Source organism: Ursus arctos, unplaced genomic scaffold (genome assembly GCF_023065955.2).
Source record: "Ursus arctos isolate Adak ecotype North America unplaced genomic scaffold, UrsArc2.0 scaffold_2, whole genome shotgun sequence".
In the NCBI taxonomy this organism is placed as follows: Eukaryota; Metazoa; Chordata; class Mammalia; order Carnivora; family Ursidae; genus Ursus; species Ursus arctos.
The window spans coordinates 12841170-12913258 of NW_026622874.1; the positions used below are offsets into that span (position 1 = coordinate 12841170).

The 72089-nt window shown below is 42.2% G+C and overlaps 2 protein-coding genes across 5 annotated transcripts; both read right to left on the minus strand.

The window, feature by feature from the left end:
* Positions 1–226: 226 nt before the first annotated feature.
* Positions 227–47352, minus strand: VAMP4 (vesicle associated membrane protein 4). 4 transcript variants are annotated; one of them, XR_008960344.1, is made up of 10 exons: positions 47268–47349; positions 40262–40334; positions 26939–27058; positions 20497–20543; positions 17376–17426; positions 10413–10513; positions 9095–9174; positions 6433–6484; positions 4150–4298; positions 227–2028 (listed from the first exon to the last, which is right to left on the minus strand). XR_008960344.1 is itself a non-coding variant. In XM_026509372.4 (9 exons), the coding sequence occupies exons 3-9, from the start codon at positions 27002–27004 to the stop codon at positions 4270–4272; spliced, it is 426 nt and encodes a 141-aa protein (XP_026365157.1). In that variant the 5' UTR covers positions 27005–27058; positions 40262–40334; positions 47268–47349; the 3' UTR covers positions 227–4269. The 4 variants fall into 4 exon arrangements, 2 of the variants coding, with proteins under 2 accessions (XP_026365157.1, XP_044243855.1); XR_008960345.1 differs by having other exon boundaries at positions 3498–4298; XM_026509372.4 differs by having other exon boundaries at positions 227–4298.
* Positions 47353–51689: 4337 nt separating this feature from the next.
* LOC125283462 (eEF1A lysine and N-terminal methyltransferase-like) lies at positions 51690–54130 on the minus strand. Its single transcript, XM_048225099.2, has 2 exons — positions 53682–54130; positions 51690–51857 (listed from the first exon to the last, which is right to left on the minus strand). Exons 1-2 carry the CDS (start codon positions 53832–53834, stop codon positions 51732–51734), a joined length of 279 nt encoding a protein of 92 aa, XP_048081056.1. The 5' UTR covers positions 53835–54130; the 3' UTR covers positions 51690–51731.
* Positions 54131–72089: the final 17959 nt, after the last annotated feature.

The window sequence follows — 72089 nt, forward strand, 5'->3', positions numbered from 1 at the left end:
AGTTGAGACTCAGTGATTTTACACTGAGAAATTCCTCCTCGATTCCACCAATAGGTTGTGCACTGAGCATGGGTTTCGGTGACAGAATACTTTCTTTCTTATTTTCCCCCCATGTACTCGGTTGGAAAGACAGGTTAAATCAGGGTGATCAGTCAGATGTTATTTTAAGTGAGCTACGCTTTGACGGTAAGGCAACAAGTAACAGCGAAAAAGCCAAAGTGCTTAATTTTGTTTTCTATGAAATAGTTTATTTTACTGTACGGAGGGGCTACAAATACATAGCTGATATGAACACAAAGTTCTAAACTCTGCAACACTGGTAAGAATGGTTGAAAGAACGGAGAAGCTAGAGAACAGGGCACGTGACCCTTACAGTTGCTCATCCCCACCATACATCTGAAAACAGCGAAGGCACTTATCAAAATGGTTAAATAGAAGAGTGTGGAATTGCAAATGACACATACCCAAAGCATAAAAATCAAGTGGTTGAATTTTAACATTTTACTAAAATCTCTGAGATATGCAATTTACTTTGTAGCCTTGCAATCAAATCATGAAGACTTCCTCAAATGAAAAGAACCTGATGGAATACTATAAAATCAGAATTTTTCTAGACCCAATAATAATTAAAGAACACTACTACCTCCTGGTAAAGTCCAAAGGCCACTATGATGTGATCATGTCCTCTCTGCGGTGAGGACTACGGAAGTGGACTCTCGTACTAGCACACTGGTGTCTTTGTGATTTCCTAGGCACCCTGATCTAGAAAACTGCTGCGTGCAGTGGAGACACACAAATACGGTATTATCTGTGCTTTCACAAGCTTACACTTACCCACTCTAATTGGGTCGGTAATGCTTTCCTTTCCATTCCTCCCTGACCTGTTCCAAGCAGTTTCTTATAATAAAACGGAAGCCAGATTCAAAGAGTTTGTGTCCCCATCCCTTATTCTATTTGATTTTCAGAAGTCAGAGTAAGACCAAATCAAACCTATAAAGACAGCCCGAGCCCCACATTCACCTGACACATGGTCGTTTGTCTACAACAGGGAAAAGCAGTGGATACACTGAGAAGTAGGGCATCTTTCAGCTTGTTAGGAGTTAAGTACCTTTACATTGCTCTGTGATCATTTCCTGCACAAATATAAGCACTACAATGCATTCTACAACAAATGTACAAATGCTTTTGGACTGATTCATGCCCTTACTCCGCACTCACAGAAAAATAAAATAGACTTCAATCACACTTCTATTGTGAAAACCCAAAACTAGACTAATGAAACAGAGCAGTTAGCTATCCTTGACTTGGTAATACTCTGACTCAATACAGCTAAGGACCTCTTCTAATGGCATTCCTTCTCAACATGAAAAAACAACTTCTTGCAAGTTTTCTAATCAGTGTATAGACACACAGATGTAGATAGAGTCAGTGTGGGCGACAAAGCTGACAGGGCAGCAAGCATATTGAAGACTGTATTGACAATGAAAATTTCAATTTCTTTTTATTCTTGCTACACAGAATTGAACGATGTCAAATTTTGCTGTAGAAATGCTGACGTTATTTTCTAACGCAGACTGATTATACGGTAAGTGACCCACAGGAAAGCTAACAGCATGTATTTCTCCATCTGACGTGTACTAATCATTCTTCCTCCATTTTAGATATGCTCCATTTTTAATATTGAGCTTTTAATCAAGAAACCCCCAAGTTCATAAAATCAGAGTGCAATTTTCAGTGAGCTTTATCAGGATGGAGAAGCCGAAAGACCGCTGGTGATACTGGGTTATAGTCAGAAGGACTTAATCAGTGTTATAATCATAAAATTGTTACAGGGCAATAGGCTTCAGTAATTAAACATAGATCATAAGGGTATGTTTCAGGCATTATAAAAATAGTGACCTGATTTCACTGGGCACCAACTAGTATTTACAAAGCTACTTGAATTTTTCTGTTGATCTTCGTTGCTGTTAAATAATGATACTTTTGATAGTGGTAAAACTTCATTTTTCAAGTGCAGGATGATCTGAGCTGAATGAGAAAAAGAATGATTAAGGGAAGGAAGGAAGACAGGCCTGACATCAATTTGAACAACATATTTTTCTTTTGTTTTTGATTGTAAGAAGGCTCCAAGATTACCACAATAAAGTCATAAACATGCCAGCCATTTTAAGGGTCTCAGGATTAATGAAGACCAAGAAAGACAAAAGGATAAACTGTGAATCAAGCTACCACCAGAACACAGAATGACATGCCCACCACCAGTACTTTTGGCAGCCATATATTTAAATACAAAGAGAATTACATATATACGATATTATCATATAAATACTTCAATTTTTATGGTTAAAATTTTAAAAAATAATTTTATAGTTTTATTTTTTATATTTCTTTAAGAGTGGAATACTTTGTTAAAAGAAACACTGGAAATGTGGATTGCCATGTGAGAAATAATCTTCATCTTCAATGCTATCATGGAGAAACCAGATTTCTCCCCCAACCAACGGAAAATTAACCACTGATGAATCTAATGCCAAGCCCAAGTAAAAGACACACATATGTATGTTAGGACTGATTCTGTCCATCCCGTGACAACATTTCCTTTCCTGAACTGTATTAGCTACTGAGATTCTAAAAATGCTCATTTTCCTGGGCATCCTATTTTGTCAAAGGATTTAGTATTTATTATGTTATTTACATTAATTGACATTTACAAAGAGTAGAGAGACCAGTGACAATACCCCAGAGTATGTAAGACCTTTATCTTTTTTGAAATGTTGTCGGACTATAAAATTTAGCGTAACTTGCAGGTGTCTTGAGTATCTCCTGTTTTCTCCCTTCATATTTCTTTCCATTTAAACAGAACATTTTTGCGTCTTAGTACTAATCCTGTAGAATTAAAAAAAAAACAAAACAAAACACCCCAAAACAGCTTCTGTGTTTCATAAATTCTGAATTAAAATGACCAAAGAAATAAAACCGATGCAGGATCATTTTTCTTTACTATTTAAATACTGGTTCTTCTCTTAATCCTATGTCAAATTTAGTGATACATGTATATATAGTCAACACATCCATGTGCGCAAGTTTCTGCAGAACCTCCAATTTTATTATAAAGCTTCCTCCTCGAACACATTTGAGGACTATGTCTTTCACTTTGACTTATTTAAACGACACGGAGGTTGGCACATTTTAAAGTTAACAATACATCTTATTGCTGTAAAAGCACACTTAGATTAATGGTGACTCTAGCTATTTGGTTACTGACTGATGATTATCTCCTGGCTTTCCACACTCATCATTGTTGGCTAATTTGACACTTGATTGTACAACATGCATCTCTCCGGGGATGATCAGGGAATGCAAAAGTAGCAAATTCTAAGCAGGCGATTTTGCTACTTTTAGCACTTCTGGCAGAAGGACCAGCTGAAGTTAAAGAGGGAAGCTATCAAAGAAAATAAGATTAGAGAATAAGTTACCTGTGGATTTCATTTACTCACATTGGGTCTGGACCCTCCTTTTTGGAGGCTAACTGGAAACAGACTGGACCATGCTGTTCACTTTCAAACACTCCAATGATGTTCTCCAATAATTTTATTGTCTCCAGTTTTACGGTGCCATACTACGCTTTTTGTATTGTTTAAATTTTCCATTTCCATAATCCATATGCTAAAACATTACTACACATTCCCTTATACAGTCAAAAATAGGTTTACTGGAATGTTTTAGTTATAGCCGAAGGCAGCAACATTTACAACGTTTAGCTTTTGTTACACCTATAAACATGTGGAAGTTGCTCGCAAAGCAATTGTAATGTAAGAAGAATCTTGCAGATATTGATGGAATGGCGATGCATGTGTTTTAGCATAATGTTTTGGAACGCTACATAGGCTTCTAGACTCCCAGTCTGACCCCCATGTCGATGCAATAATGCAAGTCCTTACAATAACAGTATGAAATATTGTGATCACTGTTTAATTACATGTACAAACAATGAACAGGCAAGTATCTAGTTTCAAATTAGATCCTTGGAATATGGCATAATAGAGGCTGGTTATCTTTGCCTTAAACATAATTTTTAAAAACACATTTTGTTAGAAGGGATGAAGATAACTGGACATTCTCAATGCTCCAATTTGAAGTGATACTTGCCTCTTAGTTTCTTGAAAAAGGAGTTTTGAAAGTTATATACATAAGTTTCATTTAAATTATGCAGCAATCTTTTATTATTGTTGTCCCAGATTTTGTGTAATGAAGATCTCTGTCACCAAATCAAGCACGGTATTTCAAGACTGTAAGAACTGCAAGAGAAAAAAATGAAAAAGGAACATATCAAAATCAGATTCAGATGGTATGTTAAAAACAATATTCCTAAATGTAGCTGTCTACTTTTAGAAACAGGTAATGAGGAAGGAACTTATTATTTTTTTAAAGATTTATTTATTTTAGAGAGAGAGAGAGAATGTGTGCACGTGGGGCAGGTGGGGAGGGGAAGAGGGACAGAGAATCTCAAGCTGACTCCCCACTGAGCACTGAGCATGGAGCCCAGTGCAGGGCTCAATCTCACAACTCTGAGATCATGTCCTGAGCCGAAATCAAGAGACGTTTAACCAACTGAGCCACCCAGGAGCCCCAGGAAGGAACTTTTATCTGAGATGAAAGATAACAAATGGGAATGGATAAGCAAAAATATCACAAAACAAACTAAATGTCTAGTGCTGGCATTTTTTCTTTAAAGATTTTATTTTTAAGTGATTTCCACACCCAACATGAGGCTCGAACTTGCAACCTCGAGACCAAGTCACGTTCTCTACTGACTGAGCCAGCCAGGTGCCACTAAATTGGCATTTTGATCAAATAGATTATGGTATTAACATAGCATAGAGCTGCTACAGTACTTTTTAAATGTTACACATATTGTCCCAGGTTATTAAATATATTTATTAGAAAGTATATATATTAGTTTTTTAAAAACATGCTTAATATCTTAATAGGAAAAGACCTGAAGTACATATGATAGTTATATTAACAGTGGCTATCTCTGTGTAGTAGGATTACAGCTGAATTTTATTTTCTTCTTTATGCCTTATTCTACATTTTCCAAATTATCTACCATGATGGTTGATTTTTGGTATCTATAGTAGTTATGTTCTATAAAATCACTACAAACACTGAATTAGTGAAAAACCCTCATTCCTAGGGAAAATACAGGGTTAAATTCTTGCAAGCCTCTGCTACATTTTTGTCAACCAATCAGTATATGACCTTGTGTTTCTGTTCAAAGATAACCCTTTTCATATATGTTGGTGATTCACGAACACTGAACTCCTGGCCAACAGCATTGTAACTTATGCCTAAGAAGCTTATCTAACACAGGTGTTCTCTGGAAGGCCCATCACAGCCTTCTTGAGCTTAGCAACGCTAGCCGACACATAAGCATGATGCTTGGGGGCCACTTTAAATAGTGAAATCACCAAGAAAATGCACAAAAATGGGAGAAATGTGGCACTAAACAGGCTTAGAAAGACACTTGTTACTTTATGAGAGTTGAAACTAGAAAGGCAGAGCGTGGCCTTGTTAGATATCAGCTGGGACATGCACACTGGGAAACTCAGATTTTTCACCGCTCTGAACACAGCTGCCAACGAGTGGGAAAGCACCTCTAGGACTGATTTCTGGTTTACACATCACTGTTTTAGGTGAAGTCACAAACACAGAATCCACGAACAATGAGGATCAACAGTATCTCTTTGTAACAACCTTTTTCTTCTTACAAAGAGAGGATCACTATGGAGTTTTTCAAATGGTTATTTTGAGACACTTTACAGATCTTCGTAAAATCCCTACAAACACAGGTAAAGAGGCCTTGGAGAAAAGGAGGTAATAAAAAAGATCTGACTTTAATAAGAACATTATGGAAAAAAAGAAAGGACAAGAGTTAAGTTTTAATGATTGAAATCAAGTTCAAATCTAAAACCAAAACAAAACGACAAGACAAAAAACCATCATATGGAGAAAATTTATCTGGACTTGTTCTCCAAACACAGTATTATGAAATACAAATTTCCACACCCAAAGCTAATAGAAGATGGATGTAACAGTTGTTTGGCCTTGAACAAATAGCTTAGGCCTGTATTTTCGGGTGAGGGTTGAGGCTAGGCAGGATTCTCTCTGAGAATCTGATAAAAGATAGAGACCCTCTCCCAATAAAAATGTGCATATGGATATTCACATACACTTTTTCATACAATTTAAGAACATTTTCAGAGATCCACAGACCCTACTAGGTTAAGAGGTCCTGACCTGGGTCAGAAGTCATTACTCAATCCTGACATTAGTCATACTAGGTCAACTGAAAATAAGTTAAAAGGGAAATTAGAATGAACTCTAAAACAAATGATACCCCCCAAAATTACTAATCTCATAAATACTTACTGATAATCACTAGCAAAAGGATAACAGCAACCAAAGCCATGATGGCTTTTATCTGCAACACACAAAAAGGCATAAGACAGATATTAATGTTTGACTTGTTAATAAAGTCAAGATTACCTGTTATGCTATTTATTACATTATAACTCATCAATGAGTAGGCTCTTCCCTTGGAAGCTTGTCCAGTTTTTTCTCATGTGAACTTACTGGCTATTTGCGTCTTTTTACAAATAATCAGAGTTCCCAAATTCAGGGGTTTTTGCTTGCCTGGATTTTATTGTTCAAGGCTGTACTGCACAGTAAATAGTAAGAATCAAAGCCTTTACTGGCCTGAACACAGTGTCTATGATTTCTCATGCTTATTTCTAATATGAGACCAGGGAAAGTATGAAATTTTAGCAATTCTGTTCACAAGTGTCAGGATATGATGAATAACGCAGGCATAATATAATACATTCTTTCCACATAACATAAGGCAGTGTTTTTTATAGCACTTACTCTCAAAATATATGAGAACTCTGTTAGTTTTTGTTCCCCTTACTCTCTTTTTGGCATTTTTGTCTCCATCTTGAGGAATATAATTTAGATTCTTTGTGAATAACCTCATTTAATAAGTAACCTGCCTAAGTGTACTCTTTGTTTCACAGTTGAGAGGAGAAACCTGAAGATTAGTCCTCACTCAGCTGCTTCGTATTTTCAGCTCACATCTCCCTATAAAATTGTCACATTCCTCATTTAATCCTAAAATGCATAAACTATAAATTGGCTTGATTTTCCTGATGAATTCAAATGCAAGTCAGTTTTCATCAAACATTTTCACAGATAATTGATTAAAGATGGTTCATTAATAAATAAAAAAGATACCTAGCTACTAACCACACGAGTATCAGAAATAGCAACCAGAAGTAGCTTAAATGTTTCTAAAACAGAGCTACTGGTAACATTTTAGTGGCATCATATTTACGACAACAAAGTGACTAAGAGAATACATGGAAGCTTTGCAATGTGGACACCAGATGCCTATTAAAATTATTAATTACAATAACAAAACAATGTTGAAATTCTCCCTCTTCACCTACTGGGTAATTTTGTTCACTTATTTTTAAAGTCAGGTTTATTGAAATATACTTTATCTAGAATAAAATTCACCCTTTTAAAGTTCATTTTGGTGGGTTTTGACAAATGTCTAGTTGTCAATCACCACCATCAAACATAAGGCATTTCCATCACTCCAAAAAGTTCTCTCATGCCCTATTACAGTCAGCATCCACATCCCCACCCTTAGCCATTGACAACCTCTGATTTTCTGTCCCTATATCCCTTTCCTTAGCCTTTCCTAACTCATCATTATAAAGTCAATCCAGAAAATGGCAGTGATATAGGGACTACTTAGAAATATAATTCAAATATAATTTTAAAATATAATTCAATTTTTCTCCTTAAAAGCATACTGTTCAAAAAAAGAAAAAGCATACTGTTCCTCTGATCTGAAATCTAGAAAATACAAAACAACAATCTTTAGATATGGCTAAAAAAACCAAGCAAAATGCACATTATGGTCATCTTTTTGTGGCTACATCAATGGGTCATGTGTAGGTATGGGGAGAGGAAGTGAGTAGCTTATAGACCCTTTGCTCTTCCAAACCGGGCTATAGGGTAGAGAACTTCTATAAAAATGGAAAACTTAAAGAAAATGGGGAATTTATTCTTTAAAGAATAAAAATTTAAGCCAAAATTAAAATTCTAGACAAGGGGTACAATGAAACATGTTTCCTCAGTTCTATTTCTGAAAGTAAGATGATTTAACAGGTCAACCGACAAAGACAAGTAAATCCATGGCAACTTTTGGAAGAAATTCTTAGCATAAGGCAAAGTCAAGTTTAGAAAGTTACCGCTAAACTTGAAAATGAGAGATTAAAACAGTGAATTTATGTCTAAGATTTTCAACAAAGCCAAAAATGATACACGGAATTTGGAGGAAAAAGAAATTGCTCACGTGACATGAAATTTGCTATGAAATCTTAAACATTTTCTGTTTAATGCTTAGTAGCCATATTTGATTTAAGAAGCAAATTCATTTCTATAAAATGTTTTGCAAGAAAATATTAGTGTATATATTGATTCTCATGTTTTTCCTTGTTAAACATTTCTCTTTTATTTCTTATTTCTCTGGAATAATAGTGAGATTTTTTTAAGCCTCATTTGTCAATAATGGATTTTGACATATAAACTGCTTTTATTTATTCTTTTCCAATGAAAATTATATTTTTCTCTAGCTTCCATCTTTTTAATATCTCTATGTAACATTATAAGTTGCTCCAAAAAGGTGCTAATAATAAATTACACGAAAATTTTATATTTCTTACAAGGCAGTTAAGTCTACAAGTAGCTAAATTATTAATAAAGTGTGGGATACTTCCTATGAAGAAATCCATGAAAACATCCTTTTAGGAATTGCTTGATTCCTTAGTTATTCCTCTTCCCGAAGCTATTAATTAGTTGAACAAATATTTGCTGAGCCCCAACATGTCCCAAGTTCAGAAGCTATAATAAACAAAGCAGTGATAGTTCCCATCCTCACAGAGTTTCAGATCTAGAGGCCCTTTATTCTTTAAGACCACCTGAGATGCTGGGCAACTTATCTAGTGTCATCTGACCGACTTACTTTGCATCCACGCCACCACATTTGCCTTCGGAGTTGTTTGGATCTGTTGCTAAAAGCAGTGGCATTATCCGATAAGCTTTCTATATCACATAGAGGATGGAGAGAAGGATTAAACGACATAACAGGATTCTTTTATCTAGTCACACAAAGACAAGAAAATATTAATTTCTACTTCTGCAAATGTACTCCCTTTTAAGCATTAAAACAACATCCTCCCTTTCCTCCACCCACAAACTCTGGCAATCTGTACTAGGGGAGGTGGGGAAAAAGCAAAAACGGCTGTAGGTCATTTTTCCCAGGGCCTCAATGCTTTCACATAAACTTATGAATTCTGGTAAGAAAATACTCTTTAAAAATTCAAATACCTGACACACCTATGGAAAAAAAAATTTACATGTGGAAAAGGTTAGATTCTTAGAAGATACAAAAAGTGACTGATTTTGAAGTAAAACAATGAATTTTATTTAGTTATTTTTGCTGGGACATTATCAGTTTTATTGAGGATGTGGAACAGTAAGAACTCTCATACATGGTGAGGATATAAATTGGTAGAGATTTAATCACTTTGAAGAATAGTTTGATAGTATCTAGTAAAGCTGAAAATATCTGTCCCCTACTAAACAGCAATTTATTGCTAGTTACACACCCTAGAGAAAACTTTCACACATGCGCACAAGGAGACATATACAAGCATGCCCACTACAAACCTGTTTAATAGTGAAAAAAAATCTGAAACATTAACAGGACAATGGATAAACAAACTGTGAAACAGTCTGAAGCAAAACAATGAATTTTAAAAGTGGTTAAGTAAGTTTTGTGGTTCTACAAGTCTTTCAAGGATGAGTGAGGTATTCAGTCATTCATCACTGAAATAATATTTGAGAAGCTGACACGTGCCAACTGTTACAAGTACAGAGACTAACATTTGTCAATAAAGAAATGTTACTAAGTTATCAGAGAAAGCCTAACATAAAAATATCGATGAAGTTTGACGTAAGTGTTGAAAAGAAGTGATTAGACGTTTCCTTCTTGAGATCATAAGAAATACAGTGCACATGAAACATAATAAGGCAAAAAAAATTCTATTCTAACTGTTCAACAATAAATTCAAAATTTTTCCATTCTCAACCCAACAATTAATGCAATAAGATGATTCAAGTAAAGGGAGCTAAAGTTAAAATACTAAAATCACAAACTGAAGAACCAAGTATCATTTTCCTAAGCCAAGATTCCTAAACTCTGGCTTGAGAAATGGGAGGAGAAATAAACTATCAAAACACAGATTAATAATATCAAGAAATATATGAAGTATCTGTACCTGATTTGTCCTGTAGTTCATCTAGTCTCTCCCCTCTTTCAATTACCTTTGTAATATTTTCTTGCATGACATCAATAACTTCATCCACCTGATTCTGAACACTAGTTTAAAAGAAAGATTTAAAAATCATTTTTTCTTTTGAGCATTTTATAATGTTTGAAACTTTCATTAGAAAACTTCCATAGCTTTTCAGACAAGTACTCAACTATAAAATGTTTAAGTGAAGGCTGTGTAGCACGGTCCTTCCTTTTGTGGGTTTGAACACTCAGGAAATTAAAGATACTATAAGTCAAAGTCACATTTAACTTAAAGATAGCTTATTTAGCCCTGTTCCCGCAATTCCTGTCAGAATGTTCAGTAACTGCCGATTTTAGTCAAATAGATTGACTCTAAATAATCAGTTTCATTTTCTTTTCCACAGGCTACTGAAGCATCCCATAGACGCAGCTATAACCTACTTTTGCTGTAGTTTATACACTAAGGCTAACAAAGGAGTTTGCCTGGGTGTGTGATTAGTTTATGAAAATACTTAGTTTCCAAAAATGGAAATGTACACTGATGTACATGGGTGTAGCTGTTCAGTGCTCATCAGTTTTCTCTTAAACAAACAGGTTTAAGACATGGGCACAGCTGGGAAGGTTCTGAAGCACCCAAGAAGGAGCAGAAAAGAAACATTTTTGGGGGGCGCCTGGGTGGCTCAGTGGTTAAGCTTCTGCCTTCGGCTCAGGGCGTGATCCCAGAGTCCTGGGATCGAGCCCCACATCAGGCTCCTCTGCTGGGAGCCTGCTTCTTCCTCTCCCACCACACCTGCTTGTGTTCCCTCTCTCGCTGGCTGTTTCTCTCTCTGTCAAATGAATAAATAAAATCTTAAAAAAAAAAAAATACTTAAAAAAAAATTTTTTTTGTTTTTCAAAATGAAAATATAATTTCCTTCTTTATGTTAGGTGATGAGGGCCTGTTCTAACCAAATTTCAGACTGTTTAATAAAGACTTAATCTTCATTGGTTCATTTGTCTAGTTCTCAGCTGCCTACTCTCACGCAGGAGTTACCTTGAGTACACAAACACAGAAATGTAATTTAAAGTGTTTAGTTTTCCTCTGTTCTGTTAGACAAAAATTACCTTAAATAACTTCATAAAATGGTCATGCCAGTGAAATATTTAAAAGGAGAAATAAAGTGAACTCATGTTCTTAAGACTCAAAAATGTTTAAAATGCACTGGATCACTAGCAACTATACACACACACACATATACCTTATGTACATAAATTTTATATATATATATATATTTATACATATATAAAATTTATAAGGATATGCAATTGTTTCTAATTGGGGAAGAAAGAATTGTGTCAATTATCACCTACAGTGCTTTGAAAAAAAAAAAAAACACTTCACAATACACACCTTGTCTCTGCCCTCTGTTCCACACTATCCCCCAAACTAACCCAGTAAGTCAGGGGTGAGGCATGGGTATGTAATTTTAAGTTTTATCTCTTCCCTTTGAAGAACCGTATCTCCAAAAAGTTTGCTTTAGAATAAAAATGAAGACCCATTTAGACATAGGTGGGTTCAGAAGCAGTCTCAGATTCAAGTAGCAATGACTATGTTTGATGAATGTCCCTCCTTCCTATGTGAAAAGCATTATGTAAACCCACTGGTTATCCACACACAGACTTCTGGGTTCATCCCAGCTCCCCAGAATTCTGTGTCACCCACACAGATCCTACTGAAGGGTATTAGACTGAAGTACAACCAAGCTGGAATATTCAGAATTCTCTTCCACCCAAAAAGATCCGAAAAAGCCCCTGAATCCTTAAGATGGCTTGTTGCAATTCCTAATCACCTAAACAAAGAGCTAAAGTTCATCCTATATAAGAACAATGGCACAAAAACTTAAGCAACTAATTAATGTGTTCAATAATCAACGAGAGCCTGCTACGTATTGCTTTAGGCACTGGGAAGACAGTAATGAACAAAGCAGACAATCCCAGCTCTCACGGAACTTACGTTCAAATGTGGCATGAGTGCACTGCATGAACCTTCAGAGCCGAGATACAGCTTGTCTCTGTCCCACTTGTCTACCAAAAGCATTTAACACTAAGTGAAAGTACATACCTGTTTCCTGCCTTTCCCCCACTAGAAGCTAAGCTTGATGAATGCAGAAACTTTGCCCATTTTGTTCATTTTTGCAGCCCCAGTACCAGCCACAGTGCCTGTTCCCATTCAATGAACATTTGCTGAATAAGCAAACAATTTGGGTATAAATCCTGCAAAGCATACCCAGTTACTTGACAAAGATATAAGGTAGTGAATGCAGAGGTCTCCAATGAACTCAGAGAACTGTAACAGAAACACAGCTATTGTTCATCAAGAACCAATCTTGAAATTCCCAAGGTAGTTACTTTTTGTCATTTGCAAGGGATGACAAGAGCCGCCAGGAAGGCAGTACTGCAGGGTTGGCGCAGAAAACAGGTCTGTACTGCAGCCCCTCCACGTGATCAGATGACGGCCACTAGGGATATTGATACACTACACATGATTTTAAAACAAAAACAAAAAACTGAAGAAGTAACTATGGTCCTAGAATCCCTATAAGCAAAAGACCTCATGGATAAAGGCAGATTAATTAGGACAGAACTCATACAATTCTAGATTAATTTTTACTACACTGTCAGAAACCTAAGGGTATTACTTCAACAGCCTGGCACACATGCAATAATTCTCTCACTATGAGAAATCAGCCAACATTTTAATTTTTCTGCTAAGGATTAACTAATAAATTGTTACTTTCTCTTTCACATAGTACTGTCCGCTGGTATAACAGTCTTAATCCAGCTATCGTAAAACCCTTATTTAATAATGGAAAATCTCATAATGTGTTTCTATATTTCAAGATGTTCTCATGCCCAGAATGCAAGTTCTATAGAAAATTATCTATTTATTTTAATATAAAGGATAATTCTTTAAAAAGAAGTGATAACATATTTCACATGATCTTATACATTTTCACAGCAGTTACAATACCAATCTCTACTTGTATTTTATGTTGATCTTATCCTCATTATTACACCTTAAATCATTTAAGCCTTAAAAGCAGAGACTGTCCCACTCATCCTTTTATTTCCTAGGTCATGTGAAATGTGCCTGGTAGAAAGTAGGCATTCAACAAATATTTTCTGATCTGGATGATTTCATTCATTCAAAAAACATTTATTAAGGAGTTATTATTATACTATTTATTGAGGATACTAATGTGAAGGTTTTAAGTCCAATCTTTAGAGAGATTAGAGTCTACTGGGGAAAACTGGTATCCGTGATTATACCACCATGCATTAAGTGCCATAATGGAAGGAAGCCCATAGTATCAGTTGTGTAGCCTGGAGCAGACAGACACGGCATCAAGATCCTGGTACTGAGTTTTAAGGGGATAAGTTCGTAAACTGGGCAGAGTAACGAAGGAGGCTGATGGTGGGAAAATTCTAGGCTAAGGAAATATATGTGAGAGGAGGGGATATTTCAAGCACCAAGTTATTAACTGGACATTGGTGAAGAAGTTGGGGCAAGAAAGGGTAGAGGCAAGAAAGGGTAGAAGCAGGAAAAGGATAGAAAGATTTGTAATTTGAGCAATCGAGTATCAGGAGATGATGCTATTAACTAAAATAGGAAATTAAAACTTCAAAGGAAAAACAAGTTTGTAAAAGAGGGTGTGGAGATTTATATCCTTTCCGGTTAAAGGAGTCATACGGTAGAAGAAAAGGACACAGAGAGAACATACCCAGGAAAAGATAAAGATATGCACAAAGGAAAAGACATTTCAATTTGATTTAAGTCATCCTTAGGGCCTGACAGCACCTGTATTCCTGAAATGCCTCTATTCCAGTTATCAACAGGGAAGCTGCATGGTATAGTAGTGTCTGCCGCAAGCCTCCTTGAGCCTCATATTTTCTCACTTTTAAAATGAAAATGATCATCTCTCAACTTGTGAGAATTAGATGTAACAGTGTTTTTTAAACATTTAGCACAATGCCTAACACTTAGCATGTCCTTAATGTCAGTGCTCTTCTACTAAGAAAGAAAAAAATCATGCTCTACAACAAATACTCTAAAGAAAATATTTATTTTCATACTTAATACCCCCATCTTGTGGCTTTTTAAGGTACTGTTGACTAAAGAAGGTTTAAAGTTATGCTGTATTTTTGCAACTATATATTTTTTGTTGCATCATGGAACATTCCTTGGAGGCCTTTTTATAAAGTTAAACTAATTGGACCAAGACTATAGTTAGGAAATTTCCTACTCCTAACAGAGAATGCCTGTAATTCATTAGAGTTGCATTTATAAAGCTATTATTTAACTTAAAAGCAAATAAAACATTCTAAAGAGAATCATACATTTTATATAGGCATGTGAATATTTTAAATCTTTCACCAAAAAAATCTTCCATAGAAAGTGATGGTGAGTATTTTTTTGTGGGAATAATCTGGTGTCAACATGCCCATCAAATTCAAACAAAGCAACAATGTTGCTGATGCATGCAGTTAAGAAATACCCTGTATTAAAATGTTGCAAACTAGGTAGTGCCAACACAGCTTAAAGAAACTCACCAGTGCTAGCAATTTTGGTTACTCAACTAATGCCAGGAATTTTGTCCATGGGCAAGGTGTGTGGTAGGTTATGTTCCGCCATCTTGAGCACACACACTGAGTCATGCCTGGTTAAATACACATTCATGATTTTGCCCACAAAGCTGAATATGTGTGTTTTGATGACGAACCACCTTCTAAGTCTGGCAAGCCTTTAGCTCTGGAGTAAGAACCATTACAGTTACTCAATAATCCCTTACTATTCTAAAATTCTGTGATCACCAAAGATACTGTGCTAATTAATATGTACATAAACATATTCATGTTGTGTATGTGCTTGGCACTTGCTAACATAGATACTTTGTTTGCAGTGCCCATTCTGTCCCACCTACCAGTAGTGGTCTGGGTTCATCTGGGAAATCATATTCAAAAGACTCAACAAGCCATACTCACTCTACAGTGAGGCTATCAGATAGGAAACAAAGCATACTGATAGGACAAAAAACAAGTGTGTCATCAGCGGAGTCCTCTTCTCCAGGCGGTTTAGGTGTAAGAACTATGTGGGTGGATACAGAAGTCACTGTGGCTCAGTGTAGAGGAAGAGCTCTGCCATGACATCCTGATGACCCTGAATGCTTTGTAATCCTCCCTCAACACGAGAAGATGAATGGCTTGTGAGGCCATCTCCCACTCATCTCCCTAGAAGATGGTCACAAGACAATTTCTTACCACCTCCCAGGTTCTGATGATGTTTGGAGGCTTCCTTGCAGGTCATATCTGCAGGCTATAAAACCCCTGAGCTACAGTGCAGAATTGGCCTCTTTGTCACAGGGTATCCTACAACTTCTATTACAGCCATGCAGCCCCTTTTGTTTTGGAATCATCATTTCTGGTATGTAGGACAAGAACCCAGAGTTTGGCTACTCTTCCTTTTACGGTCTACGTACATAATGAACTGCCTGAATCTAAGCATCTCATTGTATCTTTACTGTATCTTTACCAAATTAGAACCTTGGAGCAGCAGAGACTCTCTTCTGCTGGCCTTGAAGCAGCAAGTACCATCAGTTTTACATCTGCAAGAAAAATAATTCTGGCAACAACTACCTGAGCTTGGTCAGGAGCTTCAAGTGAGATCCCAGCCCTGGCAACACCTTGATTTCCGGCTTGTGAGATCCGGTGCAGAGGGCCCACCTAAGCAGTAACCAAACTCCTGGACTCATGGAAAATGTGAGATGATAACGTGTGTTGTTTTAGGCTGCTAAGTTCAGGGCAATCTGTTACATAGCAAGAGAAATGAAAACATCCCGTCTACCACTCAAATCAGTTTGTTGGAACCTTGGTTCTGTATTGCAGAATCCATTAGCTATTCTATTCACACCATTAGGCTAAGTGTGGACATTTTCTTTCCACACCAACAGCTACCTAAAGCCCAAGTGTCAGACCAATAACTTGACTCCCTATTACAGCACCCTTCCCACTGTGTGCCAACCACATCCTGAACTAGAGCAGTGACTATTCCTCCTTAGATCCTGAATCCAGGCCATTTAGTTTATTGTCCACAGTTAGTCTTCAGAACCCGGTCAGTTTCCAGGGCTATTTCACTGCTCCTCCCATTCCTTCTCTCTTCTTATCAGGACTCAGATCCTTCTAACATTAGATATATTTACTACAGCAATACCCATCACACTACCACCACCAACATACACAGAAAAAGCTTTAAACTGAAAATTACTTAGCTATAAATCTTAGATCAATATAGGAATTAGGATAAGTAATAGATATGAAAAAATTCTGGAGAAATATAAAAAAATATTATACTTCAAAAAACTAAATCTATTATATTACTTCTATTAATTCTGAAAATGGGAATCAAGCTATAGATTTAAAACCAAAATGGACCTTGAGATTATGCTAAATAAATGGATTTGACATAAAGTAATCAAGTTAAGAAAAACCAACACAGAAATTGGATTTCCTTAGCCATTATTCAGAGGTAGCTTTGTGAAAATAAAAACATTCACTGGGTTTTTACAATAGTTTTGTGAAAATAAAAACATTTATTCGGTTTTTACAGTCCCGTAGTTATAGTTAGTCTACATCAGGGCTCCGTGAATTTTTTCTGTAAAGGGCAAGACGGATAATAGATATTTCAGATTTTGTGGGCCGTAAGGTCTCTGTCACAACCACTCAAATCTGCCACTGTAGTCTGAAAGCAGCCACAGATAATAAAACAAATAGGCATGGCTGTGTTACAATAAAACTTTATTCAGAAAAATAGGCAGCAACCAGATTTGGCTCATAGGCTGAAGACTGCCAACCCTGGGTCCCCACAGAAATATGATAATCACTTAAGCAAATAAGTATCTCAGGCACTTACTGCTTAATTTTATCATTTCTAGGTCCAAATCTTGGTCCAGATGGTCCCCTTCTGAAAACAAAATACCAAGTACATATTCATAATGAGAGCATTAAAAAAAAAAAAAACAATAGTAAACACACACACAAAATCAAGCTCAACTCTAAACATGGATCAGTCATTTATTATAAGAAACCACATTTTACTGGTATTGCTGGAACTGAATGATGTTTATCACACCTGTACTTTCCTGGTACTTAGCGCTGGCCACAACCAACCTAATTCTTCTGCATGTTAAAATTTTCAGAAAAAGTAGAGTTTATATAACCCTTTGTTTATACACAGGTTGTTCTAATCACTAACCTCCGAAACACCTTAACACCTCAAGTGCCAGTGACTATGAATAGCTTTATCATCAATTATAGAACACTAAAAGTAAATTCACCTTCGAATTAGGTTATCATAAAATGCTGATTATCAGGAATGGATATAGAGAAAAATCCATTCAAAACACTAGTATTTTTTTCGTTACTCATCTTAAACTTACCAACAAAGCTAAAGGGATATCCAAGAGTCTATGAAAATACCAACATTTCTCAAATTATTTATTAGTCAAGTGTTGTATCATTTCAATGAATTTAGTATTCTGGAAATAAAAACTTTTGGATATTTTGAGTAATTATCATTCCTCTGAGATAGAGAATAAGGTATAAACCACAAAAATTTTAAAAAGTAGGATCGGGTGCCTGGCTCAGTTGGTAGGACATGCCACTCCTGATCTCAGGGTGGAGAGTTTGAGCCCCATGTTGGGTGCAGAGCTTACTTTAAAAAAAAAAAAAAAAAAGATAAGAAAAGGAAAAAAAATATGATCTGTACTAATTAAACACTAACTCCCATTCCCCCTCATCCTAGCCCCTGGCAACCTCCATTCTACTTTTGTGTCTCCATGAATTCACCTCCTCGAGGTACTTCATATAATAGTGGAATCATGTAAAATTTATCCTTTTGTGATCAGCTTCTTCCACTTAGCATAATGTCTTTGAGGTTCATCCATGTTGTAACATGTGTGAGAATTTCCATCCTTTTTGAGTAATAAAGGCTGAGTAATATTCTACTGTATCGATATACTTTTTTTTAATCCATTCACCTGCTGACATTTAGGTTGCTCCATCTTTTGACTATTGTGAATAATGCTGCTATAAACTTGGGTGTTGATTTTTTTAAAAATGTATTTATTTTGTCTCCCTTTCAACACCCAGACAGAACCACAAGGTGTGGAAGCCGCATTTTGAGCAAGTGTGTCCGCTTGATGTCAGACCCTCTGAAAGTGGACTTCCAGCGGTACACTGCGGGTCTTCAGAGTGAGTGTTTCTCATAAGGGTATCCAGCTTCCAATGAGCGAATCACTTATTTAACCCTCTGGCCTTCTGTTCAACCCTAAGTTCCTTTCTGACAGGCAGCTATTGCTCTAGTTCTAAGGCTTTTCACCATAACTGGCACCGTGGCAATTAGCTCTGTGACTCTTTGGAAATCTTGTCACATGTAGGAAATTATCTTCCCACTTCATCTGACCTTGCCGAAGTGAAACTATTTCCTGTTAATGGATCTGCTTCCTATCCGGCAGGCTCTTTTTGTTCACTGCCTCACAGCTGTCAATTACTTTTTATAAAATGTTTTTATTTGGGGGAAAAAGCCTCTACAAAATCTCTGCAACATTATAACAAAGAGGGAGGCAAATGTTTTCCCTCAGGCACACCACTCTACATCAATCTCCAGAGAAAACTCCTGCAACAATACACCCGCCTTCCTGACTTTGCAAATACAAATCTAGGCCTGCATGAACACAGCCCTTTCTAATCACAACTGTAAAGGATTGATCAGATCAATTAACTGACAAAGTATCATGGCAATTTAATGGGAAAAGGATAATCTTTTCATCAGATGGTGGAAGAACAACTGGACAGCCATATGCCAAGAAGTAAAACAAAACAAAACAGAAATCATTCTTTACCCTTACCTCAACCATATATAAAAATTTACTTGAAATAGATTATAGACCTAAATGTAAAAGCCAAAAGCATAAAACTCCTAGAAGAAAATATAGGAGAAAATCTTATTGAACTTGCATTTGGCATATATTTCTTAAATAAGCAAAAACAATAAAAGAAAAAATGTGATTTCATCAACAGTTTGATCTTCAAAAGATACTGTTATGAAAATGGAAAGATTAAGTTACAGATTGAAAGTAAGTATCTGTAAAACATATCTGACAAAGAACTCATATCTTGAATACAAAAACAACTGAAAAAGAAGACACATTTAGCATTGGGCAAATATTTTAACATGTACTTTATCAAAGAAGATATGAGGATGGCAAATACACACAAAAATGATATCCAACGTGATTTGTCATTAGGGAAATGCAAATTAAAACTATAGTGAGATACCACTACATAACTGTAAGAATGGCTAATATTAAAACACTGACCATATATAGTATTGATAAGGATTCAGAGCAACTAGAACTCTTGTACAATGCTGGCGGGAATATAAAATGGTACACCACTTTGGAAAACAGCCATAAAGATATACTAGCTATTCAACTAACTCCTAAGTATTTTCCCAACTGAAAGCGTAAGTCTACAAAAATACTTGTACATAAATGTTTATAGTAGCTTTATTCATGATAGCGAAAACTACAAACACCCCAAACATCTATTAGTAAGTGGATGAATGAATGAATTGCAGTACATTCATGTAATGGAATACTTCTCAGAAATAAAAAGGAACCACCGATACATGTGACAGCATGGATGAATCTCAAAATAATTATGCAAAGTGAATGAAGTCAGTGGGGGGTAAAAAAAAAAAAGGCACATTGAATGACACCATTTATTTAAAAAATTCTAGAATATACAACCTATAGTGATAGAAAGCAGATCAGTGGTTGCCTAGGGACAGCGGAAGTAACAGATTCCCAATGGGTATGAGGAAACTTTTGAGGTGATGGTTATGTTCATTACTTGATTTTGGTGATGACTTCACAAGTGTATAGTACATGTATCAAAACTCATATACTCTATGCATTTTATTAGATGTTAATTACATCCCAATAAAGCTGTCAAACAAAAAAAAAACTTACAGAAAAAAGTCTTCTTCTTCATCTGAATCATCTTCCAAAAGATTTCTCTGTCAAAAAAAAAAAAAGACTTGAGTTTTCAGATTCAGAAGGCTTACAAACTGTCAGGGAGGAGTAAAGAAAGGAGTTCTATCCTAGTGAAAGCTCTTACCTCCAAGGTTCCAGACAGAGGGAAGAGTGATCACCTGTGCTTCATTGTAAGCTAAGAGGCAGAACCACATAGGCCAATCCTCCAAAGAAAATGCTTTTAATAGCAGGATCCTATGACTGACTACAAGGTAGTAAGGTCGCTGAAGCCAGAGTGGGAATAAGGAACTGTAGGCAATCAGGAAGAAGTTAAGTCCCTTCTCCTTCCTCTTGCTTTCCAGTATCTCTATACAGGCAGAACCTAATAGGGAGCCAGGGCGCAAAGGAGAAATGTAGTTGCAGAGCCATCTCCAGTATCAGAGAGGAGTACAGAAGACAGGTTCGGAGCTGGGAGACAAGGGTTTAATAATTGGCACAGTCCACCTACTACCTTCACGGTTCACAAATAAACCTCTACACATATCAGAACTTCCAAACAAACACAACTTTATACTTTTATTTAATAAGAATGGAACTATTTTCCTTAAGATGAAGATGATCATACCCTCTCTGAACAACCAGATCTTTTCAGCAATACAAGAACGTAGATGGTATGTAACTTGTAGGCAGAATAATAACTCCCCAAGATATCCCCAACCTAATCCTTGCAACATGTGAAAATGTTTCCTTGCATGCTAAAAGGGACTCCGCAGATGTGATTAAGTTAAAAATCTTGAGATGGGAAGATCAATAGGGATTATTCATGTGGGCCCAACATAATCACAAGAGTTCTTAAAAGAGGAAGGCAGAAGTGCCAGAGTGAGAGAGAGAAAGAGAGAGAAAGGAGACAGAGAAGACAGGGAGGGAAAGGGTAGGGGGAAGGGGAGGAATTAGAAGATCTTATACTGCTGACTTTAAAGACAATGGAAGGGGGCGCCTAGGTGGCTCAGTCGTTAAAGACAATGGAAGGGGGCGCCTGGGTGGCTCAGTCGTTAAGTGTCTGCCTTTGGCTCAGGGCGTGATCCCAGGGTACTGGGATCAAGCCCCACATCAGGCTCCTCTGCTGGAAGCCTGCTTCTTCCTCTCCCACTCCCCCTGCCTGTGTTCCCTCCCTCCCTCGCTGGCTGTCTCTCTCTCTGTCAAATAAATAAATAAAATCTTAAGAACAAAAAAATTAAAAAAAAAATTAAAGACAATGGAAGGGCATGAGCCAAAGACCACAGGCAGCCTTAGAAGCTGGGAAAGGCAAGGATACAGATTCTCCCCTACAGCCTCCAGAAAGAACACATCCTGCCAGAGCCTTGATTTTAGCCCAGGAAGACCCACTGTGGACTTCTGGTCACCAGAATCGTAAGATGGTAAATCTGTGTTGTTTTGAGTTTGTGGTAATTTGTTACAACAGCAATAGGAAACAAATACACCACCTATGTGCCTTTTCTGAGAAAATCACTCAAGGAATTTCACCAGCCCAAAAAACCCAATTATATCAGAAGAAACATTCTAAGACAGAGACTGATACAATCATTGAATCTAATAAAATGTGTGGTCAAATCTGAATAAATGATGATAAGGTGATGGTGAATTATATCTTACAGCTATTGAAAAAGAAAAGGTAAGGAATAACTTTAAAAGGGCCCAAAATTGTTCTAATAAAACCTAGGAGTGGGAGTGGAAGAGGAAATGCAGAAGTAAGAGTGAGAGGCGCACCTCACCGGGGACAGGAGTGGGGGAGGCGGGAAGCTTGCTAGAATGAGAAAGTAAAACAATGGAGTGGGCATTGTTTTTGGTATGTTGAAAGAGAACAAAGATTTAAACATAACTGTTTTTTGGGGACTTGTTTTGTTTTGGAAGATTTTATTTATTTATTTGAGAGAGAGAGTGAGCATGAGTGGGGGAGAGGCAGAAGGAGAAGGAGGCTCCCCACTGAGCAGGAAGCCCAAGTGGGGATCAATTCCAGGACCCTGGGATCTGACCTGAGCCCAAGGCAGACGCTTAACCGTTTAACCGACTGAGCCAGCCAGGCGCCTCTAAACATAACTGTTAAAATATGAAGTTAATAACAAAAAAGAGAGAGGGACAAAGGAAGGACTTTTTTTTTTTTTTTTTTTAAAGATTTTACTTATTTATTTGACAGAGTCAGCCAGCAAGAGAGGGAACACAAGCAGGGGGAGTGGGAGAGGAAGAAGCAGGCTCCTAGCGGAGGAGCCTGATGTGGGGCTCGATCCCAGAACACTGGGATCACGCCCTGAGCCGAAGGCAGACGCTTAACGACTGCGCCACCCAGGCACCCTGAAAGGACGTTTTTTAACTACCTAGCGATACTGGGGCTGGGGAGAAGATGAGGAAAAACAATCCATCTGCCAAAGTAGTCAGGGAAAAGAGGGACAACATATGAAATATAATGAACCATATCTATGGATAATATATAACATACCACAGAGAGTGAGAAAATGAAAAAGGATGTATTCAATATTCATTTAATAAACATGTTTGTGCATCTTCTATGTGCTAGGCACTGTTCTAGGCAAGCACCAGCTTTGAACAAGACAGTCAAGTCTGAACTCTCATAGAAAAATATCTGATGGTGACAAATGCTATGCTGAGAACTGAAACAGTGACAGGATAGGAAGTGACAGGGTGACTAAATGAGATTAGGTTGTCATGGAAAATGACTCTCAAGAAATGAAATTTAAGCCGAGATCCAAAGATAACAAAGGGCCAACCAAAGATCAGGGGGAGAGGCTTTCATGGCCAGCAGAGCGACTGGCTAAGACAGAAAGAGCCCAAATATGTTAGTTATCATAACAAACATGAATGGTTTGAATGCTCATATTAAAAGTAAAAACTACACATGATTAGAGTCCAAAAATTCCAGCCAGTATCTGTTTACAAAAAATTCACCTAAAACAAATGTCAAATAAAGGATGAAAAAAAGAAGTGGAAAAAAACACATCAGCAGATTCTAATGAAAAAAATGTCAGGGTTAGCAATATTAATACAAAGATGAATTTTAGGACAAAAGCATTAAACAATCAAACTGACGAGGAGAAATTGGTGATGAGGAGAAACTGGCTGGCAGAAATGTGGAGAAAGTGGAATCCACATACACTGCTAGTGGGAATGTAAAAATTGTGCAACCACTTTGGAAAACAATTTGGCAATTCTTCCAAAGGTTGAACATAATAACCAAGCCAGCAATTCCAGTCCTAGGTATTCACGCAAGAAAAATGAAAATGTGTTCACGTAAAAATCTGTATGTGAATATTCATAGCACTGCTTTTTTTTTTTTAAGATTTATTGAGAGAGAGTGTGAGTGTGGGTGGGTGGGGGGGGGCTTTGGGGGGACAGAGGGAGAGAAAGAGAGAGAATCTCAAGCAGGCTCCATGCTCAGAGCAGAGCCCAATGTGGGGCTCGATCTAACAACCCTGAAGATCATGACCTGAGCTGAAATCAAGAGTTAGACACAACAGACTAACCCACCCAGGCAGCCCAGCACTGCCAGTTGTTTTTTTTTTTTTTTTAGGAATTTATTTATTTAGAGAGACTGTGTGTGCATGTATGCAGGGGGAGAGGCAGAGCGAGAGGGAGAAAGAGTCTTTTTTTTTTTTTAAAGATTTTATTTATTTATTTGACAGAGATAGAGACAGACAGCGAGAGAGGGAACACAAGCAGGGGGAGTGGGGGAGGAAGAAGCAGGCTCATAGCGGAGGAGCCTGATGTGGGGCTCGATCCCATAACGTTGGGATCACGCCCTGAGCCTAAGGCAGACGCTTAACCGCTGTGCCACCCAGGCGCCCCATGGGGAGAAAGAGTCTTAAGCAGACTCCACGCTGAGTGCGGAGTCCGACAGGAGGGCTGGATCTCATAACCCTGAAATCATGACCTGAGCCAAAACCAAGAGGCAGTCGCTTAACTGACTGCACTACCCAGGAGCCCCAACTACTATTCTTAACAGTCAAATAGCCAAAAAGTCAACAGCCAGAAGTGGTGTGGAAAAAGTCATTAATATTCCAAAAAACCCCAAATGTCCATCAAGTGATGAATGGATAAATGTGATATATCCATATACTAGGATATTATTCAGCAATAAAAAGGAATGAAGTACTGATACATGTTACAACACGCATGAACTTCAAAAACACTAGGATTTAAATTCAAAAAGCCAATTATAGAGACAACATACTGTATGATTCCATTTATATAAAATGTCCAGAGTAGACAAATCTATATATTGGTGGTTGTCTAGGGTTGAGGGGATGAGAAGAATGAGGGATGAATGCTAAAAGGTACAGGGTTTCTTTTTGGAATGATGAAAATGTTCTAAAACTGACTGTGATGATAGTTGCACAATTCTGCGAATAAACTGAAAACCACTGAATTGTACGCTTTAAAAGAGTGAATTGTATGGCATGTGAACTATATCTCAATAAAGCTGTTACTAAGAAACGTGGAATGCGAAAGTAGAATAAAACTTTAAAAAGTTTTTAGAAGTAATTTATAGATTATTAGAACCAGTTACCAAATTTCACCATCTGATAAACATTCAAAAGGAGGTCTCTACTTAAACAGCCAATTTTGTTCAATTCTGGTTCAATATCCTATTTTTACAGTTAATTGTGGCAGTAATCAACCAACAACGTAAAGAGAAAGAGCCACAGTTACACTCTCAGCAGCGGAACTGATAGAGACTATTTTTTATAATTTTAAGTATATACATAAAGCTTATTTTATTTTATTTTTATTTGACAGAGAGAGACACAGCGAGAGAGGGAACACAAGCAGGGGTAGTGGGAGAGGAAGAAGCAGGCTTCCCACTGAGCAGGGAGCCCAATGCAGGGCTCGATCTCAGGACCCCGGGATCATGCCCTGAGCCAAAGGCAGGTGGTTAAGGACTACCCAGGCACCCCCATAAAGCTTATTTTAAAAAGCTTCCTAGCAATTAGTCTATTGGTGGATTCTACCCCCTTCAAGTAAAAAACAAACTAGAGTGAGTCAGAATAAAGAAAAGACAAATGTTTCCCGTATTGTACTAAAAGATACTTAAAATCAAGCTGTTGTAAAGAGTGAATAATATGAGGTTCAGAACTTGTACAAAAAAGGAATGTGTAAAGTGAAGTCGACTATAAGCTCCATACAGGCAGAGACTGCGCCCTCCAGTTTTTTAGCACAATAGCAGGTGGTCGATAAATGCATCAGTAAATGAAGAAATAGTAATGAGACAGGAAGTGAGCGAGGGCTTCAGGTTGCTGGATAAAAAAGAAAAACACTAAGTCCTTTCCTCAATAAATATTTCTTGAGTATTTATTCTAAAAGTAATCTATCTACAACATTCCTATCAAATTTCTTCCAAAATTCTGCATAACTTCTAGATTTATAGATAATCTGCATAGAATGTTCTGGGATAAGGGCGCCTGGGTGGCTCAGTCGGTTAAGCATCTGCCTTCGGCTCAGGGTCCTAGGATAGAGCCCCACATCGGGCTCCCTGCTCAGTGTGGAGCCTGTTTCTCCATCTGCCTCTCCCCCCACTTGTGCTCTCTCTTTAAAATAAATAAAATCTTAAAAAAAAAAGAATGTTCTGGAATAAATTAGAAATTGAATGTTACATAAAAACTACTCTGGACTCCAAGACAATTATAGAACCAACATTCTTTATCTGCAATTCCAAAAATCTAAGAAGTTCTGAAAACCAAGAGGTTTTGTAAGTTTGGAGCCAAAACTTATTTGGAGGAAAACGTGACCTGAATTGATGTTAGCTAATTTATTTATATGCTTTACTTATATATTTAGAGTAATCAGACATTTCTTTTCTTTTTATTTGGGGGGGGGTGTGGGAGAGAGAAAGAGAGAATCTTAAGCAGGGTCCATGCCCAGCAGCAGAACCCAACTCGGGGTTCAGATCTTACAACCCTGAGATCATGACCTCAGCTGAAATCAAGAGTTGGACGCTTAACCAACTGAGCCACACAGGTCTCAGTAATCAGATATTTCTCTGAGAAATACTACTTGGAGGTGCTGCTCCAGAGGCCAAAAAGACTGCTGTTATATAATATGCATTTAACTACCTTTTTAAAATCTGAAAAACTCTGAATTCCAACCATATTTGGTTCCAGAGTTCTGAATAAGGTGCTGTGTATTGGCATAAAATTCACTTTGAAAGACTAGAAAGAAGCTATGAGTATAATCTGATCAATAATGGAAGTAGAATTCAATTGAGTCACCAATCCAATATTTTAAATCTACACTTTAAAATAATTACTATGAAGTAAAAAACAGAATTAGAATATAGCCATAAACTTTAGATTTTTCTAAAACAAATTATTTACAAAGAGAATGAAAACATATTTTGAATCTGTTTGAAAAATTAAGATTCTAAACTCACCCTTTCACTTTTCACAGAACCAGTGACATCATCATCATTTAGGTGGCGCTTAAACTTGGGAGGCATACTTTTTACTCAAGAAGTACTCTTTTGTTTCCCAGCAGAATGAGTATTCACCACCTTGAAGAGAAAATAAATTTCATCTGATTTGAGACTTTGGGGTAGAAACTAAATTACTTCAGTAGTGTTCAAGGCCTCCTACGAAGGGGTCTCCTTCATTTCTCGGACTTTACTGCCTTCCTGCTTGCTTCATTCCAGGTGATCCTGTCCTCCATGCCAGGCCTCAACACATAAAAAATAGTTAAAACTATGAGAAAATGGATGTAACTTTTTAAAGAGAACATGTAGGGGAAATTAGTGAAAGTTTTTATAAAATTCAAGAGCAGATTGCTTAGGAGAGGGGGAAATTGGGAGAAAATGAGACATTAAAAGCTTTAAGATTTAACCTGGAATTAGAAGACAGCAGAACACTCTTGGTTTTCGCATTTTAAGTTAGTTGATTAAACAATGATTCAGTTTCTTCATCTGCAAATTAGTGATTTCTAGGCTTCTGCATGGAGTTGGGATGGTCAAATCAGGTAATACATGCAAAAATATTCTGTAAGTTATAACATCCCATTCTAAAGCACAGCACTAGGCTCCAAGAAAAGGGGTACGTTTAGTTAGTGGGTTAAACAGAGCCAGGTTTTTTTGTTTTGTTTTTATTTTATTGCTACAGAAAGTCTCATAGCTTTTTATATGCTAATATGCATTGTGATTTTCCAGGAAAATGCTTGAGTGTACAGTTTATTCAAATTTTCTTGAGAAAAAGCTGACATGCAAATTTTGAGTTTTCAGTATCTTGGATTAGAAGACAGACGAAAAATGAGAATAGCTAAAGTACTGACTCTTTTACTCTGTGGCAGGCACTGTGCTCAGTGATTTACATGCATTTTCTTTAAGTCTTTATGACACTCCTAAAGTAGGCACTAAGAAACTAAGCACTAAGGTTTAGTAAAGATAAGTAACTAATAGTCACTCTACTGATTAAAATAGCAGAAACATAGATAGGCTCAAATTAATCAATGGCTATGCATGATCAGTTTTAATTTTTATTCCATTAACAGAACCTGTTCTGTTCTAGAAAGACCCCTTCCTTGTAACAACCCAGCAGCCCTCTTCCCCTTTTCACAAGAAGAAACAACTCTAAGATCTTTAAGTATAACTAGACATCAGTTTGCTGGTTAATATTATATACAAACCCAGAGTCCAGTTTCATAAACCAAATAAAAGTAATATTTTAAGTTGCCCTATCAAAACAAATTGACAGTTTTGATAAGAAATGCTTCCAAACCAGAAACTTAACACTTGTAACAAAAACCAAATTCTTGCTACCTAAGTAACACCTCTACAGTTCTATATTTCTGTCACGTACATCTGGCCCATTTTATTCCTCATACTTTGATTTCAGAATAATTCATTCACGCAGAAATGTTACAGCATGCAGGAAAAAAAATAGATGACAAAGGAAGCAACGGAAAATATCTGAGCTTTTAATTATACCCACATGTTTTTATATTTTAAACCCAACAAAGGGGCTGCTTTAATACCCGAAGGCAAAAAACAGGCAGACTTACATCTTTATGAAATACACAGTAAAGCTACAAGTTTAATGATGAGCAAACCGCATCATCAGGTCCTGTAATCCAAGGACCAGCCTCATGAAGGCAAGAAACCAGTGTCTGACAGACAGAAAAGACATCAGCAAAGCACCGGGCAAGATTAATAATGCTCGATGAACCACAGGGCAACTGATGATTTGTGCCAAACAACGAGGCATATATTTCTACCTGAAATTTCTCTTGCAAAAAATACACATGAATTCGGGGATTTGTGTGTGAGTACATACGTAAATAAGAGAGCTTTCATGATGTATTTCAACACTGAGAGTTGAACAGCAATATATAATTCATTTAAAAAACGTCACATCACCATATGCTTATGTCATCATCATATGTTTACAATTTCGTGTGTATTTTTTGAAGAGGTCGTAAGTTCTCTATTCAAAGTCTTCACATGTAATACACTTCGAACCTGTTGTTTAATAATGTTGGCTTCTTTTTTGCTTTACACAGAAAATAAAACCCCGTATGCATTTCGTTTCACAAAAAGCTTCAATCTGGGCAGAGGTTTCCCTTTTCCCGGCCCCCATTCCCCTTCTGACTCCTCTTCCTCATCTCTATCACCAGTCTTGGTTGGTGCAGTTTCATGGAAATACGTGACTTGGATGGACACAGCCTGGAGATGTTATTCACAAAAACTGTCAAACTATAATGATTCACCTCACCTTTGGTCATTAAAAACGCAGCAGGGTTGGCGCTCTTTCTCCCGTGACTTTAAATAATGAGACAAATCCATCCCCTCCAGCAAGTAGCTCCGTGCCCCAACCCCCCCCCCCCCCAAAGTCTGTCGCACCAGGCCACGTCCCCCGACATCTGCTCCTAACTCTGGTCCTTTCTGCCCCAAGATACCCACTCACATTCCAGGCTACCTCCCACTCTTCTCAAACCCGCCCCATGCCCTCCACTGTTCTCTTCCCGTCTCCCCCCAGCACCCTTCAATTGCCTTTCTTCTCCCCCTCAACCGCCCCCCATCCGCACACGCCAGTCCTGGTCGTCCTTCTCCACGACTCCCTGCCCGAATCCAGCCTTTCCCCAGTTGGGGGTCCCCGACCCCCCACCCCCCCCGCCCGCCCCAGGCCGGTCCCGCAGCCCAAGGCGGACGTTGGGAGGCGGCGGAACCGGGGCGTCGTCTCGGTTTCCTTCCTTCCTCCTCACATCAGCCCCTCCCGTCGGAATGGCCGACGCCAGTACCTGAGTCTCCCGGGGAGCTCCGGGCCACTCTCCCCGGCGGGCAGCACTGGGGGGGCGGGGGAAGGAGTGGTAAGCGCAGGAAGAAAGCGGGGAGGGGGAGACAGCGGGCGCGGACCCGGCGTCGGCCGCTCCGCCGCAGCAGCGCCCCCGCTCATCGAGCTGATCGGTGCTCCGCGGCCTGGAGCCAGGCGAGGGGGCGGGCCCAGGCCGCGGAGATGGTCGAGGGAGTCGAGTGAGTGGAGCGTGGAAGGCAGGTGTGCAGGGCGTTAAGAGGTGGAGGAAGCTCGGAGAAGTCACTCGGGGTGGCGCTCCGGGTACAAGCTCGGGGCTGGGGTTGAGGGGGCGTTTAGAAGGTGATGCTTTGTGCGCAGCCCGTGCCCCTGCGCTAAAGAAGCCGAGTAGAAAACAAGAAGGATGGTTCGCAGCCCCAGGACAGCTTCCGATCGTCTGGGGGCCTTTTCGGAAGAAAGATGTGTGACCCCTTGTTTATCGATGCAGTTAGACTAGCAGGGAGATATTGAGGGTTATTAATCCCGTCTCCTCATTCCAGACGTTTGGAATCTCTGGTCCGGAAAGGAGATTTACAGCTAGTTTGGTCAGATTTGGGACGAGGACTCGGTGTTCTTTCCCCTGTATCCTTTACTTCTTAACCTAAAATAACTGGGTCGACACCGGAGCCTTCAGGTTTCAGGTGGGAAATCACCCTTGTATAGCCACTCCAGTGTTCTTTCACCAACCACCCTCTCACCCCTTAAGCTTGGAGGTTTAAATATGATACTGAAGTCGCTGGGCGTAGTGATCCAGAACAATTCCAGATTTGCTTTTACTTTCTCTCGTTTCACTTATCCATTCCTCCCACACACGTTCCAGCTGGATTGTTTTACTCATCCCCCCCCTTATCATTTGTATTACTCATCTTTCTCATTTAATAGTTACAGATCCCTCGTAGACAGTGTTATAGTGCATTTTTAAGTCAAAACATTGTAACTAATTGAAAGATGCCTTGCTAGGACGACTCTCAACTCAATTATCTCAAGTTGAATCACCTGTAAAGCTTTAAAATGTAAAGTTTTAAAAGCTTTAAAAATGACGATGCCCAAGCACTGCTTTGAGATTCTGATTCAGTTGGCCGGCGATGCTGATAAACACTGAACCACGGGTTCTCAAACGAAGATAGCTCCCTATCTGTGAGTCTACTACTCAGACCCAGGCTGCCTTTGACCTAGAAGGAAGGGAAGCTTTTAACAGTTTGTTTCTCTGCCTAGGTGTGATGGTGAGACTACTTCAAACTCCACAGAGGCCCCGAAAGTTATTTTTTTCTTCCACAGTTGATTTTATATCTGTAAATCTGCTTGTTATGGGGTGCTTCCCTGCTTCGGTGCCTTGGCCAATTCGAACCTGAGGCAATTACTAGATTAACCCTTCTTTCACCACAATTTACGACATTACGACTATCGAGTTGTAGGGGCACCTCATTGGCATAGCTTTTATAAATAAAACATTCTATTTTTTTTAAAGACTTATTTATTTGACAGCACGTGCCCTCAAGTGGGCGGAGGGCCAGAGGGAGAGAATCTCAAGCAGACTCCCTGGCGCGGAGGAAGAGCTCGATCTCAGGACGCTGAGATCATGACCTAAGCGGACATCAAGAGCCGACACTTAACAGACTGAGCCACCCAGGCGCCCTTTTTTGGTTTTGTTTTAACCATAATTCTTTAGTTCTGCCAACCATTTTGGTATGATTACTTAGGGGAGGGGTAATGCTAGCCCCACCCCTTAGTCACCCGAACAAAAAGGCCCTTTGACTATCCCCAACATTTCTAAAAGCGCAGAAAATGTCATTTTACGGTTACTGTGAATCAGATATACCAGTAAGCTGAAAGAATATAAATAGCCCGGGATATAGGGTCAGAGCAAGGGTCCAGTCTCACCAACTTGAATTATTTGGTTATTTTTACCCTATTTTCTCTTTCTTGAGTTTCAATTATTCAGATGTTGGTCCTCGAATTTTCTTATCATTTCTCTCTCAACATTAGATCTTCCACCTTAACTAGGCCTGGTGTCCTCTGAGCCAGAGATCTTTTGTTTTACCCTCTTCTAATACTAAATCTCTGGGCTTCTACTGGATTGGAGAAGGGATTCTGAGCATTTGATTCTTAAACAAATTTTCTATTATTCCTCCTGTTTTTAGCTCACATCAAGCTCAGAGTTACCAACACTTCTGAGCCTTATGCAGGGTTTAGCTGTGTAAATCAGGTTGCTTCATGGCCTGCTTAGGATTCTTTTTTCTTAAGACTAAGGTAATTGTCACGGATTCACCTACTTTCCAGGTTTCAATATATTGTTGCTATTGTCTCTGTTCCCATAAGGCCAATATATATATATATATACATGTCAACAACTGTTCAACATCAAAGTGTAAATTGAAAGAAATATCATTTTTCATCTATCAGTGACCGGGAAGAAAGGAGTTGTTAGCACCAGATGTGCAATCCATTCTCTCCCATTGTAGAAGAATACGCCTAGGAAAGCAGGCAAGCATGTGATTCTCTGAAATATGGTAATAACAGACTTGCTGGTAAACAAACTAGTATCTCCTAGTAGGAGAGTTCATATCTATAGAATTCCTTTAGCAGGATAGCCCTGGGCTGAGACCATGTGGTAAACACAGCAAGAATCTGTGGATTTGAGGTGCATGACTGGAAAATATCATGTAAGTTATGTAACTTAGCCTTAAATGGAGAGTGTTTCATAACTGAGTTGGTTCCTTCTGTGTAAGTGAGGTGACTGCATACCTTAGTTAGAAACCACATCAGTTATCTTGAGCAGATGTGCATCCAACACAGGAAGAAAGGACCAGGGGAGCAGCATGAAGAGTCCTAGACCTCTTCCTATTTTGTCTGTGTCTCTTGGTTACTGGTGTCTTTGAAATTAGTGAAGCTTGAACTTAGGTAAGATCTCTGATTACTGAGTTGTGAGTCTAATTTGAAACTTTGATTCTTTTGTTAGCTCAGTGGCAAAGATGAAAAAGTTTGCCAATACAGTGTTGGAGGTATGTACATGTGGTATAATGGGGTGGGAGGCCAAGGAGGTGGGAAGAACAAGCTTTCTTAAACACTGCTGATGGAACTGTAAATTGGTACAAATTTTTAAAGTTCAGGGTGAAAATACATGTCAAAAATTTATATGCAGTTCCTTTTGATCTAACAAATTCCACTTCTAAAATTTATCCCATAGATAAACTTACAGAAATTGTATAAAAGCATTTTCTAAGAATATTCTTTAAAGGATTTTTGCAACAAGACTGAAAAAAAAAAACAAACCCCAAAACCTTTAACTGTCCAGCAATAGGAAATAAGTTTGGTATATCCATTCAGTAGAACAGTATACAACCATTAAAATGAAGTAGATCTATATGCATTGACTTGGAATATCTCTATCTGTAACTGTAAGGTGAGAAAAGCAAGGTGCAGAAAAAGTATGTAGACTCTGCTTCCACATGAGCATCATATACAAAAACCAAAACCAAAACCCAGAAGGGCTGGGAATCCACTATGGAAGATATTATGGACTGAATTATGTCATCCTTACCCCCTCCCGATTCATATGTTGAAGCCCTAATCCACAATGTGATTGTATGTGGAGACTGGGCCTTTAGGTAATTAAGTTTAAATGCGGTTGGTCCTAAGGGTGAAGCCCTAATCTGATAGGGCTGGTATCCATATGTGGGGACACAGAGATGATGCCATGTGAGGACACTTTGAAAAAGTGGCCTTCTACAAGCCAGGAAGAGAGTCTCCCCAGAAACCAATCCTGATGGCACCTTGATCTTGGACTGCTAGCCCCTACAACTGTGAGAAAATTTCTGTTGTTTAAGCCATCTGGTCTGTGGTATTTTGTTACAACAACCCCAGCAGACTAATACAGAAAGGAAACCTTTCCTCATAGTGTGGTATTTTGTACCATTAGAATATTTTACCACGTGTATCACCTTCTCAGTTAAAAAAATACACTAGAGAGTCTCTTTTTCCGATTGAAATTGGGACTAGTTGTTGGTTGGTTAATTTAAAAAGTTGGTTAAAAGTGCCTTTTAAATAAAAGGCAGATATTGGGGCACCTGGGTGGCTCAGTCGGTTAAATGGCTGCCTTCGGCTCAGGTCATGGTCCTGGGATTGAGCCCCACGTCGGGCTTCCTGCTCAGCAGAGAGCCTGCCTCTCCCTCTGCCTGCCACTCTGCCTACTTGTGCTCTCTCTCTCTCTCTCTCTGTCAAATAAATAAATAAAATCTTTTTTTTTTTAAAAGGCAGATATACTTTAATAACCTTTTTATTTTGACTCAAATGTATCATTATACATTTACTCACTAATCTCTGAACTAGGGCCAAGACCTAGTTCAGATAAAAATCTGAAAATGAGTCTGTTGGTTGGAGCGCCCCAGTGTCTTTATTACGAATTGCACTGTTTAAATTGTTTACAATTTTCAGTTTCATATTTTTTTCAAACTACAGCAAGAACTTTAAAAAGACACCTTTGAAGAAGTTTGAGTGTCAAATCAGTCTAGATTTTGTACAATTTTTCCCCAAAGTTTTACACATTTTTCTTACCTACATCTAATCCTAAAGTAACTTCTGTTCACCTTCAATTTAGTTTTCATAAAAACAACTTTCTATTTGTATTTCATTAGTTTGAATATTTAAACTCCATAAGTATAATAAGAGGTGTAAATATTTATGTTACAAATACAAATTGACTCTAGGGGCACCTGGCTGGCTCAGCTGGAAGAGTATGTAATTTCTGATCTAGGGGTTATAAGTTCGAGCCCCACGTTGGGCATTGAGTTTACGTACAAAAACAAACAACAAACAAACAAAAAAACAAATTGACTCTTGATAAGCATATAGCTCAACTGTTTTGGTGAGGAAGTACACAGATGTATCACTTAGCTAACCTATTAGCCTCTTGTGCTCAGAGAGTCTCGTACTGTGTAAATATGGTTAGCTTATTTTACTTTTAATTTTGAAAGAACCTCACACTTAACTAAAGAATATGCACAAAAAACTCTTGCAAATCCTTAATCCAAATTCACTGGTTATTAACATTCTTTTTCTAATGCCAGTCTCAACTCCTAATTGACTTTCATAGCTCACAGCATAAATGATACTGAAATAGTTCAGGCCAGTCTCTCTTTCTCCAAATAGATGAAGAAACAGGACCAGAGAGTTTATGTTTATGTGACTTAACTCAAGGGGGTTGTTAACATTTCACTTCATTTGTTTCATTCTCTTGAAATATATAGCTATCCCACCTCTTTCCTCACCCAATTATTTGAGTTAGTGACAGACATCATGCCTCTTTACCCCTTAATACTTCAATGGGTATTTCCTAAGAACAGAACAGTTCTTTTCATAACTACAATTCAATTCAATTTTAAAAATTAAACATTAATACAATACTATTTTCTAATAAAGCATCTACATTCTAAGTTTGCCAGGGGGTCCAGTTATGTCCTATGTGGCATCAGTCAGTGATTCTACACAGAGAGAATAAAGAGTAAAGAGTAACAGAGCAAGCAGGCTAACTGGAGTCTGGTTTTTAAAGACAGATTCTACTATAGTTTAATTTTTGTTAAAAATATGCAATAAAATGGGAATGTCCTCTGTGCTTCCCTCATGGAATTTTAGATGTGACATTATAAGATGGACTCATAGAGATGCTTTTTATCCTCTCCTCTTATTTATTGATATGACCTGTTGTAAGAATTTTATCTTTGAGAAATTGCCCCCTACAAAGATGACAAAGAAACCTGTGCAGGAATATGTCTAATTGCATTATAAATTTATTTACAACTTCTCTGAAAGTTAAAAGTGGCTACCATTTATTAAATGCCTACTTTTATTTATTTTAAAGATCTTATTTATTTGAGAGAGAGCGCCCGTGCATGGCGGGGAGAGGCAGAGGGAAAGAGAATCCCAAGCAGACTCCCCACTGAGTACAGAGCTTTACTTGGGGCTGGATCATGACCTGAGCGGAAACCAAGAGTCAGATGCTTAACCAACTGAGCCCTAAATGCCTATTTTTAAAAGCACTATGCTTAATGATTACTATACGTTATTTATCATTTTCCTCATTTTATCTATGTGGAAACCAAGGTTTTGAGATGAACTGTGTAACTTGTTAAAGGCAAGAGAATGGTAAAGCTGGGCACATTAGTAAATACTGCAGAGCTATAAGCTTAAGATGAGATCAATTCTTTATTGAAATGGGCTGCATGATTTGCCCTTATAATAGAAAGTAGGCAGTTTATTCTTTTTTATTTTATTTATTTATTTGACACAGACAGCGAGAGAGGGAACACAAGCAAGGAGAGTGTGAGAGGGAGAAGGAGGCTTCCCGCCGAGCAGGGAGCCCAATGCGGGGCTAGATCCCAGGACCCTGGGATCATGACCTGAGCCAAAGGCAGACGCTTAACAGTTGAGCCACCCAGGTGCCCCAAGCAGTTTATTCTTAAAGCATTGCAGAGATGATGGAATCTGTCAGGCCTCATGTCTTGTGATAATCTCATTTGATTCAGGAGGCTTTAGTCTGTTGATGGTCAACTACAAATTTAATTTCTTGCTCAAGATGGTAATACTAATCTTGGGCGCTATAAGGTAAAAAATTCACCCATCAGATAAGTGACAGGTATTCTGTAAAAGTCTGGAGATATAAAGATGGTGAACAGTGTTAGCTGTCTTCCAAGACTTCACAAACTTACATAGACACACAAGACTAAGCAACTATTAAAAATTGAGTGTATTATAGGGGCACCTAGCTGGCTCAGTTGGTAGAACCTGTGAGTCTTGATCTCGGGGTTGAGTTTGAGCCCCATGTGCGGTGTAGAGATTACTTAAAATCTTAAAAAAATTTTGAGTGAAGTTATAGATTCAAGTGAACAATGGAGTATATGTGTTTATACACACACACACACACACACACACACACACACACACACACACACAATACTTTAGCAAATAGAAGAATTGCCTAAGGTGATCTATTAGTATCAAAAGTGAATTACTTTGTTAGAGTTTAACAAATTAAAACCATAAGGGGAATCAAGCAGAGATGCTGCTATACCTCAGGACGAGAAGAAGCCATTACTATTTATAGGTATGAAAAGGGAAGGGAAGGGTCAACAGAACAAGGCAAGGGCCCCAGTTATAGAAGAAGGGCTGTCTCACAGGATGGTCATAGATACAGGAATGCTGCTATTGCTAAGACCGCTTGGACCTATTTCTCCTACCTCTCTTGCCAACTAAGTGAATCCCATGCAAAAACAAAAGCAAGGTGGTCAAGTCTGCCCTTTTGTTTATATACACTTTTCTTTGAGGGGGTATTTTAGCATTCCCAGAGCATGGGAATCCTCAGCTTCAACTATCATCTCTATGAAGAAGAACCCAAGGAGGGGCCTATGCAAGGAAAAGGGCACTTAGGACAATGAGGGGATTAGAGGATAAGGAGAGCAGCCAATAAGAAGTGGTTAGAGTGGGGCTCCTGGCTGCCTCAGTCAGTAGAGCATGTGATTCTTGATCTTGAGGTGGTGAGTTCAAGCCCCACACTGAGGGGAGTGTTTACTTAATAAAAAAATTTAAAAAAAGAAGTGGTCAGAGAAGTAGACATAACAATGAAGACAGGGCAATGTAAAACAAAGAGGAATGGTTATTAACATCAAAAATTTCAGGGGTGCCTGGCTGGCTCTGTCAGAAGAGCATATGACTCTTGACTTGGGGTTGTGAGTTCGAGCCCCACATTGGGTATAGAGATTACTTAAAAAATAAACTTTAAAAAACCTGTTAAAATAATAATTTTTAAAGTTTCAGAGAAATTGGTGGGGGTGGAGGAAGGTGGGAATGAAGGCTAGAAAAAGCCATTAAATTTGTTGACTCACAGACCATTACTGATTTTCAAGAAGTATTTTAGTAACATTATGGATGTGGAATCCATACTGAAAGAGTTATTTTTTAGTGGAATTACAGATTATAAATTTCACTTTCAAGAAATTTAATTGTAATGGGAAATAACACATGAAGTTTTAGTTCAAGCAGCAGTAAGATCAAAGTATGATTGGAAGTAACCAAGTTACACTTAGGAATGGGGAGTAAGGATGCGAGTGAGATTGAAATGCAGATCAAAAAAGAAACAAAGGCGGGTGATGCCCCTGCAGAGGAATGAGGATCAGAGTTGGAAGAGCAGCAGAGGTGAGTTCTGGGCAGGATGGAGACAGAATCCTTTCTTGGAGGCAAGAGGGAAGGAAGTGAGAAATGATAAAACTATAAAGTGATTTTGAAATGGAAAAGAGAGAAGTTAGGGAAACTCACAAAATAACCTCAAAATGGTCAGTAAAACTCAAGCAAGGACTTATGTGAAGGGTCAAAGAAGCAGTGTTGGAATTGGGAGTGTTGAGATGGAAAAGGTTAAAGAAACGGAAAGAAAATGGAGAAGGTGTGGAACTCAGCAATACACTGAACAAAAGGATGGCTCAGCAGCTGCGAAGATACAGGCTAGAATCGTGATTTTGACTGCTCCTTTAAATCAAGGATGCGGTCTTAGATTCCTTTTTATTCTCCATTGTACCTTGCATGGGCAAGCACACAATGAATTTATGACTGGATTATGCTTTTGAAAGCTTGCTTTTGAATGAACAGAAAAGACAAAAGAAAGAAAACTAGGGAAGTGATAGTAAGAGAAAATGTTTTAGCCTTCCCAGGGCATGGGAATCCTGGAGGCGTTGTTTGCCTAATGACCTTCAAGTCACTTACTTTCAATATTTGTGTCATTTCCCAGGCACCTAAGAATATCACAAACTCTTCATAAAATAATATTTATACATTCTCTTGGTCACCTTATAAACAATATAGAAATTTTCCATTTTTATAGATTTTCTTTCTCTGAACTGTTTCATTATTATTATAGATTGATTCTATTGGCATTGGTTTTCTTCTGGCATTTCAAGATAACAGGAGGGGAAAAAAGAACACAAGCAGTAGAAATTTGTGACTTATAAAAATAAAATGAAAGGAAAGTAAACAGAGGCAGCTTGATTACTTTAAACCTCAGTCAATACCATTGCCTTTAAATATTGAAATATTAATTTTGGGATTCCACAGTCATTTCAGCTCATCAGTATATCTGAAGTTACATTTGAATTTCATAATGAATTTCTTGAAAGCACTTTATCTTTGCATCTTACTTACAAAGTGTAAACAAGCAAAGTAATTTAAACAAGTGTTAACTAGAAAACAATTCTGAATCATCCATGGCCTGCCATGTCATATCCAATTTTTCCCTATGTTGTGGTAGATTGCATGTCTACTTTTAACATTGATAATAAATCAGTTTTCCTTCTGGCCCTGGTTATGCTATTGTTTTGAGTTTATTAAGCATACAACTCTCCCCATTTTAAAAGAAAAAAAAAATGAACCAGAAAAATTCAAAGCATCTTTTCTCTGACTCTGAATTCATCATATCAGCTTAGAAGGTATACTTTAATGTTAAGTAGCCCCAGGTCTGAAACACGGCATATGAGATTAACTATAGGATATCTGTCTGGCATCAAACTCCCTATGGAATAATTTTAAGAAAACGCTTTGGCAATCACTGAACCACCCTCCCCCATCTTTTATAGAAAGAGCAGTAACGAGTTTTCCAATTATTTGGAACATAATGATAGTAAACTTAAAAACATACCTGTTCTTGGAATTAGTTTGGAGAATTCTTGAGAAACTATTCTCGAAAAAAGAACCCATCTTTATGTTCTGGAGCTTGTTTACTGCAATACAGTACTTAGGATATACTCTTTTTTTTTTTTTTTAAGTTTTATTTACTTAAGTAATCTCTACACTCAACATGGGGCTCAAACTCATGACCCCAACATTAAGAGACGCATGCTCTTCCAACTGAGCCAGCTAGGCACCCTGAGAGTATACTCGAAGACAAATATATGAACTTATATTTTAAAAGTCTGGTTTAAGTGTGTACAAATCCTCTGAGTCTGCACTAGATCTCAGGATCCTGGCACTGACAACATGCTCCAGAGATGCAACTAAGGCATGCCCTGAGTCAATGTCACGTCCGTGGGCACACACACATTTCCCCATTTGCTTCCTGATTTCCCAGGTTACACTTAACTTCAGTTACTGTACTTTTGGTTCCAGAATTTCTATTAAAAAATAGATTCTAATTCTCGTGAAATTATCCATGTTTCACCTATTTTTTTGGACATTTTAATCAGAGTCCCTGTCTGCTTATCTAATCCTGGATTCCCTACGGGCTGGCTTCTATTGTCTATTTTTTCTTGGTTTTAGGTCATAAAACTCTTATTTCTTGGCACACCTAATAGTTTCTGATATTCAATATTGATTATTGAGTATAAAATAATTGCATATTAAAAATTAAGTATAAATTATTGAGTGTAATGAAATATTGAGTGTACCTTTATGGTATTATCCTTCTCCAAGAAAGATTCACTCTCATCTCTGCTGATAAAGATGCTGAACAAAAAGCCTCTGAAAAACAGTGATTTTATCATGTCAGCCTCCTAGCCCAAAATAGTTTCAGAAGTCAGCAAAATTCTGAGGAGTGCAGATTCTTCCAGCCTGCCTTCAGGGGATATTCCTCATAGGGAATGTCGGGCCACAATCAGGCATACACCTTGAACCCAAAGAGCCCGCACCATGATCTGACCTCTCCGTACACTTGCCCTCTTCCAGGTACCTGGCTACCCTGACTTCTGCACCTGCACAGTAGGAACTCTGTCAGCCACCTCTGGGCATCTGGGGCCCTCGAGGCCTGTGGAGCAAGGGGCAGTCCTCAACACCTGCATTATTTCACATGAGGAGAAAACCCACCCCCCACCCTCCCAAAATCGCTGTGAGGCAGAAGCTGAAATGAGCTACAGTCAGTCCCCATGCGGACTGGCTGTGAGAATGGGTCCCAGGCTTCTCTAAACAAAAGGTTCCTAAGCGTCTCTTTTTGGAGCATAAAACCAGATTCCTCCACCTCATCTGGTTAGGTTAAGGCATGGAATTAGGTAGATTCCAGGTACCTATAATAGCCCCCTCTTGTGACCCAGCCTTGCCTGACATTGTCTGGTCCTGGTCCCTGGCTCCCCTGACCTCTGTCGCCTGTGCATGCGCAGTCCTCACTCTGTCAGCAGGTCTTTGTCTGCCCGGGGCCTTCCTGGACTCTGGAGCTCAGACTGGATGGCAAATACCTCAGTAATTCCAAGGTGGAGGAAGCCCACAGCCCAAAACTCTCTATGAGGTGGCAGCTTTAAAGTGTTGACAGTAGGGGCGCCTGGGTGGCTCAGTTGTTAAGTGTCTGCCTTTGGCTCAGGGTGTGATCCTGGCGTTCTGGAATCGAGCCCCACATCAGGCTCCTCTGCTGGGAGCCTGCTTCTTCCTCTCCCACTCCCCCTGCTTGTGTTTCCTCTCTCACTGGCTGTCTCTCTCTCTGTCAAATAAATAAATAAAATCTTAAAAAAATAAATAAAGTGTTGATAGTAAGTCCCCATTTGGACTAGCTGCCTGGTGGGGCCCCAGGCTTCTCCTGGATTTGGGGCTCCCAAGCTGTCTCTTATGGGAGGGTACCCTGGCCCTCTATCCAACCTTGATGTGGCAACACCATCAAGACTCCTCCAGCTCTGCCTTCTTGTGGAACATGGACATTAGTGTAGGTTAGGTCTTGGAATTAGGCAGATAACCTTGTATCCCCAAGAGCCCGCTCCTGTGAACCAGCCTCAGGGTGGGGGGAGCCCAGCCCCCTAAAATCACTCTGAGGCAGCCACTGGGCATGGACCTGGAGAGGCTGCCCCATAGGAACACTCCTGGGGGACAGGCCTATGCCTAGCAGCTAGCCCTTCCTGCACAGATGCTCATATTCCCCTTAAGCAGAACTGGAGTATATTAGACTACCTCGTCAGGTTGGGCTGGGCTGTTTGGTGAATTCTCCAATAAGAAACCCCAAGGGAAGTCTGGTTATGGTTAGAGCAAGGTTTTGAAGATCAAAGCTTATGCCTAATCACAAGCCCTAACCTACCCAATGAGGAATCTCCTCTGATTAGCAGAGCTCAAGGTCGCTCGACTGACTTGCTAGGGAGGGGCCATTAAGAAGAGACACTTGGGAGCCCTGATGGCTAGAGAAGCCCAGACCTAACAGGCAGCAAGTCAAATGAGGACTGAATGTTGCCTATTTGTAGCTGCTACTTCAGAGTGATTTTTCAGGAGGTAGGCTCTCTTTATTTGGGCAGCTATGCAGTTGGTTGGGGCCTGGACCTAGCTTCCCCAGTGTGGAGAGTTCTAGCTGCCCGAGGCCTGCTGAAGGGATACATCCTGCACATATGGGCACAGTACATTTAAGGGTGCCAGGGATCTTGACCAGGGTATGGGTCTGGAAAGACAAGATCACAGGATCAAGCTCTTGTGAAACAAGGTATGGGCATAACTATAAGCCCTAGCCTACACAAACACACATATTCCTCATGAAGGCAGAGGAGGAAACTGGACTACCCTGCCAGGGTGGGCTGGGCAGCTAGTTCACATATCCTCCAGTAAGAGATACCTGGAAGCCCTGGTTGCAAAAGCAGCCCGGGACTGGATCAAGAAGGAAGTCCAAATGGGGACTGACTGTTGCCAATTTGCAGCTGCCTTAGAGTGATTTCTGGGGGTGGGCTCCCTCCAAGCTGGAGGCATGCAGGTGGTTGAGGGACGGCAGTGTCCCAGGTCAGCCCGGGCTACCCACAGCCTGCTATAGGGGTGTGTACTGTGTATGTATGTGGTGAGGAGTTCAGGGTTGCCAGGGATCTGGAATGTAGCAAGGGTCAAGAGGCCGACACAAGTGTAGACGTGTAAAGAAGAAGGAATGGGCTTAATTTTAAGTCTTAGGCTACACAAATACATGTATTGCCCCTGAAGACAGAGCTGGAGCATACTGCATTCCTTCTGTCAGTGTGGGCTGGGTGTCTGGCAGGTGTACCTCCAGTAGGAGACACTTGGGATCCCTGCTTGCTAGAGAAGCCAGAGCCTGATCAAGTAGCAAGCACAAATGCGGACGGTTATCAATCTGTTGCCCTAGTGTGATTGTTGGGGGGTGGACTCATTCCTTCCTGGAGGGTATGCAGAGAGTTGGGTCCAGTCCTAGCTCTCTGTGACTCTAGGGCCCTGCTGTCCAAAGCCTGCTAAATGTGTGCATAGCATATGCATATGCAGTGCTGTTCAGGGAAGCCAGGGATCTGGAACAGGACATGGGGCAGGAGATGCTACAGCATAGGAGCAAACTCTTCGGGGATAGGGTTTCTGCCTAACTGAAAGCCCTACAAGCCCAAAAGGGAATTCTCCATGAAGGTAGACCTACAGATTATTCAACCGGCCTGCCATGGAGCACCCAAGCAGTCTGTCCAGGACATCCTCCAATAAGAGACACCTGGGAGCCCCGGTCACTGGAGAAACCCGGGATGCCAGCAGGCAGCCAGTCTAAATGGGGACTGTCATCCATTTGCAGCTGCCCCCTTTGAAGAATTTGGTGGAGGTGGGCTTCCTCCATGCAGGAGGCTATGTTGTGGTTGGGCTTGGCCAGAGATGCACAAGACAGGCTGATAGTGTGGACAGCACGTCCACGGGCCGAGCAGGTCAGGGTAGCAAGAAACCTGGAATGGATTGCATGCTAAAGAGGCCAGGTCACAGAAGCAGGCTCCTAGGAGTACCAAATATCAGCCTAATAACAAGACCTACCTACAAATTGTGGAATATCCCCCACGATGGCAGAGCTGGAGTTTTTTCAACTATCTCATGATGGAGAGGTATGAACAAACAGAACAAGGTATCCTCCATTAAGAGATACCTGGGAGTCTTAGTTCTTAGAAAAGCCTGGGGTCCCTTCAAATAGCAACACCACATGGAGCCTGATTTACATTCATTTCAGCAGCTAGCTCAGAGCAATTTTCAGTGGGTGGGCTCCCTCCCCTTGTGGTAATGCAGATGGTTCTGGATGGGCCCTAGACCCACATACCTTAAGGGTTCCCGCTGCCTAAAGGCAGCTGATGGGGTACACACTATCCATGTGTCAGAACGAAAGGTGAGGGTAGCCAGGAACCTAAAACAGGGCAAGTGTCCAAAAGACTGAGTTGTAGAAACGGACTCTTGGGATTACAAGGTATCTGCCTAATTCCAACCTAACCTACACAAATGTGCATACCACCACTGGAGGTAGAGCTAGAGTTATCTGGACTGCCTTGCCAGGGCTGAATCTGATGGGTTGTTGGGGGTATCCTCCAACAGGAGCACCTGAGAACCCTGACTGCTATAGAAGCCAGGGACCCTAGCAGATAGTCCACATGGGGACTGACAACCACCCTTTTCAGCAACTGCCTCCAAGTAATTTTCAGTGGGTGGGTTCATTCCAGTGCAGGTGGTTGAAGATGGGCCCTAGCTCTACAGGCCTGGAGGGCTCCAGCTGCCCTAGGGCAGCAAACAGGGGATGTACTTAGCATGCACAGGTTGCTTAAGTCAGGGAAGCCAGAAACGTGGGACAGAGTAAGTGTCTCGAAAGGACAGGACACAGACTGGGCTAACAGGGATACATGGCATCTGCCTAATAAAGTTTAACTTACACAAATGAGTATTATACTCCTAGAAGTAAAGCTGGGGGAATAGGGACTTCCTTGCCAAGACAAGATGGTCTGGGTAACCTCCTATAACAGACACCAAGGAGCCTTGCTTGCTGGAGAATCCTGTGATACCATCAGACAACAAGTATCAATGGGAGGATTACCAGTTTAAAGCTCCATTGCTGAAAAATTTTGGGTGAGAGATTGCTTCACCCTGAGGACATTCAGGTGGCTGAGATCTGGCCAAAGCTCCATAGGCCTGGAGTAGCCCTGGCAGTCCAAGGCCAGCTGTCAGGGCATAGATAGCACAAACTCAAGATAGTAGAAGACCTAAAACAAAGCAATGTCTGGTAAGCAAGGTCGAAGAAGAGGACTATTTGGGGATATTGACATTTGCTTTATTCCAAGCTGTAATTTCAAAAAATGTAAATATTCCCCTTGAAGACAAAGCAGGAAAGCTCTAGATTCTATGCCAGGGCTGCATCTGGTGAGGCGGCCTGGGTATTTCCCAAAAGGACACATCAGGGAGCACTGATTACCAAAGAAACAGGAAACCTAATCATGCAGTCAGTCCAAATGTGAACTCAGTGTTTCAAGTTTAAAGCTCACACCTCATAATGGTTTCTGGGGTGTGAGATCTTACCACTTTGGAGGCTGAGCACATGGTTCTTCACTAAGATGCCCACAGGCCTGTATGGGTACAGCTGCAGTCCCTGGGATGACCAAGTGCATACTGTGCACCCAGCACAGGGAAAGTGCCTGCAAAGGCCGTGTAGCTGGTGCCCGCTTTCAGATGTGGGAAAACTCTGCCTAATTCCAAGCACAAACATTCAAAATATCAAAGTTCCCACTGAAGGCAGAGCTAGAAAAATTTGGACTGCCTTGCAAGGGCAGGTATGAGTAAGTCACAGAGGATAACCCAACAAAGACACCTGAAAGGCTTGACTGTTGGAGGAGCCCAGGACACAATCAACTAGTTGGTCCAAATGGGGACTGAAAGTTCCCAGTATCAAAAGGAGCCTAAGAAATATTTTTCAGGGTATAAGCTCTTCACACCCTGAGTCCATTCAGTTGCCAAGGACCATCCAGAACTTTGGGGGCCTGGGAAGTTCCCTGAAGACCAAGGCTTGCTAATAGGTTGCAGATGAGGTGGCAGCTAAGAGGAACAAAATGACAAAACAGGCTTGGCTCAGAAAAGGGGGCTATCTGGGGCCTTTGGCATTTGCCTCATTCTAAGCCTTATCCTACGTTGATGCTCATACTTCCCCAGAAGGCAGAGCTGGAGAAAAATGGCCTGCCCCACTGGGTTGGGGCTAGAGCGTGGACCCCAGACCCCACCAGCAGTGGTGCTACCCTCCAGTAAGACACATCTGGCACTACTGAGTGGTGGAGAAGCCAGCAACCCGGTCAGGCAGCCAGTCCCAAGCTGGAGTGGCTGACTTCAGTTTCCAGGTGCTGCTTCAGAAGCCTTTTGGGGCTGGGATCCCTACGCCCACAAGCCTCAGCAGGTATTGTGCACGAGCAGGAGCTCCACAGGCCTGGAGGGCTCATAGTGCACATGCTCGAGCTGTGCAAGTCAGGGCAGAGGCCGGGAGGAGGGCAAGTGTCTAGAGAAGCAGCCGGAAAACAGGCTGTCCTGGCTACAAGGCATTTGTATAAATCCCAGATGCAACCGGCTCCACTGTGCACAATAGCCCTGAAGGGAAAGCTGGAGGGTGTCTGGATTGCCAGGTGGCCACCACCTGGGGCAGTGTTCAACAAGACACACCTGGAGGCCTCATTACTGGCAAGGCCGGGGCTCTCTGGCAGCCGTTCCAAAGGGGGACTGACAGCTGTCCAAAGAAAGCAGCACCCTGAAAAAGGTCTGCTGGGGGCTAGTGGGCTCCTACAGGACTGGAGGCCTGGCAGGTACTTTGAGACCAACCGGAATTCCCCAGGCCTGGAGGGCCCCAGGTGCAGACTACCTGGTTGCATACCGCACCTAAGCCATCTGAGGAAGTCAGGGGAGAAGAGACATGGATAAAGGCCAGTGTCTGGTGACACCAGGTCACTGGTGCAGGCTCTGAGGGGTTGGGAGGCACGTCTCATTTTCACAGCAAGCAACAACCTTTCCAAATGCGCAGGTTCCTTTTGGGGGCAGAGATGGAGGAGTCTGGACTTCATCACCAGGGCAGGCACTACTTATAAAAGCCCCGAAAGGGAGGTGCCTGGGTGGCTCAGTCATTAAGTGTCTGACTTCAGCTCAGGTCATGATCCCAGAGTCCTGGGATTGAGCCCGCATCAGGCTACCTGTTCATCGGGAAGCCTGCTTCTCCCGCTCCCACTCCCCCTGCTTGTGTTCCCTCTCTTGCTCACAAATAAATAAATAAAATCTTAAAAAAAAAAAAAAAGCCCCAAAAGGGAAACAATCTAAATATCAATGACAGAATGGAGAAATGAATGTGGTATAGTCACATAACAGAGACCACACTATAAAGGAAAAATGTACACACTATTGATGAAACAAAGATCATGTTAATGAAAGAAAAAAACACTTAGAGAATACATTCTGTAAGATTCCATTTATACAAAGAACAAAAATGGGCAAAACTAAGCTATATTGACTGAAGTTAGGGTAGGGGTTATCCTTGAGAGGAGCAGGAGTTACTGGAAGGAGGTAAGAGGTGGACTTTCTGGGGGGGCTGCAAATGTTCTGTGTTTGATAAGAGTAAAACGGGTGTGTTCAATTTGGGGAAATTCATCGAGCTACATACTTATGACATGTGTGTTTTTCATTAAAAAGAAAATTTTTAAAGAAACCATCCTTCCTCCCTCCCCAACCATTTGTATTTCCTACCTTTAGGAGTCAAGATGCTTTTAACCTTCTGCAGGAAAGGCTGGTCCACAAAAGCTGGTGGTGGACAACTCATTCCCAGTGTTGGGTTCTTACTGTCGGCATCAAAGGTGACGACATTGTAGTGGGGCGGTGCTGGGAAAGAGAAGCAAACAAGTCTTTGTCTAACACCATTTACATTCCTACCCATATCTCCCCTGTGACCTGTGGTGGCCGCAGGCGGCTCAGTCAGAAGGATGACATGGAGGCTGTGGTTTTTCTGTAAGGGCACTGACGTCACTGTCCAGGAGATCATTGTCAATCGGGTTCTGCTGTGAGCATCCACATGACAAACAGGGCATTTACCTGATCTTTTCCAGATTTAAAAGCACCTTCGAAAGCACACACATTCATGGGATCCACGCTAGCATGATTACTACTTCGTTAAGAGTCCATCTAACAAGTAATTTTTAATCTCAGCAGAACATCAGAGTCACCTGGGACTATTCGAAATACTTCAATATTTCAGGGTCAAAAAATCCTGGTGTGGGAAGGAACAGGTGGGAGGGGAAACAGGAAGCCTCAGGTATTTTTTCTTAAACTCCCAGGTAATTCTAAATACAGGCAGAGTTAAGAACTATTGATTTAGGCAAAGCAGCTGCCTAAGCCTTTAAGGGCTGACCCAGCAAATGGTTGTAGGAGAAAATGTTCTCAAATTAAAGTTAGTGTATCTTTTCTAGTACTTGAACAATAGCTGGCTGTTCTGTATGGATAAATGTTTTTATGATTTGTCCCCCATAACCGACCACCTGGACCTGCACATACACAGGCAGGCTAAGGAATGCTATTTGTGAGACTCATGCTGTGTGAATAACCTTGACAACCCAGTTGTTTAAAATAAAATATCTGGCTTCTCGGTCAGAACTGGCCCTTCTGTTCTAGATTCCAAGAACTACATATCTTGTCTCACATCCACTCCTGCTCCAGGCTGGGCTGCCCCTAGGAATGGAATCAGGGAGAGGAGGCAGACACACACAGCCCAGGCTCCTTGAAAATACAGAAACATGATAACATGGAAATGCAGCTGGTTCCAAACTGCACATAGGCAAGTAAATGTTTAACTTCAAACCCTGTCATTTGCCCTATAATTATGGCCTTCATGGGGATGGTCAGTTGCAAGTCTCACCTGAGGGGCGGATGCTCCCCCCAGGCCTCTCAATCAGGACTCCAGCCTGGCTGTTTCCCCAGGGCTTCCCCAGCTGATGAGGTCGGATGTTGTAAATACCTGATCTGATGTAGCTTTGCCTTATTTTCATTTATTGTCTACTATTATTTTCATCTATGTGTAGATCACTTTTCTGTTTCAATTAGGTTTCTGTAATAAATAATAAAGTTTTCTTTCCTTTTCGAAACTGAAACATGACTGTTGTGAATCTTTTGTGCAGAACACTGGCTCAAGAAAGATTTTGCTAAACGCACGAGAAAGAACTGATGATGCATCGGATGCACTCGTTGCTATAACAGAAATAGTTTCTACAAGGGTTAAGCCTGCAATGCTACTGACTTTGAGCAAACTTTTGAGACTATGATAATGATTATTCAATAATTAATAAATATTGACATAGGACTATTGCATGCCCATTCTGCCATGGCACAAATCTTGTGTTGGTTTCTTACAGAGCAGAACATGTTGGCTCATCAAAGCCTAAGGACAACCATGCCCACATTTGTAGCAATGAGCCCTCTAATAATCTGGAAGGTGGTTGTTAGAGATGATCACCAGGCTGTTCAAAACTGACTGATAGGCAGTAATGATGGCCACATATCACAGACTGCCATGAGCCTAGCACAGTTTTAAATTCCCATGTATTAACTGTGTTGGGTCTGGGCCCCCACCCTGGCCCCAGCCTCAGAGAGGTAACCTGTGAAACTCTGACATACTTAAGTTCAGTGTGCAATTACAATTCCTGTACCATCTGTCCATCCCAGCACCAAAGTACTCACCCCGGGTATCCTACTTTGCAACACCCTACCTGGGAGATGCTCTGATCCAGTGAGAACCAGAGGATCAGTTATGGAATGGGCAGACCAGGAAGGGTGGGTGGCCTGAGCTCACTAGGTTCACGTAAAACTGAACCAACCTGACTGACTTCTCCCTGAGGGACTCATGCTCAGGGAAGCACCAGTCTCCAGGAGCCTACATATAAAGTGTCAAAAGGAGCACAGGAGATAAGGAGAACCTTAACATGCCTTTTGTCCTACGTCTGAGATAGGAAATATTAAAGCAAAATGGAGGCTGAATTCCAGCAGCAGCAGCACGGCCATCAGAATTCCTGCTGAGTAGCATGTGCTTCAGGATTTCTCACCCTCAGCACTACTGACATTTGGGGTCAGATCACTGGCAGGGGTGGCTGCCCTGTGCACCGCAGGATGTTTAGCAGAATCTCTGGTCTCTACTCACTCGCGGTCAGAAGCACCCATACCCTGCGGTTATAAGGACCAAACACATGTCTGCAGACACTGCCCAATGCCCTCAGGTGTACAAACACTGACCTACATGAATGCTGTTTGGCTCTCTCCCCAGCTGAAAGATTGAAAAAACAACTTCCAACACACACCCCAACTTTTCTTCCCCTTTTTCTCACCCGGCTACAGACCTTAGGTGCCTTGGGAAGATAAGGATGTGGCAAGGACACACAGTCAGAAGAGAACCACGAGAAAAGCCCACTGATCGGTTAGCACCCCAAGGGCAGAAATGGTTGGTTTTACTTGCTGCTGTACCCCAACTCCTAGCACAGTGCTGAGCACATGGCTGGCACTCTAGATTCACTGAGTCAATACATCAACCAATGAATGAACAAAAAAGGGTGAAAGACGGGACAATGCTAATTGTTCGAGATGAATTCTAAAGGCCCTCGCAGATCTACAGACTTTGGATGACTTTCCTTCAACACCCCTCCAAATTCTCCAATAGCCATACCTTCTCTTCCCGCCAGGCTGGTAATATAGTCCAGGCCATCTGCAATATGGACCTTCATCCGTTCACTCTGGGAGAAGCCAAACCACTGGGTGGCCACTTCCAACATGGAGGGGTCGATCTCCACAGCATCAATGCAGGACTTCGGGAAATGATCGTGGACGAACAGGGGGAGGCTGCCCCCACCCAGGCCTACCACCAACAATGCCAGTGGGGTCTCTGCAATAAAGAAATAAAGCATCATTTGACGATCTGCTCACTCAAAGTTTTGTACCAGCCTTGGGGAGGGCAAGGGAGGGAGTTGGATTACTGGCTCTACCCAAGGGATACAAGATTTAGAGGCCTAGCCTTTCTGTCTCATCCCAGAAATTTAGGGGCCAATCTGACATCTGAAAACTCAACCCTGGCCTCACAATCCTTCCTTTACTAGACCTAGAGGCTGAACCAGTGTGCTATTACAACAGACCCAAAGCACTCAGCTGACATTGTGCCAAGATTCCCCACCATAAGCATTATTAGACTTCCCCTAGGAATTGGAAGGGACAACGGCCAACATCTCGCTCATGATCACAAGGCAACGTAGATGCAATGCCCTCTGCCCAGCTTTCAACTCAAAGGCCACAACTGCCTTCTCAGACACATCAGCCAAATGAAGGCAATCCATCCAGGTTCCAGAAATCACGGGAAAACAAAGGCCCAAATCCTAGTTCTAAGTACAAAGAAACCTCAGCAACCACAGGCAGACAGAACAAAACAAGAAACAAGAAAGAATCACTGAAAGGAGACATTAAATGTGGGATTAATATCTGAGGATTAGCGTAAGAACTGAGACTCTAGGGACATACATCGACACCAAGATAGGCCAAGAGTACAGGGTGTTTCAGTAAGACATCCTCAGGACTTTGGGTGAACAGTTACAAGCCTAGACAGAAAAATAAACATTTTTGCTACTGTGGCCAGATCCAAACTTATTATTAGAAACAATGTTATAATTGTTCTACTTATAGATTTTTTTTATTTAAGTAGAAATTCAAGAAACAATTGCATCTGGTGCTCAAATAATGAATTACTGAAACCAGAAATTCTTCTCAAGTGCACAGGAATTTCTGGAATCAAGATTTTTAAATATTCCCTCTGGTTACATGGGTAGACACATATGCAAACACTCATCAAACTGAACAACTTAAAATCTGTGTATTTCATGTATCTCACTGAATACATTTCATACTTTAATATTTTAAATAAACGAATAAAGAAAACATTTAGACTTCCACACGTGCAGCCATTTCGAGATTACAATTTGAGTTTGAGGAAAAGTTACTGGATGTTTATTAACTTAGAAGAAGATTGGGAAGAAGAAAACTATGAAGATATGTGCATGTGTTGGTCTGTAATCGCTGTGCTCAAGCCACAAGACAGCTGTAATCTTACACGCCCCCTCCTGTGGAAGGCAGCGGCGTCTCCCTCACCCAGGAGCAGCTCCGGGTTTCTGAGCAGGGCAAGGCCGGCAATCATTGCTTTGTGGTGTTCACAGCACAGGTAACTCTTGTCAATGGACTGCCCTGGGGCTGCAGGGAGGTCCTCTGGAGTGTCAGCAGGCCGCTGCTTCTTCCTGTCCTTTTTCCGTTTCTTCTGGGCTAAATGAGAGAGAGAGATGATGAGGTCCTATGCTTAGCACTCTCGTCCGTGGAAAGCAAGCCATACCAGCAGCACTGTGCTGTAGCCAGCTTGATTCGACTCAAGAACCCAACTGCTAAATATACACAAATTTTGTGACTTGGTTGACATGTTGGTTCTTTGAAATCTGCCTGTGGTGGCCATTTTTATGCCACAGAAATCGGCAAACAGTACATATTAGGGTTTTTCTTTCCCCCTGAAAACACAGCTGTTAAACATTTCACACTACCACTGCACACCAAAAACTCAGAAAAGTGGGGCACCTAGGTGGCTCAGTCAGTTAAATGTCTGCCTTCAGCTCAGGTCATGATCTCAGGGTGTCAGGATTGACCCCCACATCGGGCTTCCCTTCTCCTTGGGAGTCTGCTTCCCCATCTATCCCTCCCCCCGTTTCTGCTTTCTCTCAAATAAATTCTTAAAAAAAAAAAAAAAAGGGAAAGGTGGCAAATCGCACCCAAAACCCTAGGAAAACTGAACTGAGGAGTCCTAGCCCCTTTACACTGAGAAATAGAAGGCCACTAACAGGACAAGTTTATTTATAAATCCTTTCAGAGAAGTAGGACTTAAAGTCAGTAATTACCTCCTCCGCGCCAATTACTATACTAGGACTTCTAGTTATGTAACTCTTACAACAACCTTATAATACCCATGTTAGGCAGATGAAAAACCGAGGATCTGAAGAGTTAATAATTAGCCCCAGAAACAGCAGGAGGTGCAGTCAGGATGTGAACCTGGGACTGCCTGTCTCCAACACCTATCGCCATTTACTGTACCATACAGATGGCAATACACACAGCCCTGCAGGATGAGGAAATCACAAGTGCTCAACAAAGGGGAGAAATCCTATAAAGGCCCCACTAGTTTCCCTCTGATATAGAGTAACCAGATGTGCATTTTTTACTCAATACACTGATTTTTGAATTGATTATACTGAGTAATGCACTGAGCCACCCAAGTGCCTTTATTCTGTCATTTTCAAAAGCCAAACCTAAACACAAGTTGTTGCCTCCCTCTCTGTGGAGCTATCGCCCACTGGTCCCTCAAAATTAGGCCCCAATGTCACCATCTCTGGAAAAGCCTGGTGGGAAGTGGGTAAGTCTTGGACTGGAGGGGGCTGAGTTTAAACTCCCATGTGACCACTCACTATACCTAGGCTGTTGGGCAAGAAACTGGTGCCCAGAGCCTGTTTCCAGTCAATACAATGAATGAACCTTACAAAGTTATTATGAGATTTCAGCTGTTGAAGGAACACACACACACAGCACCCAGCATCGGTCTTGGCACTCAGAGCATCCCCCACGGATGTTACCTTTCTACGCCTCTTTCTTCCCCAGCTCCAGGACACTGCACTCCATCAAAGCCCTAGCATTGTACTCAGCAGTCGTCACCCTGGGACGTGCCTTCCGGCTCTTGCTGCTTATGGGCTGAGCGCGGCGCCTGAAATTCAGTGCGCCAGCAACACCCGTTCCGTCTACAGACCCCCGTCTCAGTAAAGCCACAGGTATTACCTGCTTTACGGGGAGGGACAGTGACAGAACGCACACCGCGGCTCTGGGAGGCCACAGCTCGTTGCACGACTAAAGTCACCCTTCCAGTGAGATTACGAACTCAAGGATGGGCTGAGGCAGGAGGTCTGGCAACATTTCAAAACGGCCTTTTCGCCGGAAAACATGGGCCCCATGGGCTATTGTCAGATCCTGCCGGTCGCTATCTCCAAGCGCGGGGTTAAAGCTCTCAGTCCGCACATTCCCGAGCACACACGCAGGACGCCAGGCCGCGCTCACCTTCTCCCTGGGTTTGATGTACTTGTGCAGCACCCCGCACAGCTCCAGGTAGCTCCCATACCACTCGAAAGCTCTCTTTCCCCGCTGCTGGAAGAACCTCTCCCAGTAGTCGACGGAGCCGAACTCCCTGGAGCTCTTGGGTAAGAGGTTCATACTGTCACTGTCCGAGCTGCGTCCTCACGACTCTGCTACTCGCCCTCTGAGCTACCATCGGTGGGGCTTCCACACACGCCGGCACCGGCACCCTGCCGTGCTGTTCTTCCCACGACAGACAACCACACTGACTTATCCCTCGCTCAAAACCCCAGGGATGAGCTCACACGTCAGCCCCACGCACGACACTGAACCTAATACCCGGTCACCCGTCCGCCCAGCTCACAGTCCAGCCCCACGTGCCGAGCCCCTCACACTCCCTCAGAGCGGGGTTGCAGACGCAGCAATCATATCCGGGTACCAGGCGTCGCGATTGGTTGGCCACCCAGACCCTCCCAGCGTCTCATTGGTCACCGCTTTTCGCTCCTGGAGCCTCATTGGCCGAGACGCGCTCGCCACAGGCCGGCGGGGTCGTCGCAGGCGCCGAGCGTGTCTCTGCGCGCCGCAGCAAGGGGCGGGGCCACGGGCCCGAGTCCCGGCGGAAGAGGCCCCGCGCCCTCGTCTGCGGGATTGCGTCCGAGCGCCGCGCGAGGGCAGCCTTTCCTCTGCCGCGGAGACTATACAGACCCTCCGGGCTCTGTGTTCGCTTTCTGTCCCAGCGGGCCTCCTGGCCACTTCAGATCTAGAAGGGCGGAGCGCAGCCTGTGGGGGACGCGGGGAGGAGGAGGCCCCGAAAAGACAAACCAGTAGAAGGGCAAGAGGCGACTATGAGGAGAGCCCGTCCTAGCAGGAGAAAGCCTTCCTAGCCCGGTTATCTTCTGCACCTCCCGCCCCGCCCTCCCTTAGTTTAACCACTCAACTTACAAAATTGGAGTTTGTTTTGGAGAAAACTGGCACTGGGTGGTATTTTTTCTGCACCAAAATGCGGGGTTCCACTATTCATGTAGTGACGTGAAAATTCAGAATTGGAATAGCAACCACGTTTTCGAGGTGCCTCCTCACCTTCTCCCCACAATGCACAGCGTGCAAATTTCACACTCATTTTGACAATCAGCCTCCTTAGGTTGTCATTCTGGTGTCATCTATCAGTAGTTGCTACTGCTTACCTGACGTGTTTGATGAGCAAACTGTACTTTCAGAAGCTCATCTTATCCTAATACCCTAAGGAAGTTCCTGTGGCAGACACCTGTGCCACATAGGAGCATCGCTGGGCTGTTCACACTACTGTGAACTGCGGGCAAAATGTACAGACCGAGCAGGGCACATAGGCTTGGAAGGAGCATCTGTAGTCTGGGCTATTAGAGACCTCACCAGCAGAGGTAGCCAAGAGGACTATTAATCCTTAAAGTGGACTTAAACTTTGGTGTAAGAGAGTAGTTCTCCAATTTTGGCATGCATCAGAATCACTTGGAAGACTTATTAAAACAGATTGCTGAGCCCCACTTCCAGACTTTAGGATTGATCAGCCCTATACAGAGGTCTAAGGATTTGCATTTCTGGCAATAGTGATACAAATGATTGGTGCAGGACCACACTTTGAGAACTACTCTTTCAAAATAGAACTAACAGTAAAGTCACAACAAACTGAGTGCCCACTCCACAACTTTATCAGGTCACTCTAAAAGCCCTCTACAAGTGACATCAAAGAAAATCTATTTTCATGTGCCACCTGTTGAGTTCATATGATTTCCCTTCAAGAAAGGAGCTGGAAGGAGCCTCCAAGGCGACTGCAGCTACTACAGCATGTAGAGTTCCTGATGAGTGAGAGACGGGTCCTTTCACAAAACACTGATTGAGAGCTGAGGATGCCGTTTTCGCTTGAAGTGCTTCACGATATTGAAGGTAAAAACATTTAAACAACAAACAAAAGAACACAGCCTCTGCCCTCTCCCCTGAGGACTTATTCAATTCATCAAACATTTAAATTGCCTAAGATGAACCAATCTTTGTGACGAAGCTAAGGATACAGAGGTAAGCCAGGCGGTCACATGGTAGACACACAGCAAACAATTACAACAATAATCTGTGTGAGGGTTGTGGTGAATGCTGTGAAGGAGAAGCATAGGGTTCTGAAACGGCAGATACCTTCCAGGCCTCTTCTCCTCTGCAGGTGACCAGAGAAGGCTTTCCTGAGGAAGGGACAAAAAGTTCTATGATCTGTCAGTTTGGGTAAACACGGCACACCTGAACTTGTCCCAGGAGTATCAGCATGACATCGGTAAGAGCCAAGCATGTCACCCTCTCAAGATCTCTTCAGGAGCATTTGGCTCCTGGTCTTCCCTCTGTCTCTATTGTCCATTTGCTAATGGCTTGATATTGGAAAAGATAGTAAGAAGTGATTTCTGTCATAGCTGTGGCACCAGCCCCTTATTTAATGCTCTAAAGAATACAATTATTGTTTGCACTGTGTTTCAGACCAGGAGGATAAGTAACTTACCCAGCCTCTCTTATGCGTTCTTGCAGCCTAAGGAAGCAGTAACAACCACAGCACTTTAAGCTAAAATTTGCTACAAGTTTCCTAAAATGTATGGATGAATGACTCTTGCAGAATTACTTTAGTTAGAGCATTAAACTCTGTCTTTTAAAATACTTACATTTGAGACCTAGTTCTCTCAAGGCTAGACTATAAAATATAATTAAGCAGTGTGAATCATCAGTATAGTTAGCTTAAGCCAATTAGAGATTAAAATGGTTTGTGTTATATTAGGATCTCCAGAGTGGTTACCAGTGTGCTTTAAAATGCGAAGTGAGGGGCCCCTGGGTTGCTCAGTCGGTTTAGTGGCTACTTTCCTCCAGGTCATGATCCCAGCATCCTAGGATCAAGCCCCACGTCAGGCTCCCTGCGCAGTGGAGAGCCTGCTTCTCCCTCTCCCTCTAGCCTGCTGCTCTGCCTACTTGTGCTCTCTCTCTATTTCTCTGTCAAATAAATAAATAAAACTTAAAAAAAATAAAACTAAATAAAATGCAAAGTGAGTGTAGATAAGGTCATTCAATGTCATGGGTTATTCCTGAAAAATATAAATCCAGACCTCTAAATATATAATTTGCAATTACTAGTCTTACTTAATTTAAACATGGGGTTTTAGCAACAATATTCAATTAATTGATTCTTGCTAAAATAATTGCAAAATGAGGCATAGATAATAAAAGCATTTCTGACGATGTGGGGGACAGAGAATGGGACAGGGCATGAGATAGGCAGAATAACATTCCCCCATAGACGTGTATGTCCTAATTCCCAGAATTTTTGAAGAGATTAGGCTACATGGAAAGGGGAATTAAGTTTACTAAGCATCTGACATTAAAATAGGGAAACTAGTCTAGATTACCCAGGTGAGCTCAATGTAATCAAAAGGGCCCTTAAAAGTGGAAGAGGGAGGCAGAAGAGGGGGAACCAGAGAGGTGGTAGCATGGGAAGGATTGGTGCAGCGTTGTTGGCTTTGAAGATGGGGGAGGGCTGGGAGCCAAGGGAAGGGCCCTCCAGCCTGTGAAGTCTGGAAAACCCATGGAACAGTACTCCTTTAGAGCCTCCAGAAAGAATCAGCCCTGTAGACACTTTGATTTTAGTCCAGTAGGACCCCATCAGGCTTCTGACCTCCAGAACTGGAAGACAATAAATTGGTATTAAGTTACTAAGTTTCTGGTACTTGCTACAGTAGCAGAAAATACTACAGAGCATATCCAGGAGAGGGTATGTGTGGTTGGGCAGAAGGTTACACTGGGAAGAATGAAGCAGAGGATAAAACTAGAAACTGAGGTAAACAGCACCTGAGTTTCAAGAAGTCTTCCATTCTGAGCATTTAGATGAAAGCTGTCAGGCCTTAAGAAATCAATGGAGAACTAGGGTCATGGCAGTTAGAAAAACCTAATGAGAGGTGTTCCCAGGAAGAATAGATGCTTTTGATGTCTGATCCCACGTAGGGAATAAAAGACCTGAGGACTCAGAACGGCATCCACATTGGTCTCTGGATGACTGGGGAAATTGCCTGTGCAAAGGAACAGGGCAGAAGAAAGGAGGTCATTTGTGGAAGAGTTGCTTGAGAGGAATTTAGAGGCCATAATGCTAGCCACGGCTGGCTGAAAGCCAGTTCCCTGCCCTGCATGCCATCCCAGGGCTCATACCCTTCTCAAATTCTGTCAGTGGTATCCAAGTGGACTTAGTGGCCCAGGCCATGAAAATACTTCATGTGTGGGGTGTAAAAGTGTTTAAGGGGAATCTCTCCTTGGTGTCCAGGGAGTGGCTCATCCAGGGCTGGAAATAATTTCAGACTGGAAGTCTTTGCAAATGACTTTGTTTTCCACATTTGAGAAGTTAAGAATTGAATGGTGTCCCGTGTCTTAAAAGAATGGAAGGCAGGCATGACATTCTAGGATAATGTACCATTTAATTAGCTGGCATCAGCACTTTCTTAAAGGGATTATTGACCTGAGAAGTAATGCTCAAGCAGACATTGGATTCCTAAGATCGGGATAATCATAATAGTATTTTTTAGTTTGTGTGGCATTTTGCCAAGAATTTCCGTACACATTACCATGAATTCACAGGATGGACACACACGGACACACATACATAACTGAGGCAAAACTCTAACTGATTAAAAATAAATTTAAAAAAATTATGTACGATGAAGTGAATTTAGCCAGCCTGCCTCTGGGTGTTATGTTTGATTCCGAGGATTCCCTTCGTTCAATAGTTTCTTCTGTCTGTGTGGACATCGGTAGGTGCACTGTGTTCCTGATAATGCGTGGACAGCATATCTACTTTTATGCAGGAAAGCAAAGGGCATAGCAGGGCAAGCAAGTTGTTTGCCTTTGGGACCAGTGGGCAATAACATTTGAAAACTAGAAAAGGTGAGGGAATGGTGCCAAGGGCGATGGCCTGTGCCTGGTGGGTCAGACCCCTACTGAGGAGGCTCCCAAGGCCTTTTTTTGCTTCTCACCTTTGTTTTTTGCAGCCTGGATATTGGGAAAGATGACAAGACTACACCATCACAGTGTTTTCTCCATAATTCTACTCTAAACTTCAATTACTTTGCAAGAAAAGAAAAAACAAACCTTGGAAACCAAGCTGTTTTTTTACTGAACTCCAGCACTCAGCACATCTGCTATGAGCACCTCATGTATCCCATTTTTATTGGATATTCTCTGTCCTTCGCCCATAACAAAACATTTTTCTACCACCAAAGAGAAGGACTTTAAAATAGCACTTAATGAATAAAAATTCCTAAGTGTTCCACCCAAGATAGATTTTTTTTTTTTTAAACTTTGAGGTCGAGATACTTGAAAGAAACCAGGAGCACAAAATTTCTGGTGGTCCAGCAAAGGAGTCGTATGTAATCCTTCTGTAAAACCAAAACACTCTCAGGTCAAGAGACTGCAAGAGAGGTCTTCTCCTAAGAAGAATCTCAAATTCTGGGGCCAAAACTCTTCAGGGCCCTTAATCCATCTCATCTTTCAACAGTAGACCTTTATGCTGATTGTTCTTTTTTTTTTTTTTTAAAGATTTTATTTATTTGTTCGACAGAGATAGAGACAGCCAGCAAGAGAGGAAACACAAGCAGGGGGAGTGGGAGAGGAAGAAGCAGGCTCATAGCAGAGGAGCCTGATGTGGGGCTCGATCCCATAACGCCAGGATCACGCCCTGAGCCGAAGGCAGACGCTTAACCACTGTGCCACCCAGGCGCCCCTGCTGATTGTTCTGATACAGAGAAGGAATGAGTTTTCCCCGGGATGTGGCAATTGCATCCAAACAGCTCCAGTGTTTGAAGACTCAACAGAGAAATGGCGTCAGGAAACATGGCCTGAGTGTTTCTGGAGCTAGATGGCAGGAAAGGGCACCTACACAGCTAAATGTAAGCTCCTTTCGTCATGCCAAATTGTACAGCATAGAGGTAAGAACATGGGATTTGGAATCAAAGATCTAACAGTTTCTCAGTGTGTGAATTTGGTCAGACTTACTGCCATCAGATCCCTTGCCTGATGGCCTCCACTGTTCCCACCCAATACAATCCACTACTGCTCAGCAGCCACAGTGGATTTTCAAGTATACAGAGAATAGCATTTTTTCCTTTTAGATAAAGCTCACAAAACAAAATTCACCATTTAGAAATGTGCAGTTCAGTGGTTTCTAGTATATTCACTGTGCTGTGTGACCATCACTACCACCTCAGTCCAGAACCTCTCCATCCCCCTGAAAAGAAATCCCCTACGTATTAGCAGTTGTTGTATTTCCCCTCCCCGTACCCTCTCTCCACCACTAATCCACTTTCTGTCTCCATAGATTTGTCTTTCTAGAGATTTCATGAAGAAGGATTCATATAGTATGTGGTCTCTTGTGGCTGGCTGCTTTCAATTAACACAGTATTGTCAAGGTCCCTCCATGTTGGAGCGTGTAACAGTAGCTCATTCCGCTTCCTGGCTGAATAATAAATATTTCATTGGATGGATAAACAATGTGTGGTGTATCTGTTTATCAAAAGATGCACATTTGAGTTGTTGACCCATTTGGCTACAGTAGTGTTGCTATGAACAATCACGTACACATTTGTGTGGATATGTGATTTCAGTGACCTAGAATACATACCTAGTGGAATTGTTCAGTCATATGATAATTCTGTGTTTGACTCTTTGAGGAAAACAATGATCATTTAACAGTCTAAATCTGTTTATGTCACTCTCCAGTGCCTTCCCGAAGCCTTAAGAATGGAACCGAGACTTCACATGTCCTATCAAGATCTTTACTGATCCAGGCCCTGCCTGCATCTCCAATCTCTGCTTCCACCACACCCCCCTTGCCAAATCCCAGACACAATAGCGTGCTCCCTCATCCTCAAAGATGCCAAACGCCTTGGTGCTGGGAAAAATGGATATATTCACACAAAAGAATGAGGCTGGACCCTTATCTTCACCATACACAAAAATGAACTCTAAATGCATTAAAGACCTGAGTGTAAGACCTGAAATGATCAAACTAGAAGAAAACATGGGGGAAATCTTCAAGACATTGGATTTGGCAATGAATTCTTGGATATGACACCAAAAGCATAGCAACAATAGCAAATATACACAAGTGGGGTTTATTTAAATGGCAACAAATCAAAGGAAACACTAAACAGGGTAGAAAGACTTCCTAGGAGATGGGACAAAGTCTTGCAAAGTATGTGTCTGATAAGGGGTTAATATCCAGAATGTGTAAAGAACTACACTTAACAGCAGCCACAAAAACCCAAGTAAACATGGGCAGAGGACTAGAATAGACATTTCTCCCAAGAAGATACTGAAATGGCCAAGAAGCATATGAGAAGATGCCCATTCATCTCTGATCACTAGAGTAATGCAACTCAAAACCATGAGATATATTACCTTATACACATTAGGAAGGCTGCTGACAACAAATGAAATAACAGGCAACAATCGTGGACTACCAGCATAGCCTTGAGCCCATGTCCTTCCTGTAAATCGCCTGGGGCGGTACCTCAAATCGGCAACAGTCACTCCGCATTTGGACTAACCTCCCTATCAGGCCATGGGTGCCTACAGTATCTGGGGCTCCCAAGGAGTCTTTCATTGAAAATTTCAGCTTGCCCCTGCTCTGCCCCAGTTAAGCAGTCTAGTATCCCCCAGTTTTCTGTTTGTGGCAACACCCACATCAGCATAGTTTGTGATGAGGCGTAGGTCTTGTCCAACAGAGCTTGCTCCCACGGCAAGCCTCACAGACCCCTGCTCTGCCCCAGATCGCTGGCAGCCCTGACCTACCATACTGCACGCACAGGCACAGTAAAGGTTGCCTCAGCAAGTCCTGGGTAGTCAGGCCTCTCCAGGGAGGAGGGACCCCATTCCTGCTAAATGTCACTCTTCAGGCAGCACCTACAAATTGGCCACAGTCAGTCACCACTTGGACCCCACCACTCCATGGAGTTGTAGGCATCTCCCGCAGCCAGGACTCGCAGGTCTCTCTTATTGGAAGATTAGCCAGCCCGCCAACTGGCTAGCAGCAGAGTATCCTCCAGCCCGTCTTCAAGGGGAACGTGCACATCTGTGTACCCTACTGCTTGCAATTACGCGTAGGCCTTGTCCCCCAGGGCTTGCTTCTGTGACCTGACCTCTCCACAGCCTTGCCCTCTTCCAGAACCGTGGTAACCCTGAACAGCTCCACAGAGTGTGTGCACAGTCACATTCTTTTAGGAAGCCGTGGGCAGCTGGGGCCCTCCGGTCCTGTGGAGCTAGGCCTGTTCAGCACCACCTGCAGAAGCTGGAGGGTGCAGGGAACCCATTCCTGAAAGCGCTCTGTGCAGCCAGTGCAATGGGTGAAAGGCAGTCCGCATGTAGCCTTACTGTCTGTTCACGTCCCTGCCTTCGAGTGTAGACCAAGAAAAGAGGCAGAGCTGCAATTAAGAAGAAAACAAAAAGCAACAACACATTTATTTGGGGTCTCTGGATTGTAATTCAAGGAACACAAATTAGGGTAGCAACCCAAATTGAGTCCCCCAACAGGAAATGAATGTTAGGGCTTTTAAGACAAAAGGAATGCTTTATGTGTTGTTCACAAGAATTTTGATTGATATTGGCAGCAGAGAAATAACTGGCTGAATCATTGGTTGCTAGGGCTGTTACTAAGCAAATTTCTGACTGCAGCGAGTTGCAGGTGTTGCGCCCGAGTCCTTGGAGTGTTTGCAGTCTGGCCCAGTTCAAAGTGTATGGTTTCATTCCATGAGGATGTGTAGAAGGCTCATTTCCTTAACAGTCTCCCATCTCCATTGTAAAACCCCTTGACAGAGTGGTTCCATTTTCTTCACCTTTCACATTTCCCCTTTTGTTCAAGACCTTGCTCTAAGCATTGCTGACCAACTATAGATTTGCTCAGGCCCATGTCACTGAGATGGACCAGTCCCAGAAAGTCATGTCCCCAGTCCGAGGGTATTTATGTCTCTGATAGTTGTTACAAGGTGTCACCTTCATGAGGGTGAGGCCACGTGTGAGCAACAAGGGAGCAGGGGGAAAATGGTTCATAGACAGTTTTCTCATCTGCAGCTTTATTAAGCCATCTGGGGGTTCAGATGAAACATGCTGTTCTAAAAAGCTCAAGGACATGATGCATATTAATCTACATAATGAGTAAAGTGTTAAGAATGTCAAATGAAGTCTCTAAGGGGCTTAAAAAATTTATCAGTACAACAGAGCTGATCCATGGCAGTAAAAAGAAAACTTACATGAGTTTATCAAGAACTGAGATTGGGAAAAAAAACTGAGATTGGAGGGCACATTTATCTGTTACAGTTCACTGGCTGATCAGGACATTTCATTCACTACTAGGAAAAGCATCATTTGTACAGTCCTCAGAAAGTTCTTCTTAGCAAATAACTTTTTTGTGTGTGCTAATTCAGCAAGGTCAGTACAGTGCCATATTTTTAATGAGATGGAGTCCAAAGTTCAAAATGGGAGTCATTGCTGACAACTCTTTTTACAAGGTGTGTGGTGGAGCGTGTATTGTTATGCCTGGGAAAGGTTGAAACAAGGTATGGGAACGGCTGATCCTCACAACTTCACCTGAAAGATAACATCTATAGGCTGCAGGGCTAATCAGCAGAGGTCCTGGGGACGAGAGAGAAATTCGTTACATGGAAGACCAAGGGTTTTCCAATACCATGAACAAATTGGAGTTTCTGGCGTAGGATATCTAACCAGAAGTCTCCCCCTTTTGTAATCCACTGAGAAGTGCAGATAAGAGTGTCATCTCTTCCAGAGAAAGAGGAAAAACAACAACAGCAAGGTAAGCAGCAGCAGCAAGGAGAGGGTTCCACAGGCCTGGCCCAGTCATCCTGGGAACATTGTCTCCTTTACCTGTTGTCTGCTTGCGTTCCAGAAACCTACTTTCAGGGCAGCCGTTGGTGGGCAGGTGCAGTCAGAGCTGGTGCTTTCTGTAGAGGGACACATGAATCCCACGAGCTATTCCTTGGACATTGGTAGCACAAGGATTGATTAACAGCTTGATAGGGGTCTTTCCAATGGGGTTGAAGAGAGTCTTCCTGAAGATCCCTTTTCCAGTAGGTAAAGTCCCCAGGTTGTAAAGTGTGGTTTAAGGTCTTTATCTCCTGGAGGCACACCATGGAAAGGCTGCTCTACCAAAGAATGGTTATTTTCAATAGAAGCAATTAGAAGCAGTAAAAGCCTTCATAATGTCAAAATATATCTCTTTTTATCAACTGTGGATCAAAGAAGCAGGGCTTAGGGGTATTGGGCATCGAATAGATACTTACTGGACTTATGCAAATTCATACATTGTTATGAAAATAAGGATATTGTGTATCTTATTAAGATAAGAGTATCAGAATTCTGGAGGGATCAGGCAGGGAGAAAAAGATAAATGTTTCAAACTTTGTTGTAAGGGAACACTTTACCATATTGATGTAGGTTATGCATAGCTTAATGGAGAAGAGAATAGGGGTCCTCTCAGTCTGGAAAAGAAAACATTGAAGCAATTATTTTTCCATTCGTGTTTTAGAAATTTTGAGTTATGTGTTCACAACTAAGTTCAGTGTTATGATCGTAAACTTAATAAAATCTGTTTTAGCATATTTATCTAAGTCTTTCTCATGAGTCACTTTGGAGATGAAGCACTTAAAACAGTAACTACCTGTAAAAGACTTAAAATAGCAATGGTTAGAGATCTCGTGAGAATTTATTACGATGTAATTGACAAGGAAATTTGGTTATTTCTGTGACATAACATTTTAAGATAATAACGAAAATTGTGACTGATAACATACCAAGACATATCAGAATTTTAGGAATTTTGCATAAATCTAAAATACTTATATACTTACAGAAATACATCATTAAGGCTTAGTATCACTTTTTATTTTTTTCACTTAGCATCACTTCTTGTTTGACAATCCTTCCCATGTAATTTGACATATCAACCCTAATCAGTGTAAGATCTCCCTTTCTATATAGAGAGGGTAAAATCTTTTGAGAAATTCCAGGAACTCTCTGAAAATTCTTGTTACATTTAGGTCAAAAAGACTTTATTTGGAATTTTATTTGGGGAAGTCTGTCAAAAATCAAAAGGTTTTGGCTGCTTGATCAAACAGGATTACAGATGACTATGAAACAATTCTAATTCTCTAGTTGACCAAGTGACAAAAAAAGATTTTGAAGGCAAATACAAAGGGCCACATAGTTGTAAATGAGACCAAGGTCTCTTATATCCAGAAGACTCAGTGTATTTGGGCACTCAAACCTGATGAAGACAAGACATAGAATCTTTCTCTTATAGGTAGATTACCCAAGGTAAATAAAGATTAGTTCCAATTTCTTATTTAGAGCAGACCAACATAATCCAAGAATACTTGTCATTTTCACAGAAAGAAAACCAAATTTTAATTATGCACCAGGGTACTTTCAGAATTAAACTCTCTCTTCAGCTTCAATAAATCCATTCCAATCTTGGCTTGACTGCCTTTAAATTCCCTTCTCAATATTCCTTTAACCCTACACTTTTTGGAAATTATAGTGTGAGATTCATCTGTCTCCAGATTCATCCCAACCCTGCTCTGTTAGTCTGACAATAAAAGAACAGGCAGGGGCAACAGGATCCCCACGATATTGTTGAAGAGGGTTACCCTAAGTTGGGTAGGCAAGAATAAAGATTTGAAAAATGGGGCAACATCTGTAGGGATGGCAAAGCTATAGATTTCTGGGAAGCCATCATCAGCATTCCCAGCCTGGCAGGTAGTTGCAAGAAGCAGAAGACGTTGTTTTAAGCCAAGATTGCTGCTTGGCTGCAAATCTGAAGACTCAAGGCCACAAAGTCTGTGCCTGTCACCCCGTGCTTACAGTTTGGCCTAAGAAGCCATCCCTGTGTGTGCAGCACAGGAAGGGAGCTGCTGCGTACATGGGCCTTTTCAGCTGGGCTGCGCGGTCTCTTGCTGATCAGTTTACTGTGGTGTAAGAGCAGAGCTTTCACGCATGTTGGATCATTCCACAGCAAGAAATATTGTGTATTTTATGGCCCAACACACACACACACACACACACACACACACACACATCACCCGTGTGTGTGCATGACCATATAAGTGCCTGAAATAAAATTGCAAAATGTGTTTCTGGCCAATAGACTAAGTTAGTTACTTGCTCAGGAGGCCAAGTCTTTTCCTAAAGACTGTTTTTTATTTGCACGCTGTAAAGATCCTTTAAAACTGTTTTTGAAGTCATTTTGTGTTTTACAAGCTTCTGCATATCGATCAAAGACTGTGATCCATTGTCTGCAAGAGATCTGAAATCCTCTTGTTAAGCGTGCCCCTTAAAGTGGACTCATCTAAGTTAAAGCTTTCTCAGCATGCCCTTTACCTACAAGCATGTGAATAAGTTGGTAGAAGTCAGAATAACTAGGTGTGTAAGTTTGAGTGATCAAGGTAAGTTCTTTAGCAAAGCCTAGAGGGTCTTCAAGGGCATCGTGAAAATCCTTCGTGATAGATGCAATTCAGCCTGAGTGCAAGGGCTCCAAGAGACAGAGAGAGTTCCTAAACCTTCTTTATTAGCTTTTACCTTACAGGTGCTTGAATGTCCAGGGGACATGGGGGGAACGTCAGGGTTGTTGGTATAGCTTGAAAGTTCAGCTAAGCTGGGGTGGAGAGGTGGAGCAGGGAGAAGAGGGTGGAGGAGACGGAGTAGTGGCAGTGGTGACAACGTTAGTGCAGCTGCTCAGGAAAGCTTTCTACTTTGCAAAGTCTCTGAGAAAGGTCAGCGTTGGCTGCAGAGAGCCTGCAGTGATTTCTTGTAAGGAAGCTGTCAGCAAACCCACGTGAGTTCTCTCCTTGGTGAGTTACAGCCCCTGCCCCAGGTGAGTTGTGCACAAAGAAAACTTCATTTGCAGCGAATAAAGACATCACAGGGAATGGCTTCCAAAGCCCTGCCTGCCCCAGCAAGGGTGGATGCGTTCCTTTCATTTTGGGATAGGATGAATATTCAGGTGGGAATCCTTGTCATGGGATGGAGAGGAGGGCATAAAATCATACATGCGCCTTAAGGAAACATGCCTATACACACATTGTACGTTATGTGAATGAGCCTTGTACTCCCCTTTGGGCCGAGATTTTAGTATTATAATGAGGAAAAGGTGGTTGTTGGTCATACATACAGACATCGTACAGACCTTACTGTACCGAGTTGCAAGTGTTTGGGCTGAGTCCTTGGAACATTTGCAGCTTGGTATGGTTCCAGGTTCATAGTTTCCTCTGATGAGGACCAGCATGGGGCCCAATACTTAATGGCCCCAAGTTTACGTGTTAAAAGCAGTTGACATACAAGCCACAGCATTTTCCTTTACGTTTCTCAGCAGCAATCAAGGCTCACAGGGTCTCTCCTTGGAGGATACCCAGCCATCCTGCCCAATCCAGCTGTGGCAAGGCAGTGCAGATTGCCTTCAGGGGGAGTATAGGCATGTAGGTAGCTTGGGGCTTGGAATTAGGCAGCTGCCTTGTCACCCCAGTGGCCCTTTCCTCAGACCAAGCCTCTTGGGATGCAGGGCTGCTCCCGGTCCCTGATGGCCCAGAACCTACAGGCGCTGCCATGTGCGGTCCAAATCATGCAAGCCAGACATGCGTTGCCAGGGCCATCCAGGAAAATGGAGCCTGGGTTGCTCCCCTATTACCTCCAGCCTCAAGGGCAGCTGAAGTCACTCCCAGAATAACTCGCTGAGCTTCCAGCTTTAACTGGGACATCTGGGAGGTCTGTTGCTAGAGAACACAGTGACCTGATCAGGTAGCCAGTCCACATGGGGGATGCAAGCCAACACTTGAGGCCAAAGCATCAGAGAGTGTTTTGGGGTTGACTCTTTCCATCATGAGGCCATTCAGGTGGTCGGATCCTCTCTGAAGCCCGTGGGCCAGGACACCCTCTGGCAGCTCGAGGCCGCCGCAAAGAGCACAACGCTCTGCACAAACCCTGCGAGTAAGGTGAGTAAGACATGTGGAACCAGGAGGTGTCGGGAGACGCGAGGGCACAGCGCAGGCTACTGGAAGAAGCTGGCACCTGCCTTATTCCAAGTCCTAACCTCCACCAATGCCCACAGTCCCAGAGCGCCTGGCTGGCTCATTCGGTAGAGCATGTGACCTTGATCTCAGAGTCGTGAATTTGGGCCTCAAGTTGGGTGTAGAGATCACTTACAAAAAGACAATCTTCAAAAAAACACACACATCATTCCTGAAGAGAGACCTGAGGGCTCTGGAAACTTGTAGGGGTTGATGGAGGTGAGGGAGGCACAGGATGGGCAAGGGATCTTCCATTAAGAGACACCTGGGAGGCTGGATTGCTGGAGAAGCCAGGGCCCCATCAGGCAGGCAGTCCAAACGGAGCCTGACTGTGGCCAGTTTAAACCTGTGGTCTCCAAGGATTTGACCAGTGTGGATTCCCTCCACCCTGAGGCCGTTCAGGGGGCAAGGGTCCTCTCAGAACCACAGGGCCTGAAGCCAAGGCTGGCTGACTAGGTGTGCCATGCAGCTGCCCAGGCCCCCAGGTATGTGAGTCAGGGGCATGGAACGGGGCAGCTGTGTGGAGAGAATGGCCGCAGGAACAGGCTACGTGCGGTCCTTGGTCTCTGCCTCATTCCAAGCCCTCTCTTGCATTCATCCTGAAAGGGAAGGTCAAGGCTAGCCAACCAAGCACTGCACGCCTCTGCACAGGCCCCTGATTTGTTGAGCCGTGGACCTGGAGAAAGTCCGCTGGAGGGGAGGCTGGCTCAGAGGAACAGGCTGTCTAATGAAGGTCCCTGGCCTCTGCCTCATTCCAAGCCAGATACCACATTCCCTCCTGACTGAGCTCTCCTCCACCAGGAGACACGTGGGAGCACTGATGCCAAGAAGCCTCGGAATGGGTCAGGCAGCCAGTCGCATGGTGCAATGACTGCCCCTCGTTTATACATGCCACCTCAAATGATTTTCAGGTGTGGGGTAACTCTACCCAGTGGCCTCTGCAGGTGCTCTGGCATCAGGAGATGCTCTAAGATCTAACAGGCCCAGACTGAGGGTCCCTGGACCCAGAGGATGTGTGGTGTGCATGCACGAGCCACCGTGTTCGGGGAGCCAGGGACCCGGACCAGGGCAAGGGTCTGGAGAAGTCCGGTCACTGGTTTGTGTTGTCTGGGGCTGGGAGGCCCATGCCTCATGCAAGTACCAATCTTCCCAATGCACAGGTGCCTCCTGAGGCCAGAGCTGGGGGAGTCTGGAGTTCCTGGGGGGGGGGGCTGTGTGGGATGTGGGCTATTCTCTAATACGGGACACCTGGGAACACTGACCGATTTCTAGAGGAGCTATGCACACCATCCAGCAAGCTGGTCCCAATGGGGACTGTAGGTCCCCGGTATCAGAAAGAGTCTGAACAATGTTTGATATGTGGGTTTTCCTCACCATGAAGTCACTCCGTTGGCTCTCCCTGGATCTGCCCGAGTTTTCTGTGCCCGGGGTTGTCCACGCTGCTTTCTGTCTGCTCAGGAGCTGCAGACAGTGTGCAGCAGCCGTCTCACCACCGGGGATCCAAACCCGAGTCCTGGATCAGGACTGCGTGGACTTGGGCTGTTTCATAGGCCGGGGCTATGGGGGATGTGTGCCATCTGCCTCACCCCAGGCTCCCACCTGCACAGAGTGCATGCTCCCTCTTCAGGAAGCAGGGGCGGGCGTGGGCACATAGGGATGATCTGTGTGTTATTCAGTAAGAGACACCGGAGAACCTAGTGTGGCGGAGACGTGGGTGACAGCATCAGGCAGCCAGCCCAATACAGGATTCACGTGGCAAACTTTCATCTTTCCCTTCAGAAGGGAATTTTTGGTGTGGACTTTCCTTTCTCTGAGGTTTTCGGATGGCTGGGGTTTTCCCTGAACCCCACAAGCCCCATGTGCCTCTTGCAGGCAAAGCCAGCTCGGCAGGTGAGACCGGCTAATGCTCAGACCCCCTGTTACGGTGGGCCCTGTACTGTAAAAGGGCAGATGGAGCGAGAGTCTGTGCCGCAGAGTAGGCCGTTTGGTGTCCCTGGCATTGGCCTCATTCTAAGCTTTGTCCTTTATTTCCTCTGAAGGCGGAGCTGCAGAAAGTCGGACTGCCTTGCCAAGGTGTGTTGTGGTGCTGCTGGGCGGGTTTCATTTACTAAGAGACACGTGGGAACACTGATGGCTGGAGCAGGCCAGTAGGCCAAAGGGGGACTGACCGCCTAAAGTCTAACGCTGCCATCGCCAAGTGTTTTGGGGATGGGATCCCTGCACCAGGGAGACTGTGCAGATGCTTCAGCATCAGCAGGGGCCCCTTAGCTGGGAGGGCCTGGCTCCCCTCCACAGGTGAAGGGTACATACCGAGCACGCATGAGAGCCACAGGCAGGGGAGTCAGGGACACAAAAGGCAAATGTCTGGAGTGGGCTCTAGGCAGTAGAATGCATGTGCCTAATTCCAAGGTTTAAGTGATATGCACGTGCATATTCCCCCGAAGGAAGAGCTGGAGGGGTCTGGACTGTCCGTCCGGCCAGGGTGGGGCCCAGGAAGCTACCAGCGTGCCCTCCCTGAGAGACATTTGGGAGACTTGATGTCTGGTAAGTCTGGAGCCCCATGTGCAGCAAGGCCCATAAGGACTGACTGCTGTTCCTTCAAAGGAGCAACTCTAAAAGGCTTTTTGGATGGGGCGCCTGGGTGGCTCAGTCGGTTAAGCAACTGCCTTTGGCTCAAGTCATGACCCCAGGATCCCGGGATCAATTTCTGCATCGGACTCCCTGCTCAGTGAGGTGTCTTCTCCCTCTCTCTCTGCTCCTACCCCCTGCTCGTTCTCTCTCTCGCAAATAAATAAATAAAATCTTAAAAAAAAAAAAGGCTTTTTGGAGATGGGTTCCCTCTGGCCTGGAGCCTTGCAGGAGTTATGGGACCGACCTAAACTCCATAGGCTTTGAAGCACCCGCAGTAGGCTGAAAGCTCGCTTACTTCACCCGCCAGAGCTAGGTAACTCAGGGGAGCCAGGGACATGGAACAGGACAAGTGTCCGCACTGGCCCCCTCACCACTGTGTCCCTTTGGGGCTCTGGTGCCTCTGCTTAATCTTAAATGCTTATCTGCAGAAAAGGACATCTTGCCTTTGCAGCCTGTTTTGTTTGGGGAAGCAAAGGAATGCTCAGAGAGTTAGGGTCTCTTTGCCGGGAATTCTTGTAACCCTATTTCACAAGACATTTGCATGCAGGATGTTGTCATTTAATGAGGCAATAAACAGACAACATACTCCAAACTGACCTTAGAGTTCAAGGCAAGCGGAGGTGAAGGGATAAAATCCGTATTAAGTTAATGTGTATCATTATTTGCGTTCAGCCTGGGAAGGCTTAGTTTAGCCAACTGAGCACTCGTGTCCGCCTTCCAGTACGGAAGTAAACGTGCTGTGTTGGTGAGGCCGTGGTGTTGCTATTGGCCGCGGGAGCTGGTGCTGGTGCCCAGGTTGATGTCTTTCAGGAGGCGGCTGCTTGGCGTTCCCCACTGCCAGTAAAAGAGTCCCCTTTACCAGAGCTAAGATAAGAGCTAATAGCCTCGAGGTCTTCAGACAGCTATTTTAGAAAAGTAAATGTACCCTTGCCCAGACTGATCACTCCTGGACAGTCCTCAGGAACTTTCCGTATTTCTAGTCTAAATGTTAGCTCCCAATAGTTGCTTCTACATTTTCGTTGGTAAGTTCCCAGGGAGGCTTCTTCTCAGCAGCTGCTCCACTGGGTTCTTATGGGTCAGAGCAGATGAGATGATGACATCCTGATACAACTTTCTTCTTATATCCCAACAACTTTACTTCTAAATAGAACTTGTTTTGTCTTTGTCTTAAACAAGGAGACTTGAAATCATCAGTTCGATACACAACCATTCACCCTATGATTTCACTTGTACCCTAATTAACATTAAGAACTTAATTCCCTCAATAAATCGACTTTCACAAATATATCACTCTATCCCGAGACTCTACGTCACTTGCGATCTTAATCACAACAGTCATATTTTGGTAGAATTATTCCTTTGATGTACATTCTATTATACTATAATTTAGATGCCAGTTTGTTTAAGCAATCACATTCCTAATATTATCAATCGAAGCATTACAAAGAACTCTTACCAAGGTACCATATCCAGTTAGCCTTCTTAAATCACTCAGTTTAACTTCCTTATGGATTACATTTCCAAGGAAAGATTATTGTCATAAAGAACGAGGGTACAAGCCTGCATAGCACTGTCAGGCCCCTGGTAAACTGCCCTAACTGCAGAATTCACGGCTGTCCTTATTTTAGGGAATGCTGGTTTTTATTCTTTC

What these genes read in the sequence shown, in the direction of transcription:
- VAMP4 (XM_044387920.3), bottom strand. Translation starts at nt 27,004, where the DNA reads ATGCCTCCCAAGTTTAAGCGCCACCTAAATGATGATGATGTCACTGGT. An exon ending in GAAGAAGAAGACTTTTTTCT is followed by an intron (nt 17,427 to 20,496) that starts GTAAGTTTTTTT and finishes TTTTGTTTTCAG; the next exon opens with AAGGGGACCATCTGGACCAA. An exon ending in CCTTTTGCTAGTGATTATCA is followed by an intron (nt 4,299 to 6,432) that starts GTAAGTATTTAT and finishes TTTCTCTTGCAG; the next exon opens with TTCTTACAGTCTTGAAATAC.
- LOC125283462 (XM_048225099.2), bottom strand. Translation starts at nt 53,834, where the DNA reads ATGAACCTCTTACCCAAGAGCTCCAGGGAGTTCGGCTCCGTCGACTAC. An exon ending in ACATCAAACCCAGGGAGAAG is followed by an intron (nt 51,858 to 53,681) that starts GTGAGCGCGGCC and finishes TCTCTCATTTAG; the next exon opens with CCCAGAAGAAACGGAAAAAG.